Below are 72,089 nucleotides of genomic sequence, written 5' to 3' on the forward strand. Positions count from 1 at the left end.
AATCCAAAACCCACTGAAGTCAGCATTGGAGGCTCTCTTTCTTTTGAATTGTTAGATTAGTGTGGGGGAAACTTGAAGAGTGCCTGCCTAGACTGTAGAGTGCGTGCCTAGACTGTAAACAATTTGAGCAAGTGCTAACAGTCTGGATTTGTTTTCATAAGTGCCAAAAGTGCATGCACGTGTGCTCTCTCTCTAGTCAAATCTCTCAATATATATTTTTTTTAACTATCAGAAACATTGCATCAGAATGAAGGACTTCTATTAACAAATGTAATGGCTGGTATGTGGAAAAACGTGATGGTAAGGGAGATCTTTTAGGAAGCTGTATGAGAGAAAACAGCTGTGATTCTGAGCACCAGACAATAAATTATTGATTGGTAGTGCTCTGGCTTCTAATGTTACTATAGGGTGTCACACTGCAGGCAGTACAAAGCAAATGGTTCACTTTAATCCAGGCTTTTTAAATTCCTCATTCAAATCACCTTTTCCCATCAATTTCCATTTTCTCCACTGGTGCTTGGAGATCTTTTCTCTTTTCTGAACTGGTAAACCATGACAAGAAGTGCTGTCAAGAGCAATGGCAGAGTATATGAACTTGTCAGCATTTCTATCACTGCTATGTTGTTAGCAGAAATGGCAACTCTGGAACTAATGGAGAAAAAGTATATAATTTGGGGACAAAAGAAATACCCATTTGTGTAACATAGTTAATCTCTAATTCACTACTTAAAGAATTTGAGCTGAATGCTGTGTCTGGATTTACAGTACAATAGGATTGGATATATTTATAACACTTGTATTCCAACGGTAGAATTGAGGATAATCATGCAGTATGAATAATCAAATCTCCTGCTCCATGAAAGTCAGGAATTAATTTGTCTTTGTGCACTTTATTGCACAGTTGACTAAATTTTCACCTTCCTCTTAAGTATCAAGGACCTAATCCAACTCCCACAGAAATCAAGGCTCCCATGAGTGATGCTGTTCTAAAAAAACCCAACTTTGGTTACTTCCTACCTCAAAATCTTTCTCAATATCTCCTCCCGCCCCCTCACCCCCCATGAACTGTTCTCCTGTGGTGTTCTGATACTGCTCGGGCATTTTAAAAAATATTGTACTATAGATTAAACATAGACTCCAATACTCCAAACACATGCTTAATTGGCTCATGGGCATATTAAGCAGTCAGGTCTTTTTCTGAAGAATCATATCTACAAACTTGTCAAATTTTCAAATCTTGCTGCTTAAGTTTCTGTCATAAAAGAATATTGCTTAATATGTACATACCACATGAATATGAAATACAATAAAGCCCTGTGTTGGGGTTTACTCCCCATCACCTGCAAGGCCAGGGAAAGAACCTCAGCTAATTATGTTCTGCATCTAGGAGATGATTGATTGCCTGTTGGCCAAAGAAGGCAAAATGAGGCCTTATAAGTAGACTGAAGGAGCTCAGTTTGGGATTGGGATTGGGACTGGGACTGGGATTGGGATAGGGATAGGGATGGGGGAGGGGAAAGGGAACACTGCATCTGAAACTGGTCTCTCTGGTGGAGAGAAGCTCTGGGTTAGGGTTTTGCAGACAGGAAACAATGGAGGAAGAATTCTGCTGGTACAGGTTAGGCCCCTGCAGGGGAATCCTTATGGTAAGGCCAACAAGGGAACTACAGTGGAGTTTGGGAGAAGCGAAAGGGTTATTAGTTTGAAGATTTGTTTGGACTTTCATTTGGACTTGTTCATGTTACCCTAGAAGGGATTTAGACTTTCCTGTGACTTGGCTGCAGGGCCAAACCATAGAACATCCAAAGGGGGAGTTGGGAAAAGATGAAGGCTGTGAAAGGCCACTGTGTCCCTCTAATGGCTGCCCCTAGTGCTGCTCCTCACATCTGAAATAATTACTCCTTCAGTTTGGATTGCAAAGGCTTGTGGTGGTGGTGCTGGTGTCTCCAAGTTTGAACTAGGTTGGTGCCTGTATGAATGTAACCATACAGTTCATTATTCCTACATGCATGTGGAATTTGAGTTTTTACAGTCAAGGCTAGATGTGTGCACATGTGGAAAAACTGAACTCTGGCTTACCACATGGTTATGGGATTAGCCCAATATATATAAAATTGTTTTTAAAAGCTGTCTATTTTGCTGATTCAAATTCATTTTTATTTCTCTTTGGACTGGCATTGGCACTGGCACTTGCAAACAGTGCTGACTAATGTAAGCCATACACTTTGGAAATGTATGTTATTTCATATTGTGACCCAGGGACCTCTTTGTATTGGCAGAGGGCATGGGGCTACATAGGATATCTCTGTAACTCTTTGATCTGGTGTCTACATATTTGTCCACCAAAGGATGTCATGTAAGGTCTCCAATGAAAGCCTGTGTCACACTGGTCATCATAATCATTGTGAGATATATGTGTGGGTAATATGTAAGGAGGGGTAAGTGTATGTGCACGCAGCTATATTCTTCAGGCCTCGTAGCTAAAGGCAGGTCATTCAAAGGTAGTGTGTCTTGAGACAAACTTCTCCAGAAAGGAGGTGGAAAACATTTATTTCCCTAGCTAATCATTGGGTATTGTGTCTCTTACTACAGAAGTCTATCAGCGTACTAAGTCAATCCTTAATTAGCTTGTGGGGACTTCAAAAGAAAATCAAGAGGAAGAGGTAAACAGCGGATGGGACAGGACCCTGTTTTCAGGTGAAGATCAAAGGTCTGATCTGGTATATCTGGGTATGGAAAAAGATGCCTGGTATACTCCACTAAGAAAGCAAACTGACTGGCTTTGTTTCATGAAAAATGGATCTCAGGTAGGCTTGGCTGAGAATGCTGGGAAGAACTTTGAATGAGATAAATTTCTTTAGCCAGGAGGATAACTTGTTAGTTAAGTTTAGGTCACAGAAAGCATGTTATGATTTTGTTTTATGACTTTGTCTTAAATATTTGCTATCACATGAATCTATTTCTTTTGTTAAATAAATGTGTACCTACTTTCTCTATAAACAAATTTCTGATGTACTCTTCCTTTGGGAGCAATGGGCCTGGTACATCTGAGAGTGGATAAGGGGCTGGATATGAAAGGGAGATGCTCGGTGGATTCAAGGGTTGGAGTGTGCCTATTGTTAGCCTGCATGAGGGACAGCTGAGCCTGCGTAGACTGAGAGGCGAGTGCTTGTGTTTGTGTCTGGGAGAGTCAGGCATCTGAACTAGGCAGGTAGATAAAGCTCCCTCATGCTAAGGGCACGTGGTAGCAAGGTGCCTCATGACCCTGGGTACCCCTGGGAAATGTTACATGTAGTCTAAACTCTGTAACTATATATTTGTGATGGATAAAAAACTGAACACAGTGTAGAATTACAGACATGGTTTTGCTTTCAGGATCTGTGATGGCCTATCAGGTGATAGGAGCCTGGACAAAGATGCATTATTTCTACTGACTCCTCAGACAAGGCGAGTCTTATTAACTCCAGTACCAGGGTATGAAAATTTGAACCTCTGAAGCAGTGGTGCCAGTTCAGATATTTAGGTGTGTGTGTGTGTGTGGGAGGGGGATGCAAACGACAGTCCCCACCGCGTACCCTGGCAGAGATTCTGCTCCACTCCCCACTTGTCCTTTCCCTCCTCCAGCAAGGACCCCATGTCTCCCTAGACTGTGGAGTCTCTCCTCTCTCTTACCCATATAGTGCAGAGCTGTTGCCACCAGGGGCTGAGTTCTTGGTGGCCTCCCTTGAGCTCTGCTGTACAGGAACAGGCACCCATGAGCCAGGTCCTAACACCATTTGGCCCGGCCACCCCTCCAAATGGATGAAGGAGCAGCCAGGACAAATTTGAGTGGTGTTGAGAAGCCATGTGTCAGATTACAATGCCACTCACTGAAATTTGGCCCAGCTGCCCCTCTGCCTGTATGGAGAGGTGGCTGAGTCTTCAATGGCATTGTGACCATGCAGAATGATGGTCCAGAATGCTCCTGCAGTAGACTTAGTGCAGGACCACTTAGTTGGGCTGTAACACTCTGGCTCCCTGCAAGTGCAACACACTGGGAGTGAGTCCTCTCTCTGTAATTGGTGCCACTGCTCTGAGGTGGTGGGAACTAGCTGCAGAGACACAGAGTACATGGCGGGGGTGGGGGATGGAATCCATACCTCTGACTATTTGCCTATCCTTTTCATTGTAATTCATATCTTGCACCACTCTGTGCCAGGCCCAATTACTCCCTCTGTCTCTAATAGGACTGTACGTGATTGCTCAGTTAATATGCTCTGGAATAGCTGCTGTACATGTAAAAAAAATCCTACACCATTTAATAGACAGTAACATTTCTGTAAGTTCTTTGAACCTTCCTAGAATATAATAGAAAATGTATATTCTTGATCTAGGATTTAAATAAAAAATCCCCGTAGAAAGAATATCACTCCTTTTATTACATTCTATAGGGTTTTAACTAATTTCTGTAGAGCCTATTTAATTTTTTATCAAACCCAGTTGGTTTCATCCACATTAAATTCTATAGTACTATTCAATGATGGCTACAGGTCAACCGCATGTGATTAGGAATCATTTTCCCAGGGAAGGGATGGAAGCCTATACATTTGTGACATTTAGCAAAACACTAAAAAAAAAAAAACCTGCAACCCCATCATGCCCATTTTAGATTAGTAAGGGAAGGGACTGAATGACCTAGGTCTTTTTCCTCTCTAACTTCTAGGATTCACTGAACAGCCTCCCAAACTTAAGGCAAATCAAACTTTTTTTTTTGAGTTTCAAAACAATGATCCAGTATAAATTGGAGTCTCTCCAATGAAGTGGAGTGACATCTATTTGTACCAGCTCAGGTCTGGCCCATTATGAGTAATTTTTTTTGCCAAAATTTTAAATTTTTCTTCACCTTCAAACTTCAGGGTTCTGCCCAGAATGGGAAGAGGAAGTACCCTGAGAGATACAGCTCTAATGATATTTTACCAGAAATCTACTGAGAGCCTGCTTGAGAGAATTCCACTCTGTCTTGAAGACCCTGAATAAACATCCAAATCTTTGTGTACTTGAACTTTCAAACTTTCTAAAATTTGGGTCTATAGTAAACATCCTAGAAAAGAAGCAGCTCATTCTTATCTGTTGTCTTGTCTCATACTTAGATTGTAAGCCCTTTGAGGCAGGGACTGTCTTTTTGTTCTGCGTTTGTACAGCACCTAGCACAATGGAGTCCCGGTCTATGAATGGAGCTCCAAGGCACTACTGCAATACACACAATAATAATGAATCCTGACGTTCCACTATATTTTTAAGTTCTTCATGGAACAAATGCCTGTGCAGAGTTATGACATTACTGTTTTAGCCAACTAGAAATTAGTGCTGAGTTACTGTTTTGAAAATATTGATTTTGTGGGCAGTACTGCAGAAATTATGTAATTACTAGTGATGCTAGTATCAGAGTACGTCTACACTGCAGTCAGATACCTGTGGCTGGCCTGTGCCAGCTAACTCAGGCTGTGGGGCTGTTTAATTGTGAAGCCCGAACATCTACACAGCAGTTAAAGAGCCCCTTAGTCTGAGTCAGCTGACACAGACCAGCCGTGGGTTTTTAATGGGAGTGTAGACATACTCAAAGGGGCTAAGTTAGGTAATCAAAATGCCCAAGTACAGTATACCTGAAAGGCATCCCAATATTTTTTTTTCAAGAGATGTTATCTCTAGCCTTATCTCAAGTTATTTTCCACAGGTCTCAATGGAAGGTCTCACTCTGTAACTTCATGATGCTAACTTGCTGAATGGTCACTGATTTCAAATCAAATAGAGATAATTACAAATGAGTGCTGTGGGTCTGATCCTATTCCCTCTGAAGTTATTAGGAGATTGGCCATTGGTTTCAATGGGGAGGGACTTGGTACTAATGAGTAGTTGTTGGTCACCTTTTAAAATCTTAACCACATTATTACAGTTTCAAAATTGGTAGTAATATGGCAGAAAACAGACAAAATATTAGAAGGTAAGTGGATAAGAAAGAAGTAACAGATGTTGTCAGTTGAAGCCTCCATGGGATATAGCATGGTTTATAGGTCTGTGATCTTAAAATGGTATTCATGCTCAACCTACAATGTAGGGTGAAGAAGGAGGATGATTACTTCCCATATTTCAGCTCAGCCATAGCTAATGCTACATTATCCTCTGCAAAAAATAAATCACATCACATACTAATGGCTCTTTGTTATATAATCAGAGAATATAATAGGCTTATTGCAGCCTGATCTATGCCAATTTTTTTGATGGTTATCAATCTTTTTTTTTTTTGTTCCTAAGGGACTAATCCTGAGGAGATTTTTCAGATCCCATTGATAATTTGATGTGTGTCTAGCATGTACCAGCCAACAAGAAAGCCATGAAACACACCCCACTGTTGCAGAGAAGATTCCTTGAGTTTGCAGTTTTGGCTCACTGCACCAATTGCGTGAGACAGTGTACAAGATCACATAATAGAAAGGATTGAGAGAACAAAAACATTCTTTGCTTTATTTATAGAATCATTGTGGCAGGATGAAAAGCTGTAAATCAGCTTCAGCTGGGTGTGGACTTGCAGTAATCCACTCAAAACTTTGATTGTTCACTCGACTTTGCCTCGTAAAAGCTTCTGTGGCTCCTGTGGATTATTGCTTCATAATGCTTGGACAAACATCAATTAGCATACATCAAAACTTTTCCATTAGTGTCCCCTGTGAATGGAGGAAGCCCAAAAGACACAATCAGATTGAAAACAGTGCACATTCAGATTACAGCCGGCCAGCCAGTCAGTCTTTGTAGATGACATGATTTTGCTGATATTTGCTGGAAATATTATGTTTCTTTCAGAGACAGGAATGATTATAAAACCAGAGCTTTAGAAAGTGACTTCTTGGAAACCTAAACCACAGTGAATAATAAGTATTTTTTTACCTAGGGAAGTTTGCCGTTTGCAAATTGCCCAGGGCTTGCAAACCTTGCTTCTGTATTATTCTAGGATTGCACTGGATGTTCTGTTTGTCCTATAGTGTAATTTTTGCACTTTTCCCAAGCCACATCTTTTCAATATTCCTTTATGAGCCTCCAGTGGCGTGTGTTTCAGGATGGCGTATTTGTTAACAGGAATGCATCCAATACAATGTTGTACAAATTGCACCTACTTTATCTATCTCCTTTTACCCAATAAATAATAGATCATATAAACAGATCCCTGGAGTGTACTGTGTGTAGACAGAACATTGTAGAAAAAAAATATATGCATGCTATTGCTGATCTTGGCTGGCTTCTAGGAACAGTAAACTCAGTGGCTTTAACCATGAAGCCTATACTTGGGTTTTACCCAGTCCTTACTTGGACAAAATTTTCTGAGTTAAGGAATAAGGACCTGAGAATATGGCCCAATGGGAGTTTTGCCTCAACAAATGCTGAGACAATCCTGCATTGGGGCAATGAGGAGCCAGAACACTCAAGGAGGTCCAAGAGGGAATGTGTCTCAGGGATCCCTCCCAGAATTGCAGAGAGAAAGTGACAGCTGTGCCATCCTTCAGTCTTGTTCTTCCTATGCCCCAGCATGGGTGAGTAAACTGAGGGACAATCAAGCTCTTAGCCTGCTTAAAGTATATTTGAGGTGTACTAGTGCTGTATTACTTTTATCACAAGTTAAAATGCTAATGTTATAAAATGCTAATGTAACCTAAAATCAGAAATACAAAAATTAAGACACATTTTAAAATCATGGTATAATCCACAAGGCTTTGTATTCTCAGGGCCTGGTTCATTTAGCCTTCTTAACACTTGGTCTGATCGAAGCACACTGAAGTTGATGGAAATACTCCCATTGGCTTCAGTGGACTTTGGATCAGGCTCTGTGAGCAGTACTTTACTTATGAATTATCCCTTTCAAATCAATAGGACTATCTGGGTGGCAAGATACTACGTCAGTTAGGCTGGCAGAGTTGGGTCTAAAGAAAACATTTAATGAAATACAAATATTAAATCAGGGTAATTGGTTGTATTTTGTTCTATTTTGTCTGAATCAAGTTGGTAATATTAGAGAATTAACTTTCAGAGTCTGCTTCATGAATCATTTTCAAGGGCTTCTTTTGTGCATTAAATTCCTCTATGGTCATGTAGCAAAAAGAAGGTATTTATCAGAGGCTGTTCTTCTTGGGGGAAGTAAATAACAGCAGTCACCCAAACAGGCAAATATAGCATTCAGGTATGTGAACAATTCATAGGACTTGATGGAACAAGATAATCATCCCATGTGAATATTAGGACAGGCTGAATGAAAGTTTTATCTGTTGTGTTATGAAGAGACCTTTTAGATTTAGATATTAGACTTTCAAGTACTTTTTCCACCCACTTGCTGTTTTGCTTGCATAGCACATGGCCTCTGTCATTTTTAGACACCAAATGAAAAACATGTGTAGCAGAGCACTGAAATGCTCTTCCCTTTCATGTAGCTGGGGTAACCTCCAATATGAAAAATGGGTTTCCCTAAAGTGGAACACACTACTTGAATTATTACATGCAATTTGGAAACAGAGAATTTATGTAAAGATTTTCAAGTATCTGATTGTATAAATATTTTTCTACTTGTGCTTTAGAGATAAGTTTAAAAAACAAAACAAACAAAACCTAAATACAGACTAGGAGATGGATATTGAGAGAGCTTTGGAATCATCATGGCAGAAGTAATATGTTGAACATTTGCATTGCATATTAACTTCTAATTCTGAGTTACATTCTTTGCAGTTGCATCTTCTGTTTCATATAACAGAAGGCGTTAAAAAGTAAATTAATTTACAAAAGAATGGCTAGCCTTGCCATAGAGCATAATAACCGCTCCTTAGTTAGGTGTGAAGTTAACTTTCCATTATGGGCCTGCACCAAATCTCTTTGAAATCAATTGGAGTCTTCTGATTCTGTGTTCATTTTGCTTCTTTTGATTGTCTCTTTTTATTGAACACCTGACAAACTGACTTCTATTCTGTGTCACATGTGTAAAACCACTAGGGACCTATTTCATTCATGTGTACACTGTCCGTGAGAGTGAATGCTAACAGTTTTTTCTCTTTTCTTATGTTACAAACAATCCAGGCAAGAGTCTAGTATCAGTGGTAGTCTAGATTACTCCATTAACTCCAGTGAGTGAAGCAAAACTAAATAAATTGAGTTACTCTGGATTTACATTGAGCACTGAATCTGGCTCAACAACATCCTAGAAAGAGCCAATGACAACACCAGAAATCCCCTGTTGTTTGTTAAGGTTCTAAAAAGAAAGCCAGTCCTCATGAATTTTCTGCATGTTTAGTATAAATTGTTGATTAAGATGTGTTGAAATTTTTTTGAATGTAGAAGCAAACCAACTGTGACTGCAGGAGAGGTAGGTTGATTTAGTAAATAAAATGTAGCATGTCTTTAGACTTCTAATAAGATTTTCAGTAGCTATAATTTTAGAAATAGACTATTTTGAAGTGAGATAGTATGTTCATAATGCAACTCCTCCTTCATGTTAAGCTCTGCCAGAGAGTTTGCACAAGTCAGACTGGGTGAAATCTTGGCCCAGTCAAAATCAATGACAAGACTTCCATTGATTTCAATAGTCATTTGTAATACTGTAGACTGACTAATACTTCTGTTAACAAGATGTGGTTGGTTTTACCACACTGAAAAGCAATGTTACCACCTTTAGTATACAGCCACCTACCTTATTTAAAAAGATTATGATATAGTAGTATACATTAATAATCCAAAGCATTACAGATCTCAATAGTGTTACTTGTAATGCTTTGGACTATTTCTGTAGGTTACTATTTTACAAGCATTGTAGGTAAAGAGCTCCATTCTGTTGAGATGAAATAGTCTGTTTATATTAATTCCCTAAAAAGTGAGGAAAAACCAATGGAACTTCAAATGACAGGTTGCTGTATTTGTTCTTCTTTCATTTCTTTGTTTTCTGTGTCCTGTAATGATGATTGGAGGATATGGATACATAATGGTGTATAAAGTGGCAAACATCCTTAATTTTGTTTGGAAACCTTACTACCTGTACAAACCAAATCACTGTTGGTTGCTCCATGTTGATCACACTGATTGCAGAATTCAGCTTATCCCTGGTGTTCTCTTGGTATATGCCTCATAGAATCATTCTTTGTTTCAGTGATGCAATGTAAGACTTAAATTTTTGGATGGGACAACGGTCAGTCCCTCCTTCCTTCTAAGGAGGATTCCGTCCTCCAGTGTGATAAAGGCTTCCCAGATTGATGATCTGGTAGTTCTTTGTACAAAGCCAACCGAAGGAGATCTGGGAATAAATTCAGTTGTGCTGGTGTACTTGCAGTTCACTGACTAAGGAAGAAATCTAAAGCATATGCAATTACATACAAAATCATGTCACTTTAGAGTGCTCCTCTTAAGAAACAGGAAATGAGAACACTGCTCAGCAATCTACAGTCCAGGTTTTTTGGTCTCCATTCTGCCTCCAGACTGTGTGTCTGTGTCGGGAGGGAGGGAGGGAGGAGGGAGATGGGGATAGAGGGAGGCTAGCTGAAGATACCCAAGTGTGTCAAGGCTCACTGACCCTCAGAACACCCCCTTGCAGCAGTACAGGAAGTTGTAGCTATCTTTTGCTCCAGCACCTCCTGTCTTTTTTTCTCTACTGTATGCTGTATCTCAGAGCTTCCCTTGCAAGAGCCCGTTTCCATTCTCTGTATGCCCTAACCCTGGGCTTCTCTCAGACAGAGAGAGACCTGTCTCTTCTGCTATCTCTTTTCCAACTGAGCTCCTTTGGTCTACTTATTGTGGCTTATCTCCGCCTCCTCTGGATGTGAGACAATTAGTTACTCATCTCTCCTGGTGCAAAGACTAATTGGGTCCATATGCTAGCCTTTCAGGTGATGGGAGTTAAGCTCCATCACACACATCACCTTCTCAAGGCAGTAGCCTCAGGGTACTCTCTCCCCATCACTGTACGTTGCCCAAGCTCGTTCTCCTGGGTAAGCAAATGATTTTTATCATCTAACCCAGCTTCATAACATTCCTTCTAGTACTCTGTATCTTGGATGTGCCTTTGCAGGGTGACTTCACTGCAGCAATTAATCTCTCTTGAAGTTCCTGGATGAGTGTACTCTGCAGGGATGGTCTGGCCTCCTGCAGTTCCCCTTGAGGTGGCAGATCAGAGTCCATGATCAAGACAGCTTCTCCAGTCTCCTTGTTCAGGCTGTTCATTGCCCACAAACTCATCCAATCCATTTCCTTTTCTGCAAGGAGCTGTTCTTGGCTTCTAGAGACCAGGGCCCTCTTGTCATGTGTTTCCATGGTTCGCAGTGCATCCAGCACCTGTTCTAGCTGCTGCCGACAATTCTTTTCATGCCCCAAGTTTAGACTTATCCCAATCAGTTCTTGCTCTTGTTTTGTGGTTTCCTCTACTATTTTCTGTCCCGAAGTTTCACCTCCTCCAATCTTGGTTTGCCTTATGTAATTTTGTCTCTTGGGCCTGTAGTTGACTTGGTGTCTCTTGTTGAACTCTCTCGACTAACGTCCCCTAGCCTGATGAGTCCCTGCACCTTGGCCCCACCGCTGGCCCAATAGCCTGTGTCTGGGTGAGGGTCACCTTACAGTTAACTCATTCACATAGTACTTTTTTCTATTAACAGAGCTGGGAAATTAGGCCAGTCTCTGCCTACAGTTATGGGCCAGGGAGGTCTCCTACTATACCAACTCTTAGCTTGTTCCTATGATCTTGTATAGCGGGGTGGTCACCCCGCTCCGGCCCTCATGGGGTTAAAACGGCCCTGGACAGGGCTGTGACTGGTAAAGCTAGGCTGATTGGGGGAAGCCATGGCTGGCCGTATAAGAGGGCTGAGGGCCAGAGACTGGAAGACATTCTCTCTCTAGTTCTTTGGAGAGAGAAGGACCTGGCTGCCTGGGAAGCTGAGGAGGGTACCTAGGGTGGAGCAGGGCTGGGGAAGGACAGAGGGAGCTGGGGAGCTCCAGCCTAGCAAAGCCGCAGGCTAGTTAAGGGCCCACAAAAGGGTCCTAAGGCTGCAAAGGGGCAGCCCAGGAATAGGCAGAGGCAGCTGGTCCAACCCCCCTTGCCGATGATGAGTGGTTTACAGACTGCAGTCTGCCCCAGTGAGTGGGGACTAGATGGAGACTGGCAGTAGCCACTGAGGCAAGGTGGGGATAAGGGGTTGGGGTTTGTGGGTTACTGCAGGGGCAGAACCCTGACACAGAAGGGCACCCGGGTCCAGGAGGGACATGGGGGCCAGCGGCAGGCGAGACACCAGCCTGCAGAGAGCGCTCTGGGCTGGAAGAGCTAATTCCCAGGACGACCAGCAGGAGGTCGCGAGTGAGTTGATGCCCTGCCACACCTTGCATTTCTATCTCTACCTCTGCTGTTGGGCAGACTTCTGTTTCTCCATGCACACACAAACTATGCACCAGCCAATGCCTATCTATTTTCACAGTCGGGAGACTATTCCCTCAAACCAGTGTCTGCCCACAGCTGGAGTCAATCAATCCCGTCATTTCACATCCAGCCACATTAGCAGTTATCTGATAGCCTGGAGAGCCCTTCTCATTGGGGGAACATCCCCAATTGCAGATTTGGCTGTAGTAACAATCCAAATAGCCACACTCCATGACTGGGCAGTACTTTCTTATATGACCTGGGTGACCACTCTGGGAACACATCACTGTGTTCTCCTGACCAGTTCCCAGGTGTCTGTCCCAGATGTCCATTGATAACTGAAGCACCACTCCCTTTTTTGGTTTCTTAGATACCATATTGCCTAAGAACTTCTCTTGTATGTCCCCCTTGCTTTCCCAGGATTAGAGTGCTCTGTCACCTTGCTTCCCTCAGAATAGTCCTCTTAAGCTAGTCCCTTGTTTAGGTGGTTCAGTATTATCTGCTTCCATGTGGGCCTCTGACCTCTCCATGGCCGCCTCAGTAGAAATCTGTTGAAATCTCCAAACCCAACCTTGGACTTCGGTAGTCAAGGTCTTAGGAATTGTTCTAATATTACAAGAACCACCACTTTGTCTAAGGATTTCATGCTGGGCTGTAACCATAGTATTGCCAGGTCCTGTAAATGTTGTGTTGCCACTCAAGGGTGCATCTGCCTTGCAGGGAAAAGGCTCTGTCTAAACCAGTGTCAGTATATTTCTGGGGTGAGTCCCAGTGTATCCAGAATAGCTTCTTTTATAATTCTGTAGGACCATGCTAGTTGGACAAAGTTCAGTAGGCTTCTTGAGCTTCTCCAGAGAGGAACAGAGCCATGCCAGCCTCCCAAGAGGATTCAGCCCATTCTGCTGTGGTTGCTGCCCTCTCAAAAGTGCCCCCAAATGCCTCAGAGTTGTCACCTGGGCCCAATTTTGTCAGACTGGGTACTGGTCTGGCAGAATTTCCTTCTCCCAAGATTATCCAGGGCCCACTTCTCTAGGCATTGTAGGAAACATTCTTGCTAAGCCTGTTGAATCTCTTGCTGTTGTTGCTGGCATTGTAGTAGTTGCAACAGAAGAACATGTGTCTGCTCCTGTTGGGCTGCCAGCATGTGGACTACCTCCCCCGTAGGGGTCTTAGTCTGTCTATTTGCCCCTCACCTTAAGGCAGTTGGTATCTCCTCCATTCTTGGAGGAGGGCCCTCACAATCCCACTACTGGGGCTTACTTACCCAGCCCTTGTGTCAATGTGGGATGTTGCTGCTTTCTTCATCTCCTGCTGGTTGCCTGCCTCTGGCTCCAGGTCTTCTGTGGCTCAGCCCTCCAGCAAGACACCTCAGTTCAAACACCATCAGGGTAATATAAACAAGTCCAAACAAAACTGAATAACTCTCATATCCCCTTGGGCTACTGAAGTTTTTTTTTCTCCATTTATACATTGTGTCTCAGGGCTTCCCTTACAAAAGCCTGTGCTGTCCCCACTGTCTCTGTGTGTGTACCTTAACCCTGGGCTTCTCTCAACCAGAAAGACCTGTCTCCTCCGCCTTGGTCTCCCAACTGAGCTCCTTCAGTCTACTTATTGTGACTTATCTCCACCCCCCTCTAGCCAGGAGTCAATTAGCTACTCACCTATCTAGGTACAAAGTATGACTAATTGGGTGGCTTCACTAGCCTTGCAGGTGATGAGGATTAAGCCCCATCACACTGTACAACTTCATAAGTTGTCTTTTTCCTCAGCGTACATAAATTCCATCTATTCACGTATTCGTGTTACATGAATAAAACCAAGTGCTACAAACATGGTTCTTCATAATACACATTCATAGCAAAAAACCAAGAGAGTATATTCTTAATATCTGTTAATGGCTGATTACATTGCAACCTGAATTGTTCACTAGCTGAACTGCTGATGTTAATGTAGGTGAGTTTAATAGTTAAACTGTCTGAAGCATATTCCAAGAGATCTGTGGTCACAGCAGCATGGTCAATATTTAAATGATACTAACTAACTTTAGAAAATGTACTATATACTTATGAATATAGAAGTTGACAGCCTATTTTACATATTGTAAAGTACAATGCGATGAAGTGAATCTCTTGTAGAGCCAGGAGTGAGGGAAAGAGATAATTGGTCAGTTTCGTGGTCAATCACCCAGATAGATAATGGAGGGCTTTCCTTTCCCCCACAAAGGGTTTTGGGTAAGGAAGCTCTCTATTGAACTCCCTGGTTTCCAGCTGGAAGTCAGAGTTGCAGGAGGCAGGGCCGGCTCCAGGCACCAGCCAAGCAAGCTCATGCTTGGGGCGGCAGATTCTACGGGGCGGCTCCAATCCTTTTTTTTTTTTTTGCTTCGCTGCTCCGGCCGCCCTGCAGGATTTTTTTTTTAGTTCGCTGCTCCAGCTGCCCTGGAGGGGGCGGCGGCGCGGAGGAGGGGAGCGCCCTGCTGCAAGCGGGCTGTGCACTCCGTCTGCCCCAGCCGGTGCCAGGTCTGCAGCAAGCCCAGCAGGGCAGCCCACGTCCTTCCCTCCCCGCCGATCGGAGCAGCGCAGAGCCCTCCTGGCAGGTGGTGCAGCAGGAGGGGCCGCGTGGCGAGCACCCTGCTGAACGTAGCCCTGGCCGCCCCCCTTCTCTCTCCCCTCCCCCGTAAAGGAAAACATGGTATTATATCCTCTTTGGTGTGCTTAGATAAGACAACTCCTTCTATTTGTTGGAAACAAATTTCTCCATTGTCAGATTGGCAGAGACTATGGTGGTTTTCATCTTCCTTTATAGCATGGGACATGGGTCACTTGCTAGGATCATCTGGGTATGTCTCATCATATCAATTTCTTTCCATTGCAGGGTCCCTGGGTATTCATGCACCTCAGTAACTCCTGTTCTCTGCCTGTGCTACACAATAGTTTAGTCCCCCGAAGGTTCGGATTCCTTGGTCTAATTCTTGTTGTTGGCTTGATGTGGAGGTGGATAGATGGTGTTTAGTGGCCTGTGACACACAGGTCAAACTAGATGATACGGTAGCCACTTCTATGACCTTAAACCCTTATTCTATTCTGAATTTCCAGAATTGTACCTTATGTGGTCCTTTACACCTGTGCATAGTGGGTGTGAAACAATACCAATTCATAATGGTAGCATTTTGAACCCATTTTGCACAAAGATAAAGGACTGAATAAGATGCAATGGAGTAGAGAATTGGGCATTCACCTGCAAAATTGCAGAGTATTGGATGACTGCTTCAGTTTATTCATCTGAGAAGCATTGTTTTCTCAGAAAAATAATACAAATTATAAATAGAAAATTATTAATATTAATTGATGTAATGTGCCCAGTGCAAGATGGGCTGCATCAGTAAGAACCTGGACAAGAGAGTTCTAGGGAAAATACAGGTGTTTCAAGTAGTTGTAGTCACTTGATAGGTAGCATTCTTCCAGATAAGTCCGTATTGAGCCAAAGCCACAGTATGCTGTTAAAGGGCGGAGCTTGGGGTTAAATTTCACACTGTGGTCCTAACCACCAATGGTCATTGCAAGAATAAGGATAAACACAATATCCTTGCCAAATCCAAACTTGTGTAATTCCATTAGACTGCAAGCTCCCACGGGCAGGGACTGAGTCGTTATGTTTGTACAGTATAAAGACATTGTTGATTTTCAATTGCTAGAAAATCTACCTAAGTTTACTGATGCAGTTTTAATTAATATATGACAGTATATCCTTCATTTGTTGTCCTAAATAGCTGTTGCAATTCATCAGAGCAGTGCCTGCATTTCAGAGCTGTCCTTATATTATAAATCAATCTTTTCAACTGCCTTTTCATCTGTCCATGAAATTATTTCCCCCAAAGAATATTTTTGACAAAAATGATTTTTTCATTTCTGTCCATTTTTCTTTTGTAATTTTTTTTTGACAAAAATGAGAAATTTTCAACAAAATGGAAATTTTCAGAACTCTGTTTTCCATCAAAGACAAACTTTTGGCTAATAATTTTAGAATAACTGTACTTCTAATCACTTGTGAAGGACCATGGAAAGTTGACATATTTTGGTGTTTACAGTTTTTAAGCTTCTAATTTCCGAAACAATAATCTTTGTACATCATGTCTCAAAAATGAAAGCCCTGCACATATCAAGGGGACCTTCATATATTTCCTATTGGGTTTCTTAGTACCTAATTCATATCCTTTGGAATCTAGAAACAGCATTTTCAGAAGCTTTTTCTTTATCAAGGGGGACTGGATCCCGGGGACCCTCAAGCATTATAGAATCTGTACTTTTACTTGATTTTTATTAATAATAACTATAGTTATTTTCTAGTTTAAAAATCAGTGGCAGTTGCTCAGATTATATTCAAAACAGGTCCTTGACAGATTTTTAGTGTAAATAATGCTTATTACATGCATGTGGTTTACTTCAGGGCAAATAACAATATAATGAAGGTTGTAAAGGACACAATGTGAAGCATTAGTAGTCAAGTGTGTGGAGAAGTTTCTTGTTCTAGAAATATGATGCCTCCACAAACTTTTTCCCAGTGTTGTGATCATTCCTTAACTTGAGCTGCAGAACAAGTTTTGAGTTAGATTAAGGCTGTAAGCTACAGACTGTAATAGGGGAGTCTGGAGGCATCTAGCAAAGGCATTGGGCTCAATCCTCCACTTCCTTCATCTCGATTAGTTAATATATATGCACATTTTGGAACTGTGCCAGCTTACATCAGCTGAGGCTCTGACCCATAAGAGGTGAGGCAGTGGAGAACTAAGTCCACTGTGCCTGAGGAAGGCCTAGGAGTTCAGAGGAAATGTATACAACAGTAGTTGCTGCTACTTTATCCTCTGAGTGGATGATACAGAGAGCAAGTGGGGCCATGTCCCTGCCCTCTTTAGATTTGGCTCCTGTTGTCAGAATTGTTTGGGTTTAGGAGAACATGGTCCAAGATTGTGCTGGCCTCTGCAAGACCAGGGAGGATCCTTTTGACCTTTTCACTGTTTGTATGTCCACACAGAGCTAGAAGCAATCTAGCTCTTAGCTGTTTTTTTCTTAGCTCCTCACTACTTCATATAAACATGGCTGAATTACTCAATTTCCTTTTCTCATGACTTATTGAAATCCCTTTTCTTCTTTTTGTGCATATCTATATTTTCTGTGCTGGATGTTATCCACGACACTCAGTCATAAAGAATGCATGACAGCCATAACAATAGAACTGTGATACAGCTTTGCTGTGTGAAATGGGGAGTGGGAAAGAGACCAATGGTACACGCTGAATGTACAGTCATTCCCTCCTTTCCTAGTCTGAATAGCTTCCAAATCTCATACATTCACAAGCAGAACCCAGCCAAAGCCCACAGCTGTCATGCATTTTCAACAGATTCCACAGGGCCTAGATGAGGTTTGAAGACATTCCTTTGCTCTTACACATTAGCTAAAAGGAATTACCGTAACATCTGATATTGTGGAAGTGGGAAATTTGCCATCCTGACCTTGCCCAAAGCATTCCGGAACTGGGGGTCCAAGGATTTATTATCTCAGATGGCCTCCAAAGGTCATTGAGGGCCCGTCTAGTAGCGTTCCAGCAAAACTCAAGCAACCAATGTGCTATTCATTTGGAGAAACTGTGCAGTTTTGTATGGATAAAATAATGGCCAGACACATGTTACTGTTGCTCTCTGGATCTTTGTCATAGGAAAGGCATGTTCCACTGGAGTAATTCCCAGCTGTCAGTAATGTGCTGATACACCACAGCCAATCATCAGAGAACAGGCCAAATAAACAGGATGTTCACAATGTGTATAATTGCATGAGTGTGTAACAAAGTTTCTGCACATTTCACAGTCCCATAATGAGATTGACATGCATTGCTTAATCTGCATCTGTCTGTTTTGGGTAGAAACACAAACACCATGGAGACAATGTGTAAGAAAGCTCAATTTCTTGGCTGCATGACTGTTGATATGGTAGGATGAAATCTGGTATAAATTGGAAATGAGTAGTACTTTAGAGCTATTCGTTTACTTGCTGAGAAGTGCCTTAGAGTCAGCCAAGCACAGAGAGGAGAGAGTGTTCATGTAATCAGAGTGGTTATTATAACAAAAGATGACAAAAACATCGAAGTATGTACACAGGATTATTTTAAGAGAATATCTGAAGTATCCGTATTTGTTTCTATTTCAATTTTACAATTTTTATTGCTTTATGTAAAAAAAAAAAAAAAGGCCACAGACTCTGTGTTATAGATATATAAGGCACACACAAGTAAACCAATAAGAAACAAAGGAAAATCACAATAAGCTTATATAACTTATACTTGATGCTGTGTGGAAATTTTTTATACATGTCATAATAGAGGCTCAACTTAAATGTATACCCCAAATTAAAAAACATAGTAAGAGAACCAAAAAAGAGCCACCGTGGCAAAACAACAAAGTAAAAGAAGCAGTGAGAGGCAAAAAGACATCCTTTGAAAAGGGGAAGTTAAATCCTAGTGAGGAAAATAGAAAGGAGCACAAACACTGGCAAGTGAAATGTAAAAATACAATTAGGAAGGCCAAAAAAGAATTTGAGGTACAGTTAGCAAAAGACTCAAAAAGTAATAGCAATTTTTTTTTTAAGTACATCAGAAGCAGCAAGCCTGTTAAACAACCACTGGGGCCACTGGACAATCGAGATGCTAAGGGAGCACTCAAGGACAATAAGGCCATTATGGAGAAACTAAATGAATTCTTTGCATCAGTCTTCACAGCTGAGGATGTGAGGGAGATTCCCAAACCTGAGCCATTCTTTTTAGGTGACAGATCTGAGGAACTGTCACAGATTGAGGTATCATTAGAGGAGGTTTTGGAACAAATTGATAAATTAAACAGCAATAAGTCAGCAGGACCAGATGGTATTCACCCAAGAGTTCTGAAGGAACTCAAATGGGAAATTGCAGAACTACTAACAGGTTACAGACTACAATTATTTAAATCAGTTTCTGTGCCAGATGACTGGAGGATAGCTAATGCAATGCCAATTTTTGAAAAGGGCTCCAGACATGATCCCGGCAATTACAGGCCTGTAAGCCTGACTTCAGTACCAGGCAAACTAGTTGAAACTATAATAAAGAACAATATTGTCAGACATATAGATGAACATTATTTGTTGAGGAAGAGTCAACATGGTTTTAGTAAAGGGAAATCATGCCTCACCAATCTACTAGAATTCTTTGATGAGGTCTACAAGCATGTGGATCAAGGGGATCCAGTGGCTATAGTGTACTAAGATTTTCAGAAAGCCTTTGACAAGGTCCTTCACCAAAGGCTCTTATGCAAAGTAAGCTGCCACGGGATAAGAGGGGAGGTGCTCTCGGATTGGTAACCGGTTAAAAGATAGGAAACAAAGGGTAGGTATAAATGGTCAGTTTTTAGAATGGAGAGAGGTAAATAGTAGTATTCCCCAGGGGTCTGTTCTGGGAGCCGTCGTATTCAACATATTAATAAATGATCTGGAAAAAGGGGTAAACAGTGAGTTGGCAAAATTTGTAGATGATACAAAATTACTAAAGATAGTTAAGACCCAGGCAGACTGCGAAGAGCTACAAAAGGATCTCGCAAAACTGGGTGACTGGGCAACAAAATGGCAGATGAAATTTAATGTTGATAAATGCACATTGGAAAACATAATCCCAACTATACATATAAAATGATGGGGTCTAAACTAGCTGTTACCACTCAAGAAAGATCTTGGAGTAATTGTGGCTAGTTCTCTGAAAACTCAATGTGCAGTGGCAGTCAAAAAAGTGAACAAAAGTATTTCTTCACTCAACACAAAGTCAACCTGTGGAACTCCTTGCCAGAGGATATTGTGAAGGCCAAGACCATAACACGGTTCAAAAAAGAACTAGATAAATTCATGGAGGATAGGTCCATCAATGGCTATTAGTCAGGATGGGCAGGAATGGTGTTCCTAGCCTCTGTTTGCCAAAGGTTATATAATGAGAACATGCATCACACCCGGGTATTGGCCATTGTCTGTGACAAGCTTCAAGAAAGGATGTGATCCTTAATGGAAAGGGTGAGACTGGCTGGTCTTGTGATAATCAGCAGTAGGAAAAAGTTTCTAATGCCAAATGAGCTGCCTACCTGCCTATGGTAGAAAATTGGAGTTGATTTCTATTACACCTTTGGGAGTGTATATCGTACATTATGAGAGCCAGGGAAGTTACTAGCAAAACAGAGAAGCATTTTGCAAGGTATAGTATTCTGGACACTGGATTCATTGACAATGGACCTCAATTTATCTCTGAAGAATTCAGGAGATTTTTTTCAGATTGGGGAATTTGACCACTGTACTCCCTCCTCAGTATATCTGCAGAGCAATGGGAAAGTGGAGTCAATAGTGAAAAGAGCAAAGAGACTAGATACAAAAAGGAAAGACATACAAGGCAGTAACTTCAGGGTTCAGATCCCTATTTAGCACTTTTGGTACACAGGAATAATCCATCATAGATATGCCAGTGAAGAAGGACCTGGGACCAATGAGGAACTGCTACAGTCAGAAGTAGGGGGGAAATGCAAAATGGAAATGGCCAACCATCAAAAGTTGTTACACAAAAGCTCTGACAGCTTTGGAAGAGAGCAGTTGGCCTGGAAAGACACAGGCAAGAGTGGACTAAAGGAGCTATGAGTATTGCACTTGCTCGCAGGTCATATTAAATAACTATCCAGGAGGGACATGTGCTACAGCGAAACTGCAGGCATCTATTAGCCAACAGACAGTGAAGAGTAGTGGTAAACCATTGAGATGCCTTAGAGAGCATTGACACAGAACAATCCAGAGACCAACCCTACCGAGGTGGAAGAGAGTGTGCTGTAGAGTGAGTCCTCCAGCAAGTGCAGAGATGCCACGCTTTCTGTACACTCTAGATCAGGGATCGGCAACCTTTGTCACGTGGCTCGCCAGGGTAAGCCCTCTGGCGGGCCGGGGCGGTTTGTTTACTTGCCGCATCCACAGGTTTGGCCGATCATGGCTCCCACTGGCCGCGGTTCACTGTCTCAGGCCAATGGGGGCTGCAGGAAGCGGCGGCCAGCACATCCCTTGTCCCTCGCCACTTCCCGCAGCCCCCATTGGCCTGGGATGGCAAACCGCGGCCAGTGGGAGCCGCGATCAGCCGAACCTGCAGACGCGACAAGTAAACAAACTGGCCTGGCCCGCCAGGGGCCTTTCCCTGGCGGGCCAGGGGCCAAAGGTTGCCGATCCCTGCTCTAGATTCAGCCTTTGGTTTCCTGTGACTTGCTTCCTCCTGGGGCTAGAAACAAAGCAACCCAGACAGGGCAGTCACAGGCTGCAACTACACAGAGCGGTAGGAAATTTGTTACCTCATTTATGTACATAGTTCTGTTTATGATAAAGGGTTTATCTTGACACTGGCTTGATTATCAGGCAGATATTACGTGATACCAGGAGAGGACGGCACAGCATGTGGATGACCTAGTGACAGAGGTAACATTGCAATGGCTGCTACAAGGCTCTACAACTGCTAGAAACTCCCCCACCATCCTTCAGAATTGGAGGAAATCCTGGGTATGACTAGATAAGGTTCAAACAGCTATCCAAGCAGTATATGAAAGCCACTAGAGCAAACAAACTGGAGAATGATCAAAAGATTGCTTGTAGCTGTAGCAGGCACAGAAGCCTGGGATAGCTGAAATACATTCAGTACACATGGTGGTGGAGTAAAAGAGAGGAAGACTTTGCAAAAGTAATGAAAATGTTTGAGGATCATTGTGTCCCTGTCATGGGGCGGAACTCACTGGTGTGGTGCCTCTTGCTGGTTGTCCAGGGAATTAGTTTTTCCAGCTCTGGAGCGCCCTTTGCTGGCCGATGTCCCGCTTGCCACTGGCCCCTGTGTCCCTCCCGGACCCCGGCGCCCCTTTACGTTGGGTGCTGCCCCCTGGCAGTACCCCCACAGATCTCGGTCTCCCCTCCCTGGGGAACCCCCAACCCCCTATTCCCATCTCGCCTCAGTGGCTACTGCCAGTCACCATCTAGACCCCGTTCACTGGGGCAGACTGCAGTCTGTAAAGGGCACTCATCATTGGCAAGGGGGGTTTGGACCTGCTGCCTTGGCCTAACCTGGGCTGCACCTCTGCAACCCCAGTACCCTTCCTGGCCTTTCATCAAAGGCCTGCAGCCTGGGGGTTTTCCAGGCTGGAGCTCCCCCAGCTCCTCGAGCCTTCCCCCAGCCCTACTCCACTCTAGGTACTCCCAAGCAGCCAGGCCCGTCTCTCCCTACTGCCAGAGAGAGACTCTCTGAGCTCCTGGCCCACAGGCTTTTATAGGGCCAGCTGTGGCCTGATTGGGACGTGGCCCCAGCTGAGGCTGCTTCCCCAATCAGCCTAGGTTTTTCTCTTCCCGGAGCAACCCTCTCCCCGGGCTGTTTTAACCCCTCTGGGCAGGAGCGGGGTGCCTAACCTGCTATACCCTAGGAAAACTGTTGCTTGTGAGAGAGCGCTGTTCAGGATGAGAACACAGAATGAAGGAAAAACAGTGGAGGATTTTATCATAACTTAAAACTGAAAAGTCAGTTCTATAAATATGCAATATTAAAAGACTCTCTAATTAAAGACCAGATTGTCCTGGGGGTATAACAATGAAAAGTATCTGAACGATTACCATGGGAGATTGCATATGACACTAGAAATGGCAATTTGTATATGCCAATCAGCAGAACAAACAAACACAAATGAGAAAGGTATAGTATATGACTGTGGTCTATAGCTAAATTATCAAGGGCAAAGTTCATAGTAATTAAATTGGCCTGGAACAGAAAAATGGAAAGCAAGAAACCATGCCAATGATGTGATAACCAGCATGAATATAGGCAATGGTCAACATTCAGGCAAATATGTAGAAACTGTAATAAACACAACTATTATGCTAAAATGTGCAGAGAAAGCAGGAAAGAGCTGTTCTTAAGCACAACAATGGAGGAGGCTGAAAAAAATCAAAAGATTGACTAATTAAATGCCATTTGTGAACATTTTATGTGATGTACCCTATAGACACTGAGCCACAAGTAAATGTAATAATAGAAACTGAAATAGAGAAATATAAGGAGCACATAAAAGTAGACGAATCAGAAGTATCTGTGAAAGACTATAATGGAGGGACAATTCCAGAGGTAGGAGAGTGTACACTGACACTAGAAAACAAGGTTTTGTGGGTATAGAAGCAAGCAACCAGTCTTGAGCCTACATACATATGATGTGTGTGATCTTGTTAAGAGGATGTATGCCATAGAAAGACAAAGACAACATACAACCAGATGTGAAAGTATTAATAGTGTCATGTGAAGAGATATTCACAGGAATGGTTGCCTCCTAGTAACATACAAGTTATGGTTAAAAGCAACAGAGAGTCCTGTGGCACCTTTAAGGCTAACAGATGTATTGGAGCATAAGCTTTTGTGACACATGTGTCTGACGAAGTGGGTATTCACCCACGAAAGCTTATGCTTCTATACATCTGTTAGTCTTAAAGGTGCCACAGGACTCTCTGTTGCTTTCTACAGATCCAGACTAACACGGCTACCCCTCTGATACTTGAAGTTATGATTAAGAGAAGATGCAGAACCTGTAGTTCCTGCTACACAAAAAAGTTTCACAAGGCTTAAGAAAGAAGCTAGAAGAAGAGCTACAAAAACATGACCACAAATGGTATTCAGAGTAGCAGAACCAACAGATCGGGTTCACTCCTTAGTAATTGTAGAGAAAAAAAGGAAGGGGGCCATGGCTGTATGTGGACCCGAAGGAGATAACAAAAGCATGCAAACACTTCCACTTGCCCACAAGAAGTGAACTGTTGTCTATGATAGCAGGAATCGAATTCTTCAGCAAATTAGATGTATCAGCTGGATTTTGGCAACTCCTCTTTGATACTGAGAGCTCCTAGATTGGCATTAGGCAGATACGACTTCCTAAGATTGCCTTTCAGAATATGTTTGACTCCAGAAGTATTGCACTGTGCAATGAGCCAGATGAAGAGGATCTAGCAGGTGTGACAGTGTACATTGACATTATCATTTGGAGCAGCACTGCCACCGAACATCAAGAATGACTGAAGAGATTACTCTAAATGGTGAAAGCTAATAATCTTACATTGAAAACAGTGAATTTTAAACAATAGAAATAAGATACTTGGAAGAGAGAATGACCTCAAAGGGAATCTTTCCCAGTGAATGAACGATTGAGGCAATAGTGAAAATGCTGAGACCTGAAGATTAAAGAGGAATTCAAAGGCAGCTAGGCATGTTGAACTATGTCAGCAACTTCTTACCTAACTGCAGCTTGCAGAACTCAGCTAAAGCCTCTCTTCCACGAGGTCAGTGAATGGTCATAGATACCATAGCATGAACGAACAGGAGTACTTGTGGCACCTTAGAGACTAACAAATTTATTAGAGCATAAGCTTTTGTGGGCTACTGCCCACTTCTTCGGATGCATATAGAGTGGAACATATATTGAGGAGATATATATACACACACATACAGAGAGCATGAACAGGTAGGAGTTGTCTTATAAACTCTGAGATGCCAATTAAGTAAGAGAAATTTTTTTGTTGAAGTGATAATCAAGCTAGCCCAGTACAGACAGTTTGATAAGAAGTGTGAGAATACTTACAAGGGGAGATAGATTCAATGTTTGTAATGGCTCAGCCATTCCCAGTCCTTATTAAATCCTGAGTTGATTGTATCTAGTTTGCATATCAATTCCAGCTCAGCAGTCTCTCCTTGGAGACTGTTTTTGAAGTTTTTCTGTTGTAAGATAGCCACCCGCAGGTCTGTCATTGAATGGCCAGACAGGTTAAAGTGTTCTCCCACTGGTTTTTGAGTATTATGATTCCTGATGTCAGATTTGTGTCCATTAATTCTTTTGCGTAGAGACTGTCCAGTTTGGCCAATGTACATGGCAGAGGTATGGCATACCATCAGGGACTTGTTCACCTGCACATCTACCAATGTGATATATGCCAGCAATGCCCCTCTGCCATGTACATTGGCCAAACTGGACAGTCTCTATGCAAAAGACATTAAACTCTCCTCAGATGGCTCAAGAGGAGGGTTGGGAGCAGTACTATTATTAATTCCATCTAGGTTGTATTTCCCTAGTTTGTTTATGAGAAGGTCATGTGAGACAGTATCATATGCCTTACTAAAGTCAAGATATACCACATCTACCACTTTCCCCCCCATCCACAAAGCTTGTTACCCTGTTAAAGAAAGCTATCAGGTTGGTTTGACACGATTTGTTCTTGACAAATCCATCCCCACTATAAAAAAAAACCAAAAAAAAAAAAAACAAAAAAAAAACTGTCAGTGATCTCAGGAGTGAAACATGTCCAATGTTTAGGGATTCCTAGCAGGAAAAAACAATGATACTGTATGAATAACTTGAATTTCATGGGACAGAGGTGGAATTGACATCTTCAGTTTGGGAAAACATGATCACCTGGACTGAAGATACCACAGCAGCTACTGTTATCAGGAACATTACATCTGTATTTGCACATAATGGAATTTCAAGAACAGCAATAACTGACAATGGACCACAATTCAAGAATTCCTGGACTTTGCTAAAATGTCTGACTTTTTCATCATGAGACATCTAATCTCAGCTGTCCTCAAGCCAGTGTATTAGCTGAATGGAGTATGTATAGTGAAGAACTTGCTAAAAAAAAAAAAAAAAAAAAGGCAGTGGATGCAAGAGAAGATCCATATTTAGAACTATACAATTATAGAGCTACTCCACTGAAATTTGGAGAGTCACCTGCTGAACTCCTCTAAAATAGATTTATAAATACTTCTTTACCTGATATCAGACAAAAACAAAGGATGGCTACGGAGTCTGTGCTAGTGAGAAAAAGACTGGGATGTACAGACAGACAAAATAATGCAATGAAGGAGCAACCCTCTTTCACAGTTTAAAAAAGATTGTGAGAATTTGACAAGATGGTCACTGGCCAGTCAAAGCTAGACTGATTATTCATATTCAATGATCAGAGATGCAGACAAACTCTTACGAAGGAATTGTGGCTGAGTACAGTTCTGGAGTTATTCTGTGAAATATAATGTAAAACATGTAGGATTTTTATTTTCCCCATTTTTTAAATTATGTGATGTCAAAATGGATGGATTTTGGCAAAAGCATAAGTAAATTAGGATAATTGCAGTATAGTGCTTGAATTTTATAGGTGTAATATAAGACTAAAAACATTACAGTGTAGCAACCCAGATTTGTTTACTCTTACCCCAGATAATTATTAGCAAGGACATCCTAGATTTCTTACAAAAGCCACAAGCATGAAAATTAAATGTATCTGCTAAAAGAAATTAACAGAAAAATAAACTACTCCAAAATCACCCCACAAAAGAAAAGCATAGCTCTCATTCCTATACAAGTTCCTCTTCTCTAGTTGTTCTTGTTTTTGTTTTGTCGTTGCCGCTCAAAACTTAATCAGATCCTCTTTGTGTTCTTTTGATTTGGTTTGTGTAATTGCTTTCAGTTGCTCCTCCAAAGAACGTGCTCAACAATTCAAGTAAATTAAAGAACACTGCTCTACAGCCAAAATGGTTCTGAAATAAATGTAGTCAAACTTTACTAATTCTGGGTCACTGAGAACGAAAATGATGCTTAAAAGTGTTGATTGGCTCTAGTTTTCAAGATATGCTATTGGGTCAGTATATATGACCCTTGACTTGGGAATGGCGGAGGATACGTGAGTTCTAAAGGGAAGGGATCTCAATTTAAACCAGAAATGACTAAAATACATCTTTGACTGGATCTATGAATAAATCTGACTGGGTTTGGACAATACTTGCTTTTTAAGCAAAACAATGAATGATGCAATCTGAAGCTGGTATTGCGTCATACATGATATGAATTGCATCATGTTATTTCTAGAAGTCATGGATGATGCAATCATAATGAAGCTTACATCACTCTGCTGAACAAATTGCCCTATATCAGCTCTAGAAATCATACAGTGTCGTGCTCTCTTATTTGTCAGTGTTTGATTTTGCAAAGGGACACATTTCTGTTTAGCCAAAGTGAGCAGAGATGCCTCGTACTTGTGTGAACAGTGCAGATAACTTCTGCTATGTTTGTGGTGAAGAGACTTCTGCATCACAAAAGTGCAGTATAACCACTATGGTTAAGAAAGCCTATCACCTTTATTTTGGCTGCAAAATTGGAGATCAGGACAAGAGGTGGGCCCCACACATATGCTGCAACACTTGTGCAACAAATCTTCACCAGTGGTTGAACAGGAAAAGGAAATCTATGCCTTTTGCAGTGCCAATGATTTGCAGAGAGCCAACAGATCATACCAGCAATTGTTACTTCTGCATGGTGCCTCCAGTTGGGAAAGGTGTGTCAAAGAAGAAAAAGTGGACTGTGCATTATCCAAACATTCCATCAGCTATACTCCCAGTACCCCACGGAGAAGGACTGCTGGTTCCTGATGCACCAGAATCATTCTCACTTGAGTCAGACGAGGAAGAGGATGAAACTTCTGGTCCTGAACCATCAATGTCACAGGACCCACATTTTCTCCCATCCTCCTCCTCTGAACCACAGCTCATAACACAAGGTGAACTGAATGACCTTGTCAGGGATTTGGAACTACCCAAGAGTAAGGCAGAGCTGTTGGGCTCCAGACTACAGCAGTGGAATCTCCTGGCAGGTGATGTTAGGGTTTCCATGTTCCGAGACCGTCAAAAGGATCTTGTCCCATTCTTCTTCATGGAAGATGATCTTGTAGCCTGCAACAACATCGATGGTGTGATGGCAGCCCTCAACATTGTTCACAAACCAGATGAGTGGAGACTGTTTATTGATTCATCGAAGACGAGTCTTAAAGCTGTTTTACTGCATAATGGCAATGTTTTGCCATCAATTCCAGTTGGTCATGCAGTCCATATGAAGGAAACCTATGACAACACGAAACAACTTTTGAGGTGCATAAACTATGACCAACATCAGTGGCAGCTTTGTGGCGATTTGAAGGTTGTTGCTGTCTTGCTTGGTCTGCAGACTGCATACACAAAGTACTGCTGTTTTCTCTGCGAATGGGATAGTCATGCAAGAGATTCCCACTACATCAAGAAAGATTGGCCACTCCGACAGTCATTGGAGCCTGGGAGGAAAAGTCTTCAGCATCCACCACTTGTTGAATCAAGGAAGATTTTGTTACCACCCTTACACATCAAGCTGGGTCTGATGAAGAACTTTGTCAAGGCCATTAACAAAACACAAGCAGCTTTCAAGTACCTCCATGGAAAATTTCCAAGGTTAAGTGAAGCTAAGATAAAGGAAGGTGTCTTTGTTGGTCCTCAGATTCGTGAACTTCGAGATGATGCATTTGACCATGCACTGCGTGGCAAGGAAAAGACAGCATGGAAAGCCTTCCAGTTAGTGGCAATACATTTTCTCGGAAACAACAAGGCAGACAACTATAGGCTTTTCTATGTATACATAGAAAAGCCTTGGTTGCAACATGTCACTAAAGATATATTTTTTGCACTCTCATCTAGATTTTTTTCCACCGAACTGCGGAGCAGTGAGCAACGAGCACGGCGAGCGATTTCACCAGGACATTGCAACAATGGAGAAACGCTATCAGGGCAAATGGAGCCCATCAATGCTTGCAGACTATTGCTGGACAGTGACAAGAGATGCTCCATTTAATGAATACAAGAGACAAGCCAAGAAGCGCCGAGTAGACACTGAATAGGACTAAACTATGTACATAATAGTTTTTTGCCTTTTGTTTCATAATACATTTTATTTATATAACCCTTTTGCTGATTTTTAAAGTGTTACATAAACAGGACAGGTGAAATATTGTCATGTAAAGCAACTATAAACACATGGAAAGACCTAGGTTTACAATTTATGATTAAAACTCTACTATCTACACAGTATACATAGACATAAAATGTAAAAACTTAAATATCTTAGAAACAGTAGCCAATCAGTTGTTTTAATTGTCATATTTGAATTCAGCACATCAAAATACATAATAAATAGCACATTTTATCTCTGAAGCAGATGACTTCTTAAAAATTGTAGACCAGTGTTATCTTTGGAGAAGTGGATGAAATAGTCAATGCAAATATTGAATATAAATGTGTGAACCAGATTTTGCAGAGGGAGGAAGGAAAGAAAGAAACAAATCCTTCACTGGCAAGAAAAAAGGCATAAATAATTAATTAAAAGTTCAACAAGGATCAAACCATGGTACAAATGTTTATATAAAGATTTTTTTACTCAAGAAATTGATTTCATGGTCTCCTGTGGATACCTATTATCTAGCTAAGTTTATTTCTGGTTTGCACACATTAACACATGTTAATACTCTTTCTTTCATTCAATGTGAAAAAGGGTGTGATCCTTACATAGATTTCGTTCAATAAAATTCCTTCTGAATGAAGTCTCTGAAGTATGAGGTGCAGTTGAAGTTACCTAATTCCCAAATCCTGACTAAGAAGTGACCTCAAATATTCCTAGCATTGCTGACAATTAAACAGATTTTGATATTATTTACTGTATATACTCGTTCATAAGATGAATATTTTTGGTAAAAAAGTGACGCATCAAAGAGTGGGGGTTGGCTTATAAATGGGTCTACACCAAAATTTGATGGTTTTAAACTATATGGAATCATTGAATTGAATATCTAATACATTGTCATTTTGTTTATCTGGAGCATCTACAGGCATGGAGCCCCTCAGTTCCCTGTGGCCACAGTATGCCATTCCCAGCCAATGGGAGCTGTGGGAAGTGCCACTTCCCGCAGCTCCCATTGGCTGGGAACGGTGAACTGAGGGGCTCCATGCCTGCAGACGCTCCAGGTAAACAAAATGTCCCAACCCACCAGCGGCTTACTCTGACGGGCCAGGAGCCAAAGTTTTCCAACCCCTGAAATATAGGGTTGGCTTATGAAAGGGTCATGCTGTTTTTGCTATTTTTACCTGTCCATTTTGGGGAGGTCAGCTTATAAGCGAACGGGCTAATTAATGAGTATATACGGTATATTTATGTATTTCTGAAACAATTCTTTAGCTCAGTGTAACTGGGCCCAGAATTTGGCTCAGAATGTCTTCCTATTTTACTAGCATAAAGTCTACTCTTCATACTTTAGACAGAACATTTTGTTGTGTTTTAATTTGTTAAGGCTAGACAATTTACAGTAAGTATTGATTACAACGGAAGAGAGAAATAACATGCTCTCTTACAGCTTCTAAATGGTTTTTCTGCATTGTGTTTCATGTATGCTGTGGTATGCATAAAAGGTGACATCACTCATCTGAATTATTGTGTTGTGCATTCATCCAAGTACTGATTAGAATCTAGAAGTGCTCAAATAGCAGAAGGATATAGTAATTTGTAATCAAATACATAAGAATGAACAAAAGGCAGTATCAGTGCTTTCAAGGGAAGTTTTAAACTTCCTGGATAGGTTCTGCAATAATTTTCTCTGTAGAATTTAAATTGCAACTCAATGTCAATATTAACGAAGTATCTATGCTTTACAAGTGAGGGAAAATTTTCCCAAATTTGTACAGTGTAATTACATTTTAATATTCTCCAGTAAGTTTAGGTATCACAACACATGGAAGCAAGGAGGCTTACAACGTGTATAATATGCTAACATTGTAGAATTTTTAATTTTTTGTGGGTAACATGTCTAGTGGTGACTTTCTGTTTTTTTGTGTTCTTCATTAGGACTTCTATTAATGTATTGCTAGATTGTGGTGTCTAACTGTACTGCTGTGTTTGCAACTTTTCTGCAATCCCATACCATTTTTGGGAAATTCTAGATTAGGGGATGGTAATGGATTGGCATGGGAGTGAGAACTGCAGTGCTTGCTAAATTTATACATGTGTACAGTTTGTGGAAGTTTCTCTCTAAAGACACATGGACAGTTGCAAAATACATAGCAATAAGAAATAAGCCAAGCACTACATTTCACTTCCACCAGAAAAAGAAATCTATCTACATGGGATATTTATCTCCCTTTAGCTTATCTGACTCTTCTATCTTAACCAAATACTAATAATCATAGTCATACTTGATTATCCAAGTGCTGGGCACATCCCCCAAAAGTTTCTAACTTCAAGTCAAGAAATCTTTGTCAATAGCCTTAAGGATCTCACAGATCTAAGTGGAATATACCACCCAAGTTCCATTCTTACTTTAATCCTGTTAAGCAATAATTCTTAATTTTAGCACATCACTAAATCTTCATTTACAAAATGAACATTTGTTTTACTGGTAAGCAAGGGTATTTACTTTCCAGATCGTTTAGCTAGATATTTTCATTCTTTTTTGAATTTATCCAATAAAACATTCAGGCCCTGATCTTCATGTATGACTAAGTTGCTCTTGGTGCAGGACTCGAGTGGTTGACAAAGATAGCATGACACCACTTTTCATTTCATCCTGAGGCTACCTGGAAACCAGTTTAGCCCACAGCAACCCAAGACAGCCTCACAACATTTCTAAGTCACACTGGCTGCAATATTCCCACCCCACAGCTGTTTCAGAAGCTGGGAATTGCCAGAGTGCAGCAATGATCTACCTATACCCTCTTCCCCCAGCCATGCACTAGAGAAACCTTCTAAGTTGGACACCGTAACAAAGGTTGGTATATACCTGACTATCTTGGTTCTACATGACTGAGAAATTCCTTCATGCAAGAGTTGTACAAAGACTATGGTACTGAACCAAGAATCCAGCCCACAGACAGTTTATTTCAGATAGTGACAATCATTTTTAACTTTCTTCGAAGAGAAATCACCATATGGTTTGTAATGTTAAAAGATTGACTACTGGTGACAATGAATATTGGGAAATGTTCCCTTAAATGGACTGGGATCCAGGGAGTTTTCTGAGCTTTCAATACTCTGGGTACAAACAGCTGTACATGCACAAATGACAAGCATGCTGGCACAACAGGCATGCACACAAAATGCAGTTGTGCACTCAAAATACACAAAACTATCCATTCATACAGATGTCCATCAGGTAATTGTGTATACAGTTACATGAATCATGCATATTTTGTGCATACAGGGGTCAACCCTGGACTGGGTCTGTTCTTTTATTAAGGTGACTAAATATGAATGTAGGAGCCTAACTTTAGGCACCACAGTTTGAAAAATGGGGGACCTGTATTATGTATTGCTAAACAATACATTTTTGGAAATAAAATACAGGAGAGTACTAATGCTAGTTAAGAAAGGAAGGTCTAATCATGGCTGTATTATTGATAGCTCATTTATTAGGCCATTGGAACCCACAGTATATTTGGGCTCTTTCAAAACAGGTGTTCTACTTTTCTTAGAGATCATCCAAAATCTAGTTGTATAGTACACTTTAATTTCTATATAGTGTATGTCATTGCAGAAAGCTTATTATAATAACAATATCTTAAGCTCATATAAAACCTTTCAATCAAAGAACTCAAAGTACATTATTGGCATCAATGAGTAGAACCTTTGTGATGCAGGTAAGTATTAGTCTATGCATTTTCCAGTAGGGAAACTGAAGAACAGAGAGGTTAAGTGACTTGCAGGTCATTTGCAAGAAATCACTGGCAAAATCACAAATAGAAGACTTTCGTCCTATCTCCATTGCCGTGCTTAAACAATTAGACCACATTTCTTCCCAATTAAACATGGATTAATATGATCTGCCCTTCAAAGATGCAATATTATTCAGGCATATGACATGTGAAAAGTAAAAATAATATTTTGTCTTTTTGTGAGTTAGTATCAGGGGTAGAAATACATCCCAAACATTCCTTACCCCTCCAACCAATAAACACACTGTCTCCTCTAAGGCTAAGTACAAAGAATAATTTCTCTTGTAGTTATGGTTGTTAACCCTCTCCTGAGTAGTATAGTCCATAGTGCAACAGCTAAAAAGAGTGCTATAAATTTGTGAAATAAATTCAGAGTGTGAGAACACTCTGGGGGAAAAGTCCTTAGGCTTTTGAGAATTCTTGAGGGAACTCATGAAAATTAATCATTTACTACATACACATACATCAAGTCTCTCCAGAACATAAAGAGATGTCTGTTCTACTGGAATTATGATAATTATGTACTCATATAATCTGAGAATAAAGATTTATCATAACTCATAAAAGAACTGAAGTCCAATAAACAAACACTTATCGGAAGTCAGTGTGGTTTTTTGCAACATTTACTCAGTGGTTTTTTTGGCTGATTCAGTACAACAGGCTCATTAAGTCATTACATGCTTAATGCCAATGAAAGGTCTTCTACGATTCCTGGCACCAACTGGCACTGCATGTACACTTGGAAACCAAGGCACCTTAAACCAATAATGGCTCTTTGTTTCCTTTCCAACTAGTATCCCAAAATCAGCAGCAATGGCACACCATGATGTTACACTTTGATGTATAAATACTGAATCCTGGTTCATCAATGAAACATACCAGCAATCCCATTCCTGTACAGAATCATTGTAAGGTCTGCTGTGGAATTGAGAGGCTTTTGTTCTCATTCAGTGCTTCACCCCTTTATTCTAATAGCATGAAATTAATTGTTGACAAGTAAAGTGATGAAGCATTATAGGAAGAGTCTAATTGGTTGTAATGCAATAATATCAATTCCAGCAAGCAATTGCTTGTCCACCAGCACTTCAAGGTTGCTCTATATAACCCAAAGGGACCAGACTAGTGTCCAGAGACCCATGCTCTATGTTTGGGAGACAGCAAAGGTGATTTAAAGCATTTGTTCTACCCTCACCCCAAGCTCCACTGTTTACACAAGATCTGGCCTAAATATTCCAACTGCATTTTAAACCTTGCACCAAGTCTTCTCCTGCCAACTCTCTCAGGGATCCAGGAGTCATGCCCTGCCAATCAGGGCCAATGAAAAGCCTCAGCTGTCACAGCACAACACCCAGATTAGAATACCTAGGGAAAGCTGTAAATACTAGCTAAAGTACAAGCACTCACCCAATTTCCGGACCTATCCTAACGCTTTCTCACAAAGAAAACAAAACAAAGGATATCTTAGACCTCAACGCCACCCAATCCCAAGGATCTCCCACTCTCAAGATATTCGATCTTCCACCAAGCAACCTCCCCAAAAAGGCATTTCTCCCTCACAATTTAGTGAGTCCTTCATTCTCCTACATTAAAGGGACCACCATCCCAGGTCAGTCAGTGGCATTATATCAGGAGTTAATTTAACCAAATATGACCATTAACAGAGTGACTACAAGTAGTCAGAGCAGTGGTTACCAACCTTTTTCCACATGGGACTCAAAAAGTAACTGTAATTACTTGTCATCATACAATATCCCACAATCCTTTGTGGCCAGTTAGGATCCTGGGAAAGTGCAGCTAGTTTTGAGTGCTGAGTAACATTGGCTGAAGGTGGTGAGGGTGTGCTATGCTTCTCCCTCCTCTTTTCCCAACACTCAATTTGCAGCATGCACAGCAATAGGGTAAGTGATGCTTCAAACTGTGTGGTTTTGTTTTGCAGAGAGGTGGGGGTAGAGACCACATGACTCCCGCCTCTCTCCTAAGCATTCAAAGGACAAGCACATAAAGGCTTTGTCATTAGATTTGTTTTCTGTGACCCATATTTAATAAACTATGAATTCAGTAGCTCTATTTTCTTTCCAAAGCACGATGGTGCTTCTTCACATCAGATTAGACCCTGGCATGGAAAAGCCAGCATGCAGCTTTCCCTGAAGGAGTACAGTGAAAACAGCAGCAGTGTAGTGACTAGTGAAGAAAGACTGTGGTAAAAAAAAAAAAAAAAAAAAAAAAACCCACACCCTCCATGGAAACCATATGTGCAGAACTAAAGGCTCAGAGTTCGTTACCTTGTATTTTACATTATGGACTAGATTGTGCCTTTAAGGCACAGGACTGTGGTGCAGAGCCACAACATCCTAGGGGGAGCTTTGGAAAGCCCAGTTCCTCCCAGAGTTCCCCAGGGTGCAGAGGAAGTGCAACAGTGAACCACGCATTGGGCTTCCTCTACTCTCTGCACATCCCTGTCTTCTTCACAGTGGCTACAACCTAAAGCAGTAGTAGGCTGGAACAGTCACGAGAATGCAGGGACTGCAATTGTTCCTGGTCCCTGCATAGGGGCACAAGAGAGGGGCAAATTTGTTGCACCTCCAGGGCACCCAAACATGGTCCAAGCACAATATATCCATAAGAATGTCCCGTTATTAAAATTAGATGTGGACAAGAACTACCAGTTACTCCTGCATACTACAGTAATGCCCAATGACCCTCTGCAGTTTGCTTGATCCAAAAGAAAAAAATATCGCTGACTTAATTATATATTATGCCAACTACCATTTTAAGGACTGGAATTCTCATAAGTACCATCTTCCTCATGTACTATAAAGGAAGTGAAAATGCTCACAGTAACCCATTTTTTTAGGAAATTGTGATGTATAGACCAGCAGGTATTTTAGAGACACGAGTGTTGGCTAGAGATTACCTATAATATCTCTGTATGTGTCTTGGTGAATTTCATAGCTGTTTTGCATGGGTATTTTTACTTTCTTTCTTGGTCATTAGCCAAGAAGCTGTTGCCAATGGAATTTTTATATCAAATGCCTGTAAAACATAGTATTATGATTAAGATATTTCCTTTATTTACGAAGGGAAATGAAAACCCCTAGCTCTAAAGGTAGCCTCTTTCATTCTGGAAATATAACACTTGCATGTCAGGGCCATTTTCTGTGAGCCAGATGAACTCTGCAAAATGAAAGGCAAAGGTTATTTGTTTGTGTTGAATTGTGGCAGTGCTGTCAATAGAACGAAATCATCTTGGCACTTCCGTGAAAGAATGCTGACTAAAGTAATCAATTAGAGGATTAAGAGGACAGCTCTCTATGGTAAACAGCCCACACAGCTGCAAAATGAGCATCACAGCTTTACATTTTTGCCTTCAAGCTGCATGTTATACATACTATGACTTCTGCTTATTATACTAGACATGATTGTTTCACTATTAGCTTACCCTCCCCACCCCCATTCCATATCTGTATGTTGTGTCCACTTTTTGTCTCTCATCACGTGCTAAGATTGTAAGGTCTTTGGGGCAAGGACTGTCTTTTTTATTACATGTGTCTACACGGCCTAGCACACTGGGGCCTTGATCTCTGCATGCAGCCTCTAGGAGCTACTGCAATACACATAAATCCAAACCAACAACAATAATTTCTTGTGGGCGAGTAAAACTCTTCATTGTAAACTATTTATTCATTGGTCCGGCCCTTTTTTCCATTTGCAAACTGGGAAACAAACAAATTTCCTGAATTATTTATCATTTTAACAAATATTTTTATAAACCCGTGGACTATTCACAAACTATTTTGAATAAATGCTCTTACTAGTATTTACTATGCACAATTCAAGCAACCTGATTAATCACCTAAGTCACGTGTTGTGGTTTCCTCTTTTTCCTGACTAGATGACCTGAGATGAGCACTTACACTGTGAATACAGTAATTTGTGCCTGAATAGAAACTTCTTACCCAGCAGTCATACTAATAAAACAAAGTTTAAAGTATAGTCAAGGAAAAGCAAACAAAAAAGGGCACAAACATGGATGGTTCAATTTATGATCCAGCTATTGAAATATGTTTGAATGTTTTTCCTACAATTCATCCAGTATCTAATTTCTTCTCACTATTCAAAGTCACATTAACACTGTAGAAGGGCATATTGTATATATGATACATATTTTCTAGTATCCTATGCTGAACAATGTCAGGACATAAACCAATAATACCATTTCATTAAACCAGCGTGAGTTATATGTTTTAATTTATAGGAATGTAGGAATTATCATACCAGATTATTCCCAGAGACCCATCCACCCCAGTATTGTATCTTGGACACGGTTGGGCCATTATCAGATGTTTCAGAGGATGGGGCAACAAACCCAGCAGTGAAGTTGTCTGCCCATTTCTTTCTATTGACTACCCCCATCATTTAATGGTGTGGAATGTACTTAAACATGAGAGATTATATTCTTACTAAAAATGTTGTATCCTGTCTTGGTCTAATATATCTGTAGATATTCTTCTGAATCCTTTTGCTGAATCTTCAACACTTGGCTTCAATGATGTCTTGTAGCAATGACTTCCACAGGTTTACTACCCTGTTTCCCCGAAAATAAGACATCCTCTGAAAATAAGGCCTACTTACAGTTTTGCCTCTCGTTGTAATATAAGGCATCCCCCCGATAATAAGGCATCCACTGATAATAAGGCATTTTTCATTTCTGAAAAATAAGACATCCCCTGAAAATAAGACCTAGCGCATCTTTGGGAGCAAAAATTAATATAAGACACTGTCTTATTTTCGGGGAAACAGGGTATGTGTTATGTGTAAATTAATTCTTTTTGTTGCTTCTCAGTTTCACTGAATGTCCCCTTGTCCTGTGCATAAATAAAAATGGGATTTAAAGGAAGAGTAAAACTGTTGACTGTTAGAAAACATACAATTCAAATTCAGAAAATAATCCCAAAATGTAAAAATTTTGGAATATGTATTGTATGCATTAATGCATTTCCCATTGGTACCCAAGTGAGTTTTGTCATGGATAAAGAGCTTCGTGCAGCCTCGGCTAATTGAAATGTTTAATTCCTTTGGAAACATTCCTCAAAAGCCAGGGGCTTAGAAGTACCCTTTCTTCCTGAACCTGCGCAATCATGACACTGCATAGCTGACTACTAAACTGAGGAGATCCTCAGTCACATTTTGATAATTCCTCATTTGGCCAGGATCAGAGGTGGAAGTGCAGAGGCAAATGAGAAACCTATGGGAATATTATTCTGCATCATTGGGTGTCAGTTCTGGGTCAAGTCTTTGTTGTTCCCTAAATGCTTCGGGCTCAAACATGAGGAGCCCTCCATTGCCTGCAGGGGCACACAAGAGGCTCCCCCACCTTGTATGACTTTGCAAGAGCAGCTAGGGGGAGTGGGTATCATTGTGTACGGAAGGTAGGTGAAGCTGCAGAGACCACAGGCCATCGTACATTTTTGGAAAGAGGGGTTCTTAAATGCAGGCATGGAACAAACGGTGGCAGGCTGAGGCTTACAGCAGACTTTCATTGGTGTGTTATGTAAGTTTAAATAAAAGTAATTGAGTTGGCAAACACAATTTCTCCTTGCCTTCATAAAAAGAGCAACATCGCAGTCCCCATATGCTGTGAACTCCAGGGAGTACAGGGACTGCTCACTCCTGCTTTCCTACCATCATGTCAGGGAACAGGAGGCTGAAACCTGTGGGGGAGGAATGTGGGGAAGAGAGGGGAGGCATACCAGGGGGAGCAATCTGCTCCATTCTAAGTAAGGCACAATCTTTCTGGTGCTCTTTCCCAACGTGTACAGGTCAGCTCTTCCCCCTATTCAGGACTGTGGATTTTTTAACCACAAACTAGCCCTTAAATAATAAGAGGACGTAGGAGGAGACACATGCAGAATTTGCTCTTTGGAGAGTGCCACTTAAGTTACACTCTTGTGGTTTTTTAAACAAGCAGAGAATAATTGTTATTCCAGTGAATAACAGCATAGTATTTACTCCCCATAGCCTATATTTCCATATTTACATTTTACATAGATTGCACTTGAAATTCAGTCTGGGAATTTGGGGGAGGGGTGAAATAGTGATAGCTGGGAAGTTATGAGGCAGTATTTGGTTAACATGAAGAGCTGTTTAAATACCACTACAATATCAGCTTTAAAAGGAAACAACTGCATTTCAGTGACTGGCACAGCCCAGAATACTTAGGTTTAAGGGGAAAATGAGATGATAGTGCTCTTATGTTAACTCTTAAATGGAGCTGTAGCCAAGTACTGTCGGGAAAAACACAATGAGTCAACTCAGCATCTGCAATATCAATATACGGTAATTCCTGAAGGGGAACAAAGTTCTCTGTTTAACGTTTTTCCCCCCTACAGGGGACTATGTCAGACTGTTTCAGGAAGCAGTAAATTGCAGAGTTTGTAGATTCTGTTCAGACAACAAGAAATCATAGTAACTCAAGTAACTCATTTTAAGCTACAGCAATCCATGCTTTTCATGCTTTAAAATGTGGCTAGAAATTATACATGCTCAAGTCAATGACGCTCCTATTTCCCAAGATTTGACAGAATAACTTGAACCTTCCATGTATAGAATAACTTGAGCCTTCCTTCTTAGCCTTCTATGTCATACAGAGCCCAATGTGATTTGTCCTGTTTGGGGAGTCCCTGTATTGGGACTTATTGATTCATATGAATTTTCTTAGCCTTTTCATGTGCTCAATATACCAGGTAATTACTGATTTCAGAGGGAAATTTCAAATCAAAGCATGCTTGATTTCTTCTTCATCATCATTTTAATGCAAAAGTGAATTCACTATTCATTCAAAACATTATGAAAGATTAAGGTTATACCTAGATATCTCTCCATTTAAAACTACATTATCACAACACTATAGTAAAATAAAAAAATAATATTTTAATGTCAAGAAACTTAAAGTTAATTTTTTTAAAACAAATATTTCAAAGCCAGGAAATTAAAAGATTGTGGTTAAAGGAAAGTTAAAAAGGCAGAAAGTCTGGCAGTGCTTACTTAAAACTCTCCCTCCCTTATCTCTGCCCTCTTGTTCCTGTTATTTTGCTGGAAGAAAACTTGAAAGAAGTTTGGATGTCCATGTTGCATATGACTTATAATTAGAACACTTTATTCCTCAGAATGTGAACTCATTCTTGTTCTCTAGATGGTACTTTTGTGCATCAGCAAGACAGGCTAAACAACCACAGATGGGGATAGGAAGTATGATCCTCGTATGGTCACATTATTCACAAGTGGTGAATACCCTGAGTCCAGCAATCTAAGCCTTTGAGGAAAAAATATAGATAGCGTGTCAGAAACATCTAGAAATTACTTGACTTGATATCTTTTCTGTACCTCATCTCATGATTTTAATATCTGACTTCTCAGAGCCACACAGGGCTAGAAGCAACTCTTTTGAATCCCCTTGCAAACCTGGGAATTTCCCCTTTGCAATAGCCTTAATTTCCTATTTTTAGCCAGCCATGCTGGTGACCCATGACTTAAGCCTGTCATGGATCTAGGACAGAATCTGCACACCATTTGGGGGGAATTCCACATTTGGGAGAAAGCAGCAAATGTCTTTATGGTGTTGTGAGGGGGTTTTGTTTGTTTATTTTCCCCTTAAAGCTAATTGGCAGATATTTAAAACCAGAAGGACACGGGCACAATCCTGCCAAGTGCTGAATACATCCTGTCTTTTAGAGTGAGCTCTGTGGAGCGGGGAGTATCATTTATTGTGTGGATATAATGCCTAGAGAATGGGGCCATAACAACAATAATCTGTTTTTAAAAGGTAGAAAGATTAGATTACAGTGTCAACAATGCTTTTTGACATTAAACCAATTATGATTTTTACAGCAGAGGGACAATCGAAATCAACCTTTAAATCAGGATGATTCCCTGATTAAAAAGATATAGAGACTGAAACTTTCCCCCTGTGTTAGTAGCAGACCTTTATTTATGTGTTCCTGATGTAAAAATCAGAGGAAATAAAGCAGTATGCTTATTAAACAAATCTGCCTGATTTGGACGGATGAAGAATGACAAGAACTGTTTTTTGTTTTTTTTTTAAATTTTGGATACATTTCATATCATCAGTTATGTGCCATGCAAACTGCCAGGTGGATAATATCAGGCATACTTGAAGCACAAATGATCACTGTGAACAAGTATTACATGTACAGATGACAAAGAAGCCACTGCCATTAGAAGGGTTGAGAGCCAAACACTTGCACTGCATAGAATTTGTTTGTTTTTATTAGTCAATGCTATTTAACATACCACCAACTCAAATGGTGCATCGTTCTTCTTGCCTGCCTCTCCTCAATTACACTGCACTTGTACATTTGAAAAGCTCGGCCCAGAGATCTGACAGTTGGACTTATCTAGGAATATCACTAAGTACACGGTTGACATTATCTGTGCAGGCATCCTATATAATTATGGCATTTAGTTGGCATTGCTGAATGGGTGCTGAAATCAATCAGTTTCTGGTTAATCTGTCTTGAGTAGCCACAGCTGGTTGGCCGGAAGAAAATTATTTTGAAATGAAGTTGTAGTGTCTTATAATAAAGATTGCTGTTATCCAGGCGGGCGCATTCCAGTGCTCGATCCACTTTACTTTCTGAAAGACTTTCAGGAATGTGAGGGAGGAGGAGCAATACTACAGCTTTGAAGAGTCTAAGTTAAATATCTTTTAGTACTTTTCATATTTTGCTTGCTCTTCCTCTCCTTCCCCCAGCCTCTCTCTTTTCATAGCAACACAGGAATTGTGGTGAAACTTGCTTATCTATCTGGATATTTTCTAGACAAATTTGCGTAGTGATTGAATAGTTATTAGGTCAGCTTCCTTGTTTTAACTTGTCTTTGAAGACATCCCTGGTCAAAAGTAAAAGATGTGAGTCTGCCTTGTTTTATTATATCCCTCTCCATCTGGTTAACAGCTTTTTATTTCTCAAAACAAAGATACAGAGGAGAGTATGTGATATAGGGTTAAATCCTGCACACAAGTCAGCAAGACTGGTTGCATGTGTAAGGCAAAGAGGATTTGGCCTGTACTAGAACTGGGTGAAATAGTTTTTGTGAGTTTTTTTGCCAGTCTTTGTCACCTAAGAATCCCTTAAACCTTCTTAGCATTTTTAAGTAAATTCGTAGCTCTTTTCCTTTTGAAGACAGCTTTGTGATTAGAGCTGTGTGGAGAAAGATAATTCTATTTCACAGAGGATTTCAATATTTTGAAATTTAGTTTTGTTCTGGAACAAAATTACAGAAATTTGAAAGTAACTGCAAAAGGAAAGAGAGCCCTGGCTCTGGGGTAGTCCATGGTCCCTGGAAGCCCTAGGGTACCCCATGCCAAGACATTCCAATGGCAGGTTGCCCTAGAGCCATTAACCCCAGAACCCCTTCAAGGCAGCCTGTGTAGTGGGCCACCCCAGAGCAAGAGACTGTTGAAGCCTTAGGAGATGGGGCTGCTGAGGAGTCACAAGCATCAAAACATTTTGACTCCTCATCAGCCCACCAGGAAGACTGGCAAAGAGGTGGCAGGAAACCAGGCAAGTTTGCATCAGAAACCTGACTGGCAAGCAGGGTTCCATTGGAATACTATTTGGATTTTATCAGAATTTCATCAGAACTGACCCATCTCCACTTATGTTTCAAGTTCAACAAACTGGCAAGTTCCAGTGAAAAATATTTTGGTGGAATTTTTCTGACCAGCATATCCAGTCTTATGAAATTATTACTGAAACTTTAGTTTATATATAAATTACACAAGTCATCTTTGATTTCATTTGTGTTATCTATTTTCTAAGTTAATTAAACATAGTTTTTTAAAAATAATTGCGACTGGTCACAAGCCACATGTTATCAGAGATCCTCGTCTTATGTGAACCCCTCAGAAAACAACATGTAGGGAACGTAAATTGATAGAAAAAGCCTACAGTCTCTCAGTTTTTACTTCTCTTGGCCCTCTACCACACACAAAAAGAGTAAAAAAGTGTTTAAAAGTGTAACTTTAAGTGTCAATGCTGAAAGTAGAATACTTAAAAGTGAAAGTATTTTTTAAATGCTAAATGTAGAAAAATGCTACTTTTAAAATGAACACATTTGTTCACTTTTTACCCCTCCCTCTCCTCAAGTGACAGAAAAGACCACAGAAGAACTTTGATTTTTTTCCCCCAGTGGAAAAATAGTAAAAGGTGAGTGAAGGTGGGTTTTCCCTCTATTGCTCTTACTCCTTAATTCCCCATTCCCCTCTCCTCCCCCCCCCCCATGGAAAAAGATGCCAGGCGAAGGGATGCTACTAAAAAAAATTAGATCCCCTCCCCCATGTGATTTCACTTTTTTGTTCTGTCACCTTTTACCAATAGGGATAGGGGAGCAGAGAAGAGGGTAGTTTTAAAAAGTTTTAAAAGTGTGATTTTGCCCACCAAAACAATATGAATTTTTTAATCAAAATTGTCTGTTGAAAAATTAAAATAAATATTCACAGAAACACAATCTTCATTTTTTAAAATAAATAAATAAAAATACCCCATTTTGAACAATACTAATCATAATACATATGCATAAAGGGTCAGAATTAAGGTTGAACCAGCAAAGTCAAGCCTGGAAATTTAAATTCATAACCCTGCTAGGCACTAAAACCCATGGACTTAACAGACACTCATTTTATGTCCAATTACAACTTGTAACACACCCTGCTGCCTACTAAACCTCCATTGTCCTACCACTGCAGACATCTTAATTGCCCACTTCATTATAAGTGGTCTCCTGCAATTTGTGTGAACCCCTTATACTTAACAATCTGTCCCCACGTATATTTAGCTTGGACACTCTGGTTTCCATCTCTAGAAGTGAGGACGAGCTCTGTGTAACTTGAAAGCTTGACCTTTCCACCAGTAGACGTTGGTCCAATAAAAATATATTCTCTCACCCACTTTGTGTGTCTCATATCCTGGGACCTACATGGCTACAATAACACTGGAAACTTACATTTTGGCATTTTCTATCTTTCAAGTTCAGACTTTGCAACCTTATAGTGCAGAGCTTTTGTATTTAATTATTTATATGTTCATATACAGACCTTATGAATGTAAGGATTTAATTAGCTGTTACAGCTCTGACTGTGCAAATAAAATAATAGTCATCCTTTGGAATGCACTTCTACAGTCAGCATCTGTAAATTTGATCTTAAATAACTTCATGACCAATAAAAACATTGGTAATTATGCATGTAAGATAAGGCTAATCACATCTCATACTTCATGCCATAAGCTAATCATCACAAGCTTCACTTAGGAATTCTTCGCGCCCCACTCAAATAAAGTATGGGGAAAAAACACAAAATCAGCTCCATGCAATACGAGGTAAGCCACTGAAGGAAGCAAAATATTGACATGATAGGCCATTGTTCTGATCCAGAATGGCAGATCCTGTGCTTAGTCTGGCATGACTATACAGGAACAAGTTGTTCTGCGGGTCTAGGGTCTCTTTCAAGCCCCAACACGCTTTCTTGATTCATTGCTCCAAAATAAGATGTAGACTGGTCTCATTCACCCACCCCACAAAAGATTATTTCAAGAGTGAGGAGATAGTTGAACTATAGGCAACAACCCTGCCCTCTTTTGTACTACTGGTACAAGGATGAAACCCATGGAGCACAGCTCTACAGTACCCAGTGGGGAGAGGACCACTGTCAGCAGGTCCTCCTCAGACTGCTTCAGCCCTCCAGGCATTGAAACCAAGCCAGCTCCTGTTCAACTTTAATAGCCTCGCCTCTTAATCAGGACAGTCACCTAATTAGTTGTAACACTATGCTCCTCCAATTAAGAGGAAGTTAATACACAAGAAAAAAAAACATTCTGATCTGAATGAGTGACACCCTTTTGTAGACAAAAGTGTTCTTAAAAATATTGACAATTTTGCAAAATACCAGCATAGAAACATACAGTATGGTGTAACCCAGGAACAGACTACCTTGACCATAGGAAGGAAGTACTGGGCTAAATTGTGATTTAATGCCAGAATTCACAGTGCAGAGGTTTTCTGCCTTTGTGGGAGCTCCCATGAGTAGTTTACGTGGGACAGGTGCAACACCAACACAAGAAGAGCATAGCCACTCCACAGTGAATGGACTGCCCTTCCCTGTACAGCACCAGGCCTGGAGCCCTGTAAAAGGGTTCACTCACCACAGGAGTGCCTCCTTGTGTTCAGGTGTGTCTTAGCGGCTCTCTCCCGATATGGCTTGCTCTCCTGATGGACGTGCCATTGCTGTGGCGGTCTCCCTTCCTGTAACTTGGCCCTCCATCAAGGTCATAATTTGATTCACCCCTTTCAGAGTTCTCTCCCCGCAGCAGTCCAAACCTTGCTCTTTGTTCAGGGCACACCATGAGAGGCTGTTCTATCCCAGTGACTGCTTTATGCCTCCCCAGCCTCCTCTAGTCATTCTCCCATCTGGGCTTCTGCTCTGCCACCTTTCTATTCCCAGAGTGATTGCAGACTCTCTCTCCTCCTTGGCAGTCCCTTCTACTCTCAGCTTTCTGACTTTATAATCACTACCCAGCATCCACCATCCAGTTGGGCTTCATCATCTATTAAACTTGACTTTCTTGCTCTTACAGGTGCTGCCAGTATGTTAATTGGCCTCTCAGGCCCACATTAATTCATTCAGGACATGTGTGGGGTAGACACCCATTTATGGCCTACCCCATACACATGCTACCCACATCTATCTCCCTCCAGCGACACAGAACCATGCCAGTTCTGCTGCCTAGTGTGCCATTCATGCCTGATTCTCCCACTGCAGTTTATGATTAATTTCCATTGATTTCAAGGGGAATCACTCATATTCTATGAGTAGAGGGTAGGGTGTACAGCATGTGCAGCACAGTGGAGTTAACTCTGGTATGTGAAGATTTGCATTACCTCAATATTTTTAATTTTCCCTCTGCAACTTTCAGATTGTACTAACACAGCTTTTACATTTAATATAAATAAATTACTGTAGGAACCTTGTTAAGGATTAGAAAGCTACCCTCCATTTCTCTTGCAGAACACCCAAAGAATTTATTCCTGGTTGGGTTTATATTATTTAAAGTCATATTTCAGGGCTGTGGTGTCAAATTCATTAAATATAGTCTTTCCATGACACTGGAGTTGTGAAATATGAGAATGTTCTAAACTATTTGGCTGAGTTTTTGGAGTCAGATCTTTACAAATGTGATTACATTGATTTACATATTATTTTAATTTAAGAACTTCCCTTTCTCCAGAGGTTTCTAGTCTTCTTCCGTAAATCTAGGTCTCTCTTCCCCCCGTCCACCTCCACCCAACCCAGTTATTTATAGTTTTACTCTTCACATTCTTCACAACATATCTATATTTGCACAAGCAGTGTATTTACAGTACATGCAAAATATCTGATGCGGATATGCAGTGTAAGAATTGTTAAATAACTGCCATTTTCTGAAGTCTTTGGGAGAATAATATCATATGGACCTTAATAAAATATATATAGAAATCTAGATGCCCCTTACTTGTTTCTCTAATAACTATTAAAAAAAACCCTGCCTTCTAATTCAAAGGTTACAATTTACCCAGAAAGTATTAGAAAATGTGTCAAGCCCCAAACAACAACCTGAAAATTGCATTCAAGTAGCATTCAGCACCACTGTCATAGGAAAAGAGAATTAAACCTAACACATAAAAAGGGAGAAAAAAAGATGGTAGGAAAGTAGTGAGAAAGAAAAAAACACTGTGCAAAAGTCATCCCTAATGTAACTCCACTGACTTTAAATGAGTTGATAGAGTTACATCAAGCATTATTTCCTTATATTTTCAGTGGAGTATCTTTATGCTATGGACACCTCATCCTGATACTTACCTGGTAGCACATGAAGTCTCTTATCCTCTATTAGTAAACAAAACATTAATTAGGACATAGTTAAGATTGAAAATGTCTATCTGTGGAGCCCCTCACTGCCAACTGTCAGAGAGGACCCATACCATATCTCTCAGCAGGCCTGACATACTCATTGCCGCAACCTACTGTTGTGATAATCTGTATCTAAAAGGTGTGTAAGGTGTCATATGCAAACGAATAACACACTGGTATTTAGTATTATTGTGTGCTGTACATACAGGCAGTGTATAAAGAATTATAGATGTGTGCTGGAAATATGTTTCTCAAATGTGTTTGGCAGACAGTGTCTAAGCCCAGCTTTTCCTAGACAAAGGAATGTTGCTTTGCAAGCGTGATTGTGTCTAATGTAAGTTAAGCAAAATGAGACCAAAGACAATGAAAAGCACATTTATATGCAAGGTAAACAAAGCCATCAGGTGAGCATGTGGGGGACAATGACTATTTAATAATCCCAATGGAGGATGGAGACTGCACCCTCCCACCCACCCCCAGGAAGCCTTCCCGCCTCTTGAAACAGAGTCAATGAACTTTGGGAAGATATAAGAAGAGGCAAAAAGGCATTTTGTCATCATCACTGAAAAGTACAGCACCCTTCAAGCTATGAAAGTTGGGTCCCCTGGTCTGGGGGACTAGGGATGCTGCTAACTTGATGTAAGTAAGGAAACTGCTTAGGCAAAGATAGTAACTGGCAAGAATCATGTTTTTGTCACTAAAAAGTGTGTTTTGTTTGTTTTATTTGTAACCTTTCCTATCACTTTCCCTCTTACTTGTAATCACATATATCTATGTTCTTTGTTAATAAACTAATTTTTGTTGTATTACAACACCATCTCAAGTGCTTGGTATTAAATGGTGGTGTGGGTCTTCAGCAAAACAGTCTGGTGTGTATTCTGTCATTTTGGAAGCAGCAAACCTGATAATTTCTATGAGGGTCCAGTGAGAGGGACTGGACAATACAGGGGAGATGGTTTGGGGGAGACTCAGACTGCAAAGGCTGTTGGTGTCACCCTGCAAGGAGTAAACACGGTGGTGGAAGCCAGGGGGAGGCCATTGCTGTGAGCATGCTGCTGATGTCAGGGCTCTGAACCAAAGCTGCACAGCACAGAAGCCCCCAAGGTTACAGGGCAGGCAGTGATACAACCTCTTACTGGTCTGTATGAAACCCCAAAACATCACAATATCAATGGAGTCCAACTAGTAAGCAGAAAATGTATTATAATTTCCACTGAATAGATCTTCTTCCAAAAAAACCCCAACCCTTCAGACATGTAAAGATCTGGAAACAGTTAGGGGTATAGCCAGCTCATTGATGCCATATGTTCCTTCTGCATTTATCGTTATCAGACCAAACAAGCTTAGCCTTCTCTGAATATGCCCACTATTGCCACAAACACAATATGGTGTTGCTAAGGGAGAACTCTCTCTCTCTTGTGTCCCCAACCAGTGCTTCTAGAACGGTGCATACACTAGGTCAATTTAGAAAAAAAATCCCAGCAGAATGAACTAACTATAGAGGCAGCAGGAGTCCTAGTGTAGCGAAAACCCAGATGCATTTGGAGTATGCACCACTAGTCCCACAAACCCTCTCTTGTTTCACATGCCAGCTGCTCCTGCAATGCATGTGGAGGAAGAGAAGAGGAAGTGTAGCCAAGCTGCTGTTGCACTCAGTGGAAGCCCAACAACTACAGTAGCCAATCCCTCTCCCTGCCATGGACTATCTGTGTGCATAGCCCCAGGCCAGATTAAAGAGCTGATACCAGAAGGAAACTTGAAGCACTGATCTTCTCACCACTCAGGAGAGTACCCCTCACTCCAGCCTGTGGAGATCTCTCTCTCACCCTGCATACCAGACTGGGAGACCACCAGAAGTCAAGAGAGGTTTGCCCACCTCAATAACCACTTTTTAGCCAGAGACTGCAGGACGAATTGACTGCCATCATTACTGCCAGCAGAGATCTCAGGGCCACCCATTTACAACTATTGCTTCTGTTGTGAGAAACAGAGACCCTCAGTAAAAAGGGAGAATGAAACGTTGACCGGTAGCTGCAAAATGGATGGTGAAAAGAGTGACAGAGGGGGATAAGTCTGACAGTGTGATAGGGGGGTTTTAGGGACTGGGGTGTATTTTACTCAGGGAATGTCACATGTATACAATGTATCACTGATTGAAGCAGGACATTTTTGAGGGAGTCTCTTGTCAAAATTTTGGCAGCACATTGCTGTCCCTAATAAAAAAGAATATTAACATTTGGACTCCGCATCTCCCGTTGTACGTAATATTATGCTCATGCATAAAATACATCCTCAGTCAGAACACAGAAATTTGCCATTAAAAGACATGTTTCTAACTTTGTGGCCAGGTAGCTACAGACTAGTGGGAGAGGTATTTGATAACTTTGGTTCAGTAAATGCCTGTATACTAACCAATCACTATCCAGAAGAGAAAAATGGGATGAAGAATTTAATCTTACTCTCAGGGATGACGGTCAGCCTAGGATATGTCAAAAAGTGAAACACACTATTGTCCATTCTCTGCCTAAACCAAAATAAAATCTTAAATAAATTACCAAACTCCAGGAAGATTCTACATAGGTAAAGTACTAGAGTCTGGAAAGTATTGATGTTATCAATGATTATTTTAATTCCTATCACATATAGGATATGTGATACTGATACTGTGAAGAAATTAATCTTCTTTGGTAATAAGTCTGTAACCTTCCCCAACGTACTACTGGCCAAATTTTTACTTATTAGATTTACTTCAAGATACCCCTATTTAGAAAAGAGTCTTAACTTGGATGACCCTCTTTAGAACAAGTTGCTTACACCAATGGAAAAACCAAGCACCTCCTTCTTTAAATTAATGAAATTGGGAACCATGCTTAGCCCTTATTATACAGATTATTGCCTACCAAGCATAGGTGTGTGCACGGGGTGTGCCGAGGCACACCCTAATGCAGGGATGGGCAAATGGCTCCACTCCTCGGTGCAGCAAGCTGCGGGGTCCACGCTCCTGGGCCGGAGCGCCCGGCTGAATGCAGCAAGCCGCCGGCCCTTCCCGCTCCCCTGGAGCCATGCCGCCACACGCACAGTGCTCTGGGGGCTGGGGCTGCGCACTCCCACGGGGCAGTGTTTGGCTCCGCGTTGAGGCAGACATGCTCCCCCCTCCCCTGGAGCCATGTTGCCACGCATAGTGCTCTGGGGGCCAGGGCTGCATGCTCCCATGGGGCAGTGTTTGGCTCCGTGGGGAAGCTAGGAGCCTCATCTCATGGTAAGGGGTCCAGGGCCAGGGGGTTGGATAAGGGGTGGGATACGGGGGTGGTGGTGGTTAGGGGCGGGGGTCTCTGGAGGGGGCAGTCAGGGAGCAGGGGGTTTGGATGGGGCATGGGAGACCCGGGGTCTCTCAGAGGGCAGGGGGTCAATAGGGGTCAGGGCAGTCAGGGGACAGGGAGCAAGGAGGGTCCTGAGGAGGGGCAGTTAGTGGGGGTGGGTCTCTGGAGTGGGTGGTCAAGGGACAAGGAGCTGGGGGGGTTGGATGAGTCAGGAGTTCAGGGGGGGCTGTCAGGAGGCAGAGGTGTGGAGAGGGGTTGGGGGAGGCAGGGAGCAGGGGGGGTTGTATGGGTCGGGAGTTCTGGGGGTCCTGTCAGGGGGCGGGAAGCGGTTGGATAGGCCTAGGAGTCCCAGGGGTCTGTCTGGGGGTGGGGGTGTGGATAAGGGTTGGGGCAGTCACGGGACAGGTAGGGGGTAGGGTCCTAGGGGGGCAGTCGGGGACAAGGATCAGGGAGGCTTAGGTAGGGGGTGGAGTCCTGGGGGGCAGTTAGGGGCAGGGGTCCCAGGAGGGGGTAGTCAGGGGGGAACAAGGAGCAGGGGGGGTTAGGAGTTCTGAGGGGGGAAGTCAGGGGGTGGGAAGTAGGAGGGAGTGGATGGGGGAGGGGCTAGGGTGGGGCTCCCTGAGTGCACACCCTAATGAAATGGGCTGCGCACGCCTATGCATGCCTACGCCAAGAAACAACAGCCAGGATTTTTTTTTCTTGGAACCTTCCACTAGATGTATTTTAGCCCCTAATCTCACCTGCCAAGGTGTATCTATGTCACCTCTCTTCCCGTATCTCTACTTATCCACTTTTCCCTTCTCGTCACTCTCTCCTTCTCTCTCTTTCATTATCCTTCCATGGTGCTCTCCTCTCTTGCCACTCTACTTTCATTCTGCCACTTTCTTATTTGAAACCACCAGATTTCAATAAATAACACACTGAAATGGAAATTTTACCTGTGCAACTGAAAGCAGAATCGGGTCCAGAGACATACGTTTGGAATATAATCACATTGGTTACAGTTATTTTTCCTTTTTTTTCTTTTTAGTATTTTTTTATCCATTTCTTTGCAATGGACTTTTGTAACTTATTTATTTGTTACTTACTTTGTTAATTATTTTCTTTTGCTAAAATAAAACTTCGGTTTGTTTTTAAAGTTAATACCTATTCACAGTTATATCTACTGGCCCACAGGGGAGATGGATAGCTCAGTGATTTGAGCATTGATCTGCTAAACCCAGGATTGTGAGTTCACTCCTTGAGGGGGCCATTTAGGAATCTGGGGCAAAAATCTGTCTGGAGATTGGTCCTGCTTTGAGCAAGGGGTTGGACCTGCTGAGGTCCTTCCAACCCTCGTATTCTATGATATAAAAGAGGTCAAGCTATCCTCTGTATTTATTACACAAGGTATGATTGTGAAACTAATGTATTGCTTTCAAGCTAAATTATGTTTTTGTTAAGCTTTAACTCCACATAGCCAAATCATTTTAAATGGGAAAGATATGTAGATCACACAATGATGTAAACAGTCTATAGATTTGCACCTCAGTCCTTCATAAATTTGGGCAAATGCATAAGTGTAAGCACACGAGTAGACCCAATGATGTCAAATAGGACTACTTATGTGATTAAAATTAAGCACGTGTAAATGTTTTCAGGTTCAGTCATTGTTACCAGGGACAATCCAAGCTGACATTCTCAGATAAAAATGAAAATGGGCAGAATGTTTATAAAAAATCCACCTTGATCAGTTTTCCAGGCTGAAGAAAACACGGACATCATATCACAGCCACATATATTGCATTTGTTAATCTAATTTGATTTTGAGAAGTCACTTATCATTCACTACTTATTATGTTTGGAGATTTATCATGAAAAACCCCTGAACTGAAATCTTGTTTAACTTTCCAGAAAGGTTAATAATGTGCTATTTTTCTGAAGCTCAATCTAGCTTTTGGCTCACTGCCCTCTGATAGAAAGTGCACTTGGCTAAAACCTTCAGTGAATCTTCAGAAAGTTTTGTACTCACCACATAAAAGTTCTTCGCAGGGTTTTTTTTCTCCCCTTTGGCCCAAATCACTTGAAACTTTTTTATAGTATGAAGAGAGAAAGATTTAATTACTAGAAACTATTCCCAAGTTTCCACCTTCCCCATGCTTCCCAATATCACATCCTCTGCATAACTCATCTTTCCTCCCTCTTGTTTAGGAATGTGGTAAATGCTTTAGCTATCTCTGTCTTGATTAAAGTGGACTGTGGATTCCTCTCAAACATGAATTAATGCTACACTAGCTAAGGATGTATTTAACCTCTTAGAAATACACATGTTTCCGCAATATTCATTGTACCCAAATCAATAAATTATTTAAATTCCCCTGGGGATTGAAACTTCCAGAGGTCAAACTAGAGTGGAACTAGTCAATATCAGTTTCTCACAGATGAGCAATTAGAACATCTGTTTGTGTTCTCTATGCCTATTAAGATGTTTATTCTGGTAATTGTAGGCATAACATGGCTACCCTTTGGTATTTTCGTTTTTGTTCCTGCATCAGGAACCTAACTTTGTATATTCAACTTGAGCAAGCTGTCAGCACAGCAATTAGTCAATGTCATATTTTAACAGCGGTAGCAGGTATGGTCATTTGGCAAAAGTTAGGACTAGCTGGAGCTAGTTAATCTGTGAAAATGCTTTGCTTCTATCTCAGTGCTGGAGTAAGGAATGCATGTGCAGATTTACCCTAGTTAACATCTCAGTTCAACAAATTCCCTTCTCTTTGACAAGATCATGTCCTAAGATTGTCTCTGCTCTAGAGACATAAAGGTCATGTGCTGGGAATTCTTTTTTTATTGTTATATTTGAATGAAACTAAGTGAGACCAGAATGATGCCCATTAGACTCCATCCTGCAAACTCTTATGCATGTGCTTAATTTGTTGAGCCTGTGAGTAGTCTCACTGAAGTCAATGGGCTTGATTCTTTGTTATCTTACACTTTTTTTTTTAGGATTCCTTTTAGATTTTCAAGTCACTAAAGAGCTCCTGATGAAGCCATATTGGCCTCTTACTATAGTTCCTAAATTTCCTTTGCATCAAGATAGTTTTCTGTTGTACCTTTAATATTGTCTCTGAGAAACTGCCAGCACTCCTGAACTCCTTTTCCATTAGATTTTCTTCCGATAGGACCTTCCCTACCTGTTCTCTAAGTCTGTGAAAGTCCATTGCCTTATGCCGCTATTATCATGCCTTCCTTTCCTTAGAATCATGTAATCTATCATTTCCTGATTACTTCCATGCAAATTGCCTTCAGATTTGCAACCAATTCCTCCCTGTTACTCAGAATCAAGTATAAACAATCAGGCTCCCAATTCTCATTTATTATAGTTAATCTATTGTAACTGTTGAGAGTCTTTTCTCATTATAATACTACCTACACTATCTAGAAATCAATATATCAATATGTAAATAAAACTATAATAGCTTAAAAGAAGTCTACTAGTTTAACTGGGATTTAATTCAAAACTAAAACTTGGCATCAACATTCCTGTATGCATGGAATCAATTTGCTGTCCTAAACTACCTAAGGGCAGGAAATGATGATAGGGGCACCACTCTATCAGTCTCAGGTTTCAGAATGCACCATCTATGCAGGTATGCTCACAACAAACGTGCTTTCCCTAAATTTTCTGCCTCTCCACCTCCACATTTAGAAAAATAAACATTACTTTTCATCCAATTATTTCTCAAATACATAATCATTAGGAATGTCAGTAAAATAACTCAAGGGTATTTCCTGGTAAATTTGTTAATTACGACATCCTTGACTAATAAACACATAGGTCTTTGGCCTCAAGTTTATTTAGCCCAGGATATGGGTATTATCTCATTAAGAGGAAACACCCTCACGTTATTATTTAAGTATCTCCAGAAGGAAAAACAGCTCAATTGAGGAGGTGCATAGCCCAGCTTTCCAAAATCCCACTTCAAAGGATTTCTCCAGTAATGCAAGAAAGTCCTGTGCAGGCAAATCATCAAAAATTAAATGAACTTCATTAGACCATTTAGAGCAATAATAATTTCTTACATGACTATACTGATTTTTATCCTACAGCATCCCAACACACTACTTCTACCACCAAAGTGCAGTCACCTGTAAGGGTCTGATGTGATAGCATTATGTCAGAATACACTATGGAGCTTTTAGAGCATGATAACAGGGTCCACATAGCCAGTTAGTGCATAGCAAGCTGTAGATTCACACCCTGTCTTGCCACGCACTAAGTTTCCAGGGAGACAAGCTCTCAGTGAATGCAGTGAGACTATTAATATGCTTAAAGTTCAGCATGTGAGTAAGTGTTTGCAGGATCCAGACCTATGTTTGTAAAGTATTTTGGAATCCTTTTGAATGAAAGACACTATACAAATCTAATATCCTTTGACATTTCAACAATATCTGCCGGCTTCTTTAGGTAGCATAGCTAGTCATCCAGACAGGCATATCATTTTTTAAACAGCTGTTTTTGTTTACAGATTTTTTCTCACTCTTTCCCCCCCCCATATTTAATGATGAAAAGGTTATGGATATTAGGCCAAGTGGAATGACAATCATTAATAGTATATAGTCTGCTCAGATACAAGACACACACCTACTCTCTCATAGACTGCATCCTACACAGCAATATGAATGATGTTTCCAATTTGACTGCGGTCACCAAAAAAGCTGAAAACAAATACCCGTTTATTTTGAATTAAATAAGAATTTGAGAGTTGATACTGGACATATAGGAATACTGGGAATACCCAGAATACTTCTATATAACTATAGCTGGAAGAAGTGTGTGCACGCACATGAGAGAGAATGAGAGAAAGACACAGAGAGAGGGAGAGAGCTGTGAATAGTAAATAAGCTGAAAGTGAAGTTTCTGGGGCACCAAAGCCGTGAATTCACGTCAAATTCAACTAATAGTTTCACATGAAAAAAAAATTATTTTTCCAAAAAAGTTGAAACAATTAACTTGGACCATTTCAAAATGTTTTCACTTTTCATTTAAAAACACGTTTGTTTCAAAATTTAGCTATTAAAAAAAAGGTAACACAAACCCAAAAACTAAATGTAATGAAAAACAAAATTTTCTTTTGGGTCGAACAAAACACTTTGTTCAATCCAAATAATTTTTTTGCAGAGAGAAAAAAATGAAAAATTTCAATTTCAGCTTAAACCAAAGAGAAATTTGGGGGTGGGGTGGTAAGTTCAGCCCCCCAAACTGAAAAAAATCAATAATTTGCTCAGCTCAATATATAACCCATTTAAATTCACAACCCAGTAAATAAAAACTAAATAAATATGTAGTTTAACTGAATACAAAGCCATTGTTTTATTGGAAACAGTTACACATCACACAACCATTTTCAAAGCACAATAATAATGGACACCATTAAATAAGTGATTGGAATAGGATCTGAGTCTCAGCTATTTTACATCACTTGTGTACCTTGGTTTGTGAGACTTCATTCAGGTCAAAGGTGTAAAACTAATTTAACCAAATGGAGAATAGAGCCCTATGTTTTGAATGTTATATTTCCAGCTAGGAGAATTTACTCAGTATAATTCTTTTATTGCTTTTATGAGGATTTCAAAGTTGGTTCACACTATTAAGTCTTACAGCAGCCCTGTACAATAAATGACTTGCCCAAGCTAAAGATAAAGTCAGTGGTAGAACTAAGTATAGCATGGAGGTCTTCAAAGCTTATATTTCCCTGCTCTGCATACTCTACAACACATACATACTGTAACAGGAATACCCTATCATTTTATATTTCAGATAAACACGAATACTTGTAAAATAATTCAGTTCCCTGACTTCTGCCTCCAATATGGCCAGCCTCCCCGCCTCCCCAGCATAGACCTGGATTTATGAAGACCCCTCCAGGGAGTACAGGATGGGGATAATGCCACATGCGGGAATGATCCATGCACAGAATGCCCCCCATGTGTATGGATTTGATGGGACAATGAATAAATATAAAACTAGATACCCATATATAGCTTTGCTGATAGCTGCAAGGGACTTGATTATTTGCTAGAAATCCAAACATTATCCTACAATTAAAGATCAGCTGGCAGATCTCCAAGGACTTGTTCCCCTGGAAATAACATCTTACAAAATCAGAGAGAAACCATGGAACCGTATAGAGATTGAGTGTTATTGTGTTTGTATAAAAATTCATTCATTAATAGATCCTGGCCTTTTTCACTTTAACCATGCGGACCCTGGACTTCAGAAAAGCAGACTTTGACTCCCTCAGGGAACAGATGGGCAGGATCCCCTGGGAGAATAACATGAAGGGCAAAGGGGTCCAGGAGAGCTGGCTGTATTTTAAAGAATCCTTATTGAGGTTGCAGGAACAAACCATCCCGATGTGTAGAAAGAATAGTAAATATGGCAGGCGACCAGCTTGGCTAAACAGTGAAATCCTTGCTGATCTTAAATGCAAAAAAGAGGCTTATAAAAAGTGGAAGATTGGACAAATGACCAGGGAGGAGTATAAAAATATTGCTCAGGCGTGCAGGAGTGAAATCAGGAAGGCCAAATCACACTTGGAGTTGCAGTTAGCAAGAGATGTTAAGAGTAACAAGAAGGGTTTCTTCAGGTATGTTAGCAACAAGAAGAAAATCAAGGAAAGTGTGGGCCCCTTACTGAATGAGGGAGGCAACCTAGTGACAGAGGATGTGGAAAAAGCTAATGTACTCAATGATTTTTTTGCCTCTGTCTTCACGCACAAGGTCAGCTCCCAGATTGCTGCACTGGGCAGTACAGCATGGGGAGAAGGTGACCAACCCTCTGTGGAGAAAGAAGTGGTTCAGGACTATTTAGAAAAACTGGACGTGCACAAGTCCATGGGGCCGGATGCACTGCATCCGAGGGTGCTAAAAGAGTTGGCGGGTGAGATTGCAGAGCCATTAGCCATTATTTTTGAAAACTCATGGCGATCGGGGGAGGTCCCAGATGACTGGAAAAAGGCTAATGTAGTGCCCATCTTTAAAAAAGGGAAGAAGGAGGATCCGGGGAACTACAGGCCAGTCAGCCTCACCTCAGTCCCTGGAAAAATCATGGAGCAGGTCCTCAAGGAATCAATTATGAAACATTTAGAGGAGAGGAAAGTGATCAGGAACAGTCAGCATGGATTCACGAAGGGGAAGTCGTGCCTGACTAACCTAATTGCCTTCTATGATGAGATAACTGGCTCTGTGGATGAGGGGAAAGCAGTGGATGTGTTATTTCTTGACTTTAGCAAAGCTTTTGATACGGTCTCCCACAGTATTCTTGCCACCAAGTTAAAGAAGTATGGGCTGGATGAATGGACTGTAAGGTGGATAGAAAGCTGGCTAGATCGTCGGGCTCAACGGGTAGTGATCAATGGCTCCATGTCTAGTTGGCAGCCGGTTTCAAGTGGAGTGCCCCAAGGGTCGGTCCTGGGGCCGGTTTTGTTTAATATCTTTATTAATGATCTGGAGGATGGTGTGGACTGCACTCTCAGCAAGTTTGCAGATGACACTAAACTAGGAGGCGTGGTAGATACACTAGAGGGTAGGGATCGGATACAGAGGGACCTAGACAAATTAGAGGATTGGGCAGAAAAAAACCTGATGAGGTTCAACAAGGACAAGTGCAGAGTCCTGCACTTAGGACGGAAGAATCCCATGCACTGCTACAGACTAGGGACCGAATGGCTAGGTAGCAGTTCTGCTGAAAAGGACCTAGGGGTCACAGTGGACGAGAAGCTGGATATGAGTCTACAGTGTGCTCTTGTTGCCAAGAAGGCTAACGGCATTTTGGGCTGTATAAGTAGGGGCATTGCCAGCAGATCGAGGAACGTGATCGTTCCCCTTTATTCGACATTGGTGAGGCCTCATCTGGAATACTGTGTCCAGTTTTGGGCCCCACACTACAAGAAGGATGTGGAAAAATTGGAAAGAGTCCAGCGGAGGGCAACAAAAATGATTAGGGGTCTGGAGCACATGACTTATGAGGAGAGGCTGAGAGAACTGGGATTGTTTAGTCTCCAGAAGAGAAGAATGAGGGGGGATTTGATAGCAGCCTTCAACTACCTGAAGGGGGGTTCCAAAGAGGATGGAGCTCGGCTGTTCTCAGTGGTGGCAGATGACAGAACAAGGAGCAATGGTCTCAAGTTGCAGTGGGGGAGGTCCAGGTTGGATATCAGGAAAAACTATTTCACTAGGAGGGTGGTGAAACACTGGAATGCGTTACCTAGGGAGGTGGTGGAGTCTCCTTCCTTGGAGGTTTTTAAGGCCCGGCTTGACAAAGCCTTGGCTGGGATGATTTAGCTGGGAATTGGTCCTGCTTTGAGCAGGGGGTTGGACTAGATGATCTCTTGAGGTCCCTTCCAACTCTGATATTCTATGATTCTATGATTTCTCATTTAAACATGCCTGTAGACACCTTAATTTCTTATTGACTTTCCAGAGATCTGAGTGGGTAAATGAAATCATATAGAAAATAATGAGTGCCCTAGCTTTCTGTGATACTACTGAATATGGAATTTATAGAGATTGTAACATGGTCCTCTCATTTGGAGACTCCCACAAGAAGAGATGCCAAGGAAACCTGTGAGACTCACTTTACAGAGTTTGTAAATGATTATCCCCTTAGATGAGAGGGTATTTGGGGGACACACAAAGTGCTGAGACTCTGTCTGCAAGCCCTGTAGATTTGGGGAATCTTAAGGGAGAGCCTCTATGCTATGGAGGCAGGAAATGTCTCTAAGGATGCCAATCCATCTCCACAGCTCTGTGGTCCATAGCTACTCTACTGCTTGTATTATTCAATTATCTATTTAAATAATTAAAAACATTCAGTTATCTACAATTTCCCTAAGATAGTGCAGGCTTTCCAGTTAGCTGCTCCACGACCTTGCAGCAGAGTTCGGATTTGCTTGCCACAGTGTACCTGGGACCTTGAGCACACTGCTGTGTTAGCATACCAACTTCGGTATAGCAGTCTGAATTTTGCAGACGTATGTACTTTTTTACTCAATTTTCCATCTCTAAGCATGTGATGATTTGATAGCAATGAAGTTATGCAATGCAAGAAGCAGCCAAACCAAACCCCATTATGAACTGACAATCCTTTGCCGGAGTGTGTTGTTACCATTGCTATGTAACTTTGATGTCACTACTCCATAGAACTATGCTATATTCTACATGTACACAAGGCAAAACAAAATATGATAGATAATTTTAGACTCTTCTTGAAACCATATGAATCAGTCTTCATGTGGTTTTACAGAATGCACAGAGTTCAGACCAGCAGCAACAGCCTCCAGAACTAGAATCAGCTGATAGCAGCTGCAGCCGGTGCTCAAAGTGTGATGGGCAAAAGGGGTAAAACAGGATACTGCATAGCTCAGCTCTGAACTTGAGAATTAAGCACCTGGAATATGAGTGAGCCCTGTAGTTCTAGTCTAATTATCAGACTGCTCAAATTAGCTGTTGTATTTCTGTTTCCTTTGTCTCTTTCAGGTTACCCTTTAAAAAAACATTTACTTTCATTATTTTGGGCTTTGTAGCTTTTTGTATTCAAGTGAAACAAGAAGCAGTCTTTAATTCCAATACAAAACAAGTGCAGAGTCTCAGATGGTCCTAGGCAAAAGAGTTCCAGATCTGATCTCTCTCTGACTTGGAACAGATTCTGACACCCCACTGACACAGAATACCACCTTATGCGACACTTACACGAACATGGTGCTATTCAGTGTGAATAGGGTATTGGAATCTAACCCTTTAAGTATAGGTTTCTTGGAATGAACTGGTGTCTGACTGATGTCATAGAAACTGATAAAGGATGTCTGATTTTTCTAGTTGATCCCCATTTTGTGAATTAGTGTAATATTTAAAAATAAAATAGTTCAGTTTCTTTCACATCCTAGATGTATTGTTCCTATTGCTGAGAAGAGACGATGCACTTAAAGTGTGTTTACTAGTCAGCCCAACCCTACGATTTTCTACCTATATTCATTTTTGCTTGAGTGGCACACATCTACAGCAGACTTTCAGTCGGCATTCCAGAGCCGTGAAGGAATGTCATGTTTGTAAACCAAACAGGAAGAGGAATAAGCCAGACACTTACATCACCTGACAAATGTGTTTCTGAAACATGTACGTTTATTTAAGGCCTTTACATGGAATGTGTTGACAAAAGAGCGAGAGAGAAAGAAAGAATTGGTGCTATGCTCAACATGTTTTGCACCCTGTAAAAAAGAATTAAATGGCCTAACCTTCCCACCCGCCCCCTTTATGTCTGCAAGTAAACGTTTCTGAAATCTATAGCTACTGGCAGAACAGCAACACATAATAACATGGTAGCGACACATAAAACTGTCAGTCTTCAGGGGAAATAGATGGTTAGGCTGAGGGGGTAAACAGACTAAATCAATTTGAACATGCATGTTAAGGACTGTGAAAGGGCAGAGTTTAGTGCTGCTAGGCTGGAAAACATTTGTCTCTGTCTCGTTGTATTTCCCTACCATTCGGCGGAATCCACCCACAGACCTCTCACTTGGCTCCAGCCAGACTCCATGGCTGATTAATGGCAGCTGGAGGTGTCCACTAATTTCCTCACCTAATAATAAACTTCAACCCAAAACAGTGGGCTCCCCTCAGGCCCGTATTTAACATAACTATACTCAGTACCAGGAAAAAACCAATGACCTTGTCTCTGCTCATGTCTCAGAGATAATGCATGTTTAAGTGGATTATTTAGTTGATTTTGGGCACACTATCTCTGTCTACTTCAGGACAAACTTTGCTCAAATAACATCTGGGTCACTTCTACAAAGACCTAATTTTCCAAAAATATTCTGACCATCACCACCAGTGTAAATTGGCAAATTGTCTCACCTAGCACAGATCAAAGCAGCAAAATTACTTTAAAAACAAAATGGGGCTCTCTCTCTCATTCTAATCACAGGCTCACCCACCCACACAATTATGATTTCAGAGGCTGAGGTTTAAGCAATCCGTATGGCTCAGGACTTCCTACCCCAGGGTGCCCAATAAAACATTTTATATGAAGACATATCCTCAACAAGAACTTTTCCAGATTTTGTTCGCAATTAAAGCAAACCTTTGTTACTGGGGGAGTTGTGTGCATTTTTATATGCCAGTATTAAGATAATAAAGACTGTATTGTTTACACGGGATATCATGTTAACCACGCTAATATTTACTACATTAGTAAGCATGCACATTTAATAATTAATAATCCACACACTAAATCCTAAATCTGTCTCACCTTACTCAAGTGAGTAAGCTCCCTTGACTTCAGTAAGACTACTTGTGTGAGCAAGGCAAGCAGACTTAGCCCTAAATGACTGATTGAGGCATTTTATATCATGAAATAAAGAAATAACTGATCCTCAAAATTCATCTTCTAGATCAACAAAGTATGAGTCCAGTCCTGCATTCTTTGTGCACCGAAAACAGCCATTGTTTTCAAAGCATGTGCAGGTCCTACACAGATGAAAAAAGCAAAGGGTGAAAAAAAACAATTTGTGCCCTACAGAGGTGTGTCTGTGTTATATAAACAAGTATTAACATAAATCCATACTGCCCAAGTCTCTGTGCAATATACAAAATATATCAAACAAAAACTACGTTAAGAGGACATTAAGGTTGCAAAGTCAAGTATGCCAAAGTTAGGAAATGCCAGAATTAAGGTAACTATACACCCTGAATGCAGCCCTCATGTGTGTATGCATATCATATAGTCTTTAATTACATGATCCCATACTATTTTTTTTACAGGACCCCTGACTCATTCAGCGCAATGTCATCACGTGTCATGATATTGACACCTATATGGTTCATCAACAGAGTTGGAATTATTAAACACTACCACACAGACCTCTGCCACTTGACCTAATGGAGTAAGCCATGATAGTACTATGTTGTCATTCTCTGCATACGTCTACACTTACAGCAATGCGTAAAATCACTGCATGCCCAACTAGCATGGGTATAAAAAGCAGTGTAGACAGCGAGGCACTACTTAGGCAAGCAGAGTACAGACATACCAGAAACTTGGGGATGTAATGTCCTACTGATTCTCCACTACTAGAGACTTTCCATGTGGCAGTGAAAGGCTCTGGCAGTTGGGAAAAGGCTCTGGCAGTTCCCCACCGCTGAAGCCTTTCCCCACTGCCTCCTCCAGTCTGAGCTTTTCACTCCCACGTGTAGCTACCCACCGCAGTGTGGACGCAGCCTGCTTTTCATTGTAGCATGTAGCTACCCATACCCTACATGTCGCCGCAAGTTTAGACAAGTCCTCTGTGTAGACCAGCGCTAGAGCGAGATGAAGCACTTTGCCAAAGGGTTGCACAGCTATCTGCTGAAAACAGAGTAGTGGTGAGACTCAAGAATTTTGTGCTCCATTCAAGACTCTGAAAGGTGGGGTGCTGAAGTAGGCAAAGATTGCCCATTTCCCCCAAGCTAGACTCTCTTTGCCCCATCTCCTCCAACCTGTCCCTGTCCCAGAAGTGTCTGTTCTCTTCCTCTGGCTCCTCCAGTCCCATTCTCCTCACCTAGCCAGTCCCAGTCTCCACTCCTCTGGCTTCTCATACCTGTCCCTCTCCTTGCCCAACAAATCCTAGTTTCACCCCCGCACACACATCTCCAACTCCTTTTACAGTCCCAACCTCTCCCATCCCAAGCTGCTTGTCCCATCCCTTGCACAGTCAGCCTCAGCCCCCTTCCCCTCCAGTACCCTGTCTGATTTGTCTTTCTCCCCCCGAAATGGTTTCCAATCACCCATCTCACATTCACTATCCTTCTTGGTGCTCTCAACCCTACTCTCCATCCCTGAGATCCTTGTCCAAAATCAGAGTCCCTTGGCTCCCAGTTCCAGTCTGCTTAACCAACTAGTCCCAATTTTTCCCCCTCACTCATGTACTTATAAGAGCTGTCTCCTGGGTTCCAGTCCCAGTTCTCTTGCATCTTCTCCTATCCCAGCTCCCACTTCCAGTTTCACTCCTCCTCACCAGCCTCCAAGGACAGTTTCTATCCCTCCACCCACCCTCAGGCTCTTTGTCCCAATCTACTCTCCCTATATGTACTCTTCAGGTCCAGCTCTTATTCCCTCTTAATTTGTATCAGGCAATTTCATGTGACTTGCCTGACCAATCAAATCTAATACAATTTGTATTTCTAATATTGAAAAAGATTTTTGCCATCTGTTTGCCATTAAGCCACATAATTAAAAATGTACAAAAAAATCAATTTTATTTTCCTCAAATCTATTGAGCATCATGCGAGTAGACAGGAAATACACATTACAATAGGATATGACAACAAATAAAAAGATAGAAATTTAAAGATAAAATAATAAAGTGCTGTTAACTATATTTTTAATCTTTAAAAACCTACATCCTTGAAATAAGCCCCATTAAAGAAACAAAAATTCCATGTGACTGTTTTCTACGTAATAGGTTTCTAAAATGCATTTGAAAAAAACAGATTTTAAAACAGTATTAGAGTTTAATAGGTTGGGGTGTTATCTGATTTATATTTCCTCTGAAAAGGGAAAGAAGGGAAGGCTAAGTATCCCATTTTCTCAGAGTCTGGGCTGTTGGAGACAGATGCCAACTCTTTTCCCCCCCACTAGTTGCAATTCCTTACTGTAGAAACAGGCTATATTTGATTCCAGAAGAAAAGTAAATTGTGTTCCATATTATTTGACAGCTCCCATTAATACTTGCATTTCTCAATCACTGTAAAAATTCGAAAACACAAACCATTCTTATGTGTATGCATCTGTATGTTTCTTCACAGAAGAGGATCTAATAAACACCTGGACACTGAGAAGAGATTTAAGATACAAAACCCATGGCTAGCAATGTATGGTTGCATCAGCAACTGCTGGGACCAAGGGACTAAAAAGTAATATAATGATTTCTTCAGAAGACTTATCGTAGCTTGCGGGGAAACTGATTTTCCAGACATCTGTGCAAATGGATAGTCCATTCTCTTCAGAGGTTTTCCCATCCCTTCCTGTATCTTCCCTCCTTGGGGGAGAAATCAGAAGGAAATTTAGTCCAGTTTTGCATGTGTCTTTATTTTTTCCAGTATATTAAAAGGAATAATGGTAGTACTGCTATGGATGTCACTAGATATAGCTTTGCAATATGGAGGAGATTAAGATAAAAACTTAATGAAGCAAACACAGGAAAATACATATATTTTTTTTAAACATATAAAACAAATCTAGTTAGAAGTAGAAGAAAGATTTTCTATAAGGAGAGGCTTCTGTCCTGCTAGGAGTATCCATGTTCTTTCTGTGCATCAGCCAGTATTGAGAGTGCCGATGCTGGAAACCATTTAAACTTCCAGTCAGTAATATATAAGCTAGTCCAATTTAAATAACCGCTTTTAAAATTACCATAGAGAAGATTTATTTTGTAATAATTAATAATCCATTGCCTGTCCCATTTTCAAAGGTGAACTGTAAGGCTTGATGGCTTGCCAGCAGCTTGAATTCGGAGTTCTGAGTCTCACCTGAAATAGTAGCTAATTACATCTAAAACGTTACTTCCACTGTCTCAGATCTGCAAGTAAGCATGTATTTAACCACAAAACAAGCTTTGAAGTTAAGCAAATGCACAAGTGTTTGCAGGACTGGGGTTTAGGATGGTAATGATGTCCTCAGTAGTTGCAGACCTCTAGCCAGATTTAGTAATTTTCTATATTCAGGTGACAGATTATGACTTCCCAAGACATAACACAATGCTTCATTATTATTATTTTTTAATTAGACTGTTCTTCTTCGTTACTGAAAAGGATATTACATGAAGTCGTTTTTCCAGTGTTGTCAGCACCTGGTTGGAACACAGATGTGTGAAAGGTATTTCAAAACTTTGCCTCAAGAGCAGTCTAGTTTGCCATAAATGTTTTAACATCAAGCAGTTAGGATCCTTCCTCACACATATTTAATAGCCCAGCAATTGAGAGTTACAGAAGTGACTCAAGCCTAATTAAAAAAAGAACAGTATAATTGTTATTAACCATATAAGGACTGAATTTGATGAGTAGTCTGACATCACATACAATATAGATTTATGAGTACTTGTTATTAGCATTTACTGTATTATGTTTTATATTAAGTTGTAATACATATTATTCTCTCCTTGTTAATTATATTATAGTACTTGTTTTACATATGTCTGACATAAATGCTTTGTTTTCTCTACATGCAATATATCTGGAGAAGTGTTATTATACATTGGGCCTTTTTAATTAACTGAAATAAGGAATTTACTAATTGAGTAACTACATGTGTTATGATTAGGCTCTGATACGGGAAGATGATAAGCAAGAGTTGAGGGTGCTCAATCAACACTTAGCAGAATTGAACACATATATTAAATTGTATTCTCAGTCTATATTATTTTGCCACTTTTAAACTCCAATCTCAGGGTCACTGGTAGTCAACTCAAGACCCAGAGTTAAACTGCTCTAACTTAAACCAACTAGTCATAGCCCACAAAGGGCCAATCCATTAGCCAAGGATTCCCAGAGTCCAATGGCATTCTAGCTATTCCTTGTTCCCCAGGCACAATTCTAATAAATCCTTCAATCCGGTCTAGTATTGAGCAAGCTCTGCATCAGCTGAGGGAATTCAGCTTCTCTGTGAGGGTGGGTTTATGTCCCATTTTATGACTCAGATGTACTGCAAAGGGGTCATAGTATAGATAAGGATCCAATCCTTTGTTTTTAGACTGGACATATTCTAAGTACATTCACTAAGTTGAATGAGCTTAGTTATTCCTGTTTTCTGAAAGTTCATGTGTGTGTGTAGTCCATTATGTTATACCTGTTTCTCATTGCTATGGTGTGTCCTGGGTTTGATTTTTAAGATTCTTTCCCAACTTACAGTCTCACTTACATAAGGTAGTCCAGACATATGTAAGTCTGGAGAGGTTTCACACCATTCTTTTCAAGTGAGTGCTAGAGCTGAGTGACATTTTTCAGATGAAGCTTTTTTTCAACAAAAATGCAGAATTGGCAACACAAACTTGTCATGAATTCATGGTATTATACCTAATTGTTCCAGTCCAAAAAGCCTAAAATATTAAGAAAAATCAAAACATTTTATTTCAACATTTTCAAAATTAAGTGTTTTGACTTCTTGGCTTGAAGTCACATTTTATCTTAATATTTGCTATAATTGTATTAAACACAGGGATATTAAATTGATCAAAATAAAAAAAAGATTCAGTTTTGGCAAAAATAAAATCTTTTGTTTGACCCAAAATCGTTTTTTTTTCCTTTTCAAAATCATTGAACATTCTGAAAAAAATTTATTTTAGTTCAATGCAAAATCAAAATGTGTTTGGTTATTTTGGGGGTGGGAAGGGGTTTGTAACTGCCAGCAAACCAGAAAAGCCATTATTTGCACAGCTCTAGGGGGAGCATTGATGGAGCATGATAGATTCATCATTCCTGGTGACCAGGGCTGGCTCCAGGCACCAGCCCTCCAAGCATGTGCTTGGGGTGGCACCCGGAGTGGGGCGGCGCTCACCCGGGGAGAGCGGGGCCGCGGCCGGGCTCGCCGCCCTCCCTCCGGTGCTCCAGCCGGCCAGGGAGAGCGGGGCCACGGCCGGGCTCGCTGCCCTCCCCTGCCGCGCTCCCGGGCAGGGGGCGACAAAAAAGCCAGAGCCGGCCCTGCTGGTGACTCGAAAGATAATGGAATGGAGTTATGGTATCTCAGTACAATATGGGATATTAAGATACTAGAGTTATGATCAGCCAGTTAAAATAATGTGATCAGCCTGCTAAAATAATGTACAAAATAATGAAATGGCTGATACAAGACTCGAATAATAAAGAATTTAATATATGTAATACTCCTGAATACATTTGCATTTGGGGCTCTAATTTTTAAAAAATCTTATGTAGGGAGATAACTCCTTAATGACTAAAAAGTTGCAGATAAGGTTGGCATTAATAACTGCTCAAAATTTTCTCTCCAGAATATCCCATTTGCTGATTTTATAAGTATGCCACATTTCTTTGTACTGATTTAATCAACACTAAGGTGAAACCATAACCCCTTTGTGGTTCTATCCAAACACAAGAGACCGATTTAGAAATTGCCTCTTTTGGAGGGTGAGTGCATCCCAGGGAATCCTTAATCAGGTAAATACGGTAACTATTGTCAGGTACATAAGTGCACAAATAAAGCCAAATTTTAATCATCTGCCATTTGAATCTCAAAGTATCGTAAGACTCTGACTATTTCAGTGTATTCATATTCTTGTTGTATATGTACATATTCTCAAAAGGCCTGCAAATTGTAGAGTAGAATTCTGCAATGCTTCTTTAAAATAACATTTAAATACAGTAACAATATGCTATATAATTTTGGACATTTTGTACACTGTTTAAAATACAATACTTCATTATTCATTCCATATTTTGATTATCCTCAGTTTATGTGTACCTCTCCATGTCAGTCTACTATTGTAATTTGAAAACCTACATTGTGCAGCATCTCCAGGGAGAAATATAGAAACAAACAGGAAAGAATATATTCTTTGTCTTTCATGACATTCACTTCCCTCACTTGCAGCATAATAATCTGTTTTACATGATTGTGATGGCTATATACAGTAGACACCAATCAAGACTGCTTAAATAAATTTGCCTATGCTGCATTCTCTGCAGCAAAGTTAGTGTGTTGATTCATTCCCCTCTGAACACAATGGCTCACTTAGGGCCTGATCCTATGCCCACTGAAGTCAATGAGAATCTTTCAATTGAATTTAGTGAGCATTGGATTGAGCCCTTAGTTTTAATGGAGTTATTGAAGAACTGATAGAAAACAAAGTTATTTTTCATTTAATAGCAGGGGATGCTGAAACTATGCAGTAACTATAATCTATCTGAAGACTGAGGAAGTTAAGTACTTGTTAATTCTGATTACCAAGGTTCTGGTCTGCAGTCTCCTTTTGAACTTCAGGTTCTTGGAAAGATGAACAACACTTTTAAGAAGCTGGATTCTTTTAATGACCTCCCCATTCCTTAAACACATCTCTTATCCCTCAACACTACTCCTTCTGTGCTGAGATTATGTGTTCCCATACTAGAAAAGAAGAAAACGAAGTCAGAAAGAAAAAGGAAGGCTGTTCTACTGTCAGAACCCCAGCTTATCTCAGCAGCCCCCTATTTTTAACTCGATTGCAAACGATATCTGTGATCAAAGGGCCAGAATCTCTGGAGGAGCTTAGGCGAACAGCATGGTGGCCGGAATTCTTCCTGATGATTTGTAAGCAGGAAAAGACTTTTGACATGAAAGACAGCTTAAACAGCACAAGAATAGCAATAAACCAGCTGTAAAATGCTTAACATTGCCCTTGAACTAATGCAAATTGTTCCAAACAATTTTTCCTTTTTTTGCAGTCTCTGGATACCCCGCTGGGGCATTTAAACAGTCACATGCTCACCATACAAAAGCCTATATAAGTGGGGAAATACAGTGTACTAATGTGTTTAGAATAAGGGAACCAAGCAACTTCCACAATTCAGATTTGCTGCCTTCCTTTTCTTTTGTTTGAAAAAGTGTGTGTTAAGGACAGGCTTGTTTTGGATACTGACTATGCTTTCAGACAGCAATGTTGAAGGGTAATTTATTGGCGGAAAAATACTCAATTAAGCATTGAAGATGTAGTTAAGAATGAATGAATATTCTGAAAGTGGATTAGTTGGTTCACTTTGAATATTTTATCTGCTTAAAGACTGTCAGTGTTTACTCTTTTATTTCTCCTATATTAAAGAAAGTACAGCAATAAAATGTGTTTATACAAATGACATTTCAAGAAAATTCTAAATACAATTGCTACCCAAATAAATTATAGTACCAGAGCCTTAAAGAACCTTTTAATGTCTCCCTTAAAAGCATTCTAGATATAGAATACATTTTTCATTTCAAACAATGACACATACTCTGATCAGACGTAGTTAGTTATAATCTTTCAAAATGTTCCAACAAGGAAAAAGAAAAAAAAAAAACCTCATAGTCATTAGAGATATGAAAGACCTCATCAGAGCATAATTTCAATTCCCCTGCAAATGTAGATTCTATCCCTTGAAAGAGATGGTATCATATTACAGGGACACCAGAAGTTAGACTGATCATTGAGTTTTTTTAAATTAACTAAAATAGTTTCATGTACACCTGCACCTAAGTCGTCTTGCCAGCCGCTGTGGTTTTACAAACACATTTTAAAATGTTTTTTCCTCCACACCCCCACCCCTTGTTGCTGGGTGAAAACTCATTGAGAAAAGGAGAAACGGTGAGGCTCCAATTCAAGAAAGCATCATTACTCAAGACAACACTAAAGCACATACTTAATTCCCATTGAAGTAAATGGGATTTATGCACATGCTTAAAGTTAAGCATGTGCTTAAGTGCTTTCCTGAACTGGGTCCGACTGTATAAGGAAAACAGTGAATCTGAGTACCTTCAAATGTACAAAATAAACAACTAACAAAGAAAATATTTGTTCATCACTCAGTTACAATAATTCAATTGTAATTGGGTAAAAAAAAGAAAAAAGCTTAAAAGCAGGTAAAAAAATTAGACTGATGTGTTTCTAAGTTTCCATAGATTCCACAGATTCATAGATTCCAAGGCTAGAAGGGATCATTGTGATCATCTTGTCTGACCTCTTGTATAACACAGGCCATAGAACTTCCCCAAAATAATTCCTAGAGCAGCGTATCTTTTAGAAAAACATCCAATCTTGATTTTAAAATGGACAGTGATGGAGAATCCACCACAAATCATTCATAAATTGTTCCAGTGATTAATTACTCTCAGCATTAAAAATGTACACCTTCTTCCCAGTCTGAATTGGTCTGGCTTCAACTTCCAACCATTGGATTGTCTTATACCTCTCTCTGGTAGATTGAATAGGTTAGTGGTTCTCAAACTGTGGGTTGGGACCCCAGAGTGGGTTGGGACCCCGTTTTAATGGGGTCACCAGGGCTGGTGTGAGACTTGCTGGGGCCTGGGGCTGAAGCCAATGTCCAAGCCCCACCACCCGGGGCTGAAGCCAAAGCCTGAGGGCTCCAGCCCTGGGCAGCAGGGCTCAGGCTTCAGCTCCAGCCCTGGGTGGCAGGGCTCAGGTTACAGCCGTCCCCGCTCCCCCCATCACCCAGGGCTGAAGTCCTCAATCTTTGGTTTCCCCCCCCCCCCCCCCCGGGGCATCAGGCTCGGGCTTTGTTCCCCATTCCTGGGGTCCTGTAATATTTTTTGTTGTCAGAAGTGGGTTGTGGTGCAATGAAGTTTGAGGAACCCTGGAATAGCCCATTATTAAATATGTGTTCCCCATGTAGATACTTATAGACTGTAATCAAGTCACCACTTAACCTCCTCTTTGTTAAGCTAAATAGATCGAACTCTTGGAGGCTATCACTATAGGCATGTTTTCTAATCCCTTAATCGTTCTTGTGGCTCTTCTCTAAATCCTCTCCAGTTTATCAACATCTTTCTTGAATTGTTGGCACCAGAACTGGACACAGTATTCCAGCAACCGTCGCACCAGTGCCAAATATAGAGGTTAAATAACCTCTCTATTCCTAATCAAGATTCCCCTGTTTTTATGCATTCCAGGATCACATTAACTCTTTTGGCCACAGCTCCACACTTGGAGCTCCTGTTCAGCTGATTATCTGCCATGACCCCCAAATCTTTTTTAGAGTAATTATTTCCCAAGGTAGAGTCCCCCATCCTGTAAGTATGGCCTATGTTCTTTGTTCCTAGATGTATACATTTACATTTAGCTGTATTAAGCCACATATTGTTTGCTTGCACTCAGCTTACTGAGCAATCTGGTTTGCTCTGAATCAGTGACCTGACCTGTCCTCTTCATTATTTACCATTCCCCAATTTTTGTCATCTGCAAACTTAATCATGTGATTGTGCACCTTTTAGCTGATATTACATATGGGCTTACTCAGTCCTTACTCAAACAAATTCATTTATATAGGTGCTTATATGTCTCAGTCAGCTTAGTATCTGAGTGCCACACAATCAGTGAATTTATCTTCACAATGCCACTGTGGGATAGGAAAGCATTATTAGCCACATTTCAGGAACTGGAGCACAGAGAGCTGTCAGTAAAATGGCCGTGGTCACAAAGGAAGTCTGTGACCAACCCAGGAATTGAACCCAGATTTCCCACTGCCTTAATGACAAGGCCATCCTTCCTTTCATTACATCCTTGGGAATTTTCTTTGAGTAAGGATTATAGGATATGTCTCTTAATCAAAACTACAGCTATGGAAGTCTCAAAAGATCCATTTTTGGTGACATTTTGGCCAGACTCCGATTTTGGTTTTGGCCAGACCCAAGTTATAACATGAACAACTTTTCTTGAACTATTTCAGTACTTTTTACTTTAAGTCCTGTATGAAACCAGGAAGTGAAGAGCTGCACAGAAATATAAAAAAACAACCAACAATAACCTAAATTTTTTTGGACCTCAAAAATTGTTCAAGTTAAATTTGGTTGAGGTTTTAGGGGAAGGCTCAAGTCAGTGTTTATTTTAGCCAAATTACTTTACCCATGTTCAGTAAAAATATAAGGCCTTCTCCGGTAGTCCTTACTCTAGCTAAACCTCTAGACTCTAGAGACTTCATTGCAAGTTTTGCTTGAGTAAAGACTTCAAGATTGGGCTTCAAAATCTGTTTCCAATTTTAT

Source organism: Trachemys scripta, chromosome 5 (assembly GCF_013100865.1).
Source record: "Trachemys scripta elegans isolate TJP31775 chromosome 5, CAS_Tse_1.0, whole genome shotgun sequence".
In the NCBI taxonomy this organism is placed as follows: Eukaryota; Metazoa; Chordata; order Testudines; family Emydidae; genus Trachemys; species Trachemys scripta.